The 71,601-nt window shown below is 50.8% G+C and overlaps 1 protein-coding gene across 1 annotated transcript; it reads right to left on the bottom strand.

Annotated features, from left to right (window-relative positions):
- Nucleotides 1-2,716: 2,716 nt before the first annotated feature.
- On the bottom strand, nt 2,717-31,897 carry LOC140402352 (cystatin-like). Its single transcript, XM_072493579.1, has 3 exons — nt 31,674-31,897; nt 22,283-22,390; nt 2,717-3,112 (listed from the first exon to the last, which is right to left on the bottom strand). The coding sequence occupies exons 1-3, from the start codon at nt 31,887-31,889 to the stop codon at nt 3,023-3,025; spliced, it is 414 nt and encodes a 137-aa protein (XP_072349680.1). The 5' UTR covers nt 31,890-31,897; the 3' UTR covers nt 2,717-3,022.
- Between the last annotated feature and the right edge of the window lie 39,704 nt (nt 31,898-71,601).

The raw sequence follows: 71,601 nt of genomic DNA on the forward strand, positions 1-71,601 counted from the left end.
ACGTTTCCCGAGAACAAAGAAACATTCACACAAACTCCTCCAAAGTTGAATGTCCTCCTTCTCCTGCCAGTCTATTGTCCTTCATAAACTCCATCAACCCCTCTGGCATGCCAAAATAATATTCACGCTTCTGGAAAGTTCCCCAGAGGCAGGCCAGATACAGCATCCCAGACTTCACCCCCTACTTGAAGATGGCAGCTTGACCCAATTAAACCCAGCCCTCCTCTTTGCCAGTTCTGCACCCAGGTCTTGGTACACCCACAGCTCATTCCCTTCCCAGGTGCACTTCCTCGTCTGCCTCGCCTACCGAAGAATCTTCTCCTTATCCAGAAAGCGGTGCAACCGCACTACCATTGCCCTTGGCGACTCACGCATTTTCGGCCTCCTCATCAATGCCGTGCGCTCAGTAGACCTCCAGCGGCCGGTCAAAGGCCCCTTACCCCATCAACTGCTCCAACATTTTGGCCACATACTTGCCGGCCTTCACACCTTTGATGCCTACGGGCATCCCAACTGTAGTGAAAACATGGTTGTGTTGTACTTCACCGACTGACCACTAGGTGTCTCATTAGTAGATAAGTGAATGTTAGAATCAGATGATCTCAGACTGACTATAATAATAATAATCTATATTTATTACCTAACAGCACATCTTTCGGGACTTGTGGGAGGAAACCAGAGCACCCGAAGGAAACCCATGTAGCCACGGGGAGAACGTGCAGTCTCCACACAGACAGTGACCCAAGCCGGGAATCGAACGTGGGACCCTGGAACTGTGATGCAATGGTGCTAATCACTGTGCTACTGTACCACCCACTAGGGAGCTGGGAAGATAGTGGTTTGTGCATGTTCATACTGTTATTCATCAGTTGTTTTGTATATAGTTGACCCACAGTTAATGTTAATAAATCGTTTATAGCTTTAGCTACAAGTGTTCTTGTACTATAAATCAGGCCATCCGACAAGAATATTTCATGATACCAGGGTTGGATAGTATTAACCACTGAGAAAAAAACTATCGGCCTGCCACGAGGTCCACAAAGATTTGAAGATTTTGCAGACTGCAAGAATTAACAACATGGCGTCGTTGAAGCCATAAATGAGTCTCCGATTTCATGGTAATGTGGACAGCAATTGGCGTGTGATTAAACAACAATTTAATCTGTTTCTTACTGCAGTAAATTTAGGAGATCAATCAGATTTGCGCAAGGTAGCGATGCTCCTGACAGCCGCAGGGTCCAAAGCAACTGCTGTGTTTAATATGTTTAAATTTCAAACGATAACGATAGTGAAAATTTTAACGAAGTAATTCGAAGATTTGATGAACATTCCACCCCTAAAAAGAATGAACGCTATGTATTTAGATCACAGAAGACAGAAGAGTCCAGAGATCATTTCATCACTGATTTAAAGTTAAAAGCTAAAACCTGTAATTTTTCTGTGATGGAATCTTCCATGATTGGGGAGCAGATTGTGTTTGGTGTGAATGAAAATAAGCTGAGGGAACAGTTACTGAGGGAATCGGAGCTGTCTTTGGAACAAACAGTTAAGATTTGTCAGGCTCACAAGCTAGCAGCGCAGCATTCTAAATGTTCTCAGTAATGATGGCGTCTTCTTGGAGGAAAGCACTCCAGTTTCCGCCCTTTTTCCAAAAAGGCAGGACACTTCCGAAAAAAGGCGGGAAAGTCCCTACAGGGGGGGGGGGGGGGGGGGGGGGCGGTCTGATGGGACTCTGATTGAGCCCATTTCGCCAGCAACTTAGTTTTTTAAGATCGAAGTGTAATATTCAAAGGCCACTCAAGGACATAAAGGTTAGAATGGACCCCCCTCCCCCAACTCCTCGCCCCGGCAGTGCCCAGGAGACATGCAAATGGGCAGTGCGCAGTCATAACACTCTCCCTGAAGCAATACACCCACCTGAGCACCTCTGGGGGATCTGCCCTACAGGTGCGCCCCATGGGAGGCCAGTTATAATTCATTCCTGGGTGGCTTCACACTGACATGAATGGATTATTCAACGGGAGGCTGGGAGGAATGATCAGGCGTAGAGCCCCATGAATTACATTCAAATTTATTATCATGGGGGTCCCTGACGTTGAATGGCGGGATTCTCATGACATCACTTGCAGGGTTCGCAACAAGACTTCTCACCAATGTAAAACACAATTTGGGCCTCTCACGAGATTCTGCTCCTGTCACCAAATCCATCCGAACCGAACAGGAGTGGGAAACCTCAGCCCTAGACTCTAACAGTGTTCAGGGATTATGGGGAGACCGCAGGAGTATGACATTGAGATGGGGGATCAACCATGACTACATTGAATGACAGTGCATGCTCAAACGGTCAAGTGGCCCACTCCTGCTCCAATTTTCTACGTTTCTAGTCAAGAATTAGAACACAATAAAAATTCATACAATCCCCTTAGCCACCATGAGAAGAGTAGATAGGAAAATCTACTGGAGGCCACTGTTTCTGAAATTGTGAGTAGTTTGTTTAATACTGCACTTCATCCATCCCCAAAGGACCTAAACACAAGTATATTTAGGGGGAACAAGGTCTCTGCATCATAATTTAAAGGTTGATTTTCTCCATCCAATGGAATCCATAGAAACTTTGAGAGTCTCCACTAAAATTTAAATGAAAGCAACCTGGCAAGATAAAAAACAGTAACTGAAGTTGGAAATTCCTTCGGAGAAAATACAGGCAATAGCGGGCTTTCTGCAGGTCAGAATTTATTACACTGAAAATGCATACAGGTACATAAAGACATACCGCAATATCGCTTTCCTGAATCATATTCTTCAAGTTCAGTGTTTGCCGTTTCTATTTAGCCTTAAGAGGAAGCGACAATAATTTTGTTGTGTAGGTGATGCATTTAACATTTGTATAACATGATTTCGAAAAGAAAATAAAGGCAAGAGTTGCTATTAGTATACAACTTAAAAGCACAGTGGGAGCTTTTAGTTAACATATTAAACAGACGTGATCCAACTGCAAATTAATCTACTGCAATGCAGAAATTCAGTTGTTTGATGGTCTGCACGTTGTCTTTGTCAAAGACATTTGTCCTCTCCAAGGGACTGAAAGAACCACAAAGTTGCAAAATGTTTTCTGAAAGATTAAATGAATAGTTGGAAATTAGATTGCCTTCCAGGATTTATTCCTTCATTACTTAAACTTTATCATGTCATGTCTCCTCCAACAAGAGTGGTTTAAACCTGGAAGAAACTCTCTCCAATGACGACTAAGAATAGAAGTACAATTTTAATCCATTGGAGAAAATTGATGCAAATGTTTGAAATATTCAGTGAATCAAGAAAACAGAATCCAGGGATTCTGGCAGGTGAATTGAGAACTGAGGGCAGAGAACGCACATTCCCAGGATGGAACAGGACAGGGGTGGAGGTAATCATTTCCAGAATGATAGGTGAGCATTGTCAGGGGGTGCAGTGTTGTGGCAGGAGGGGCTGAACATTGTCAGGGAGGCATCCAGCTGAATCATTTTGGCTTTCCAGCTGATTAACTTAGAGCTGTGCTAATCGAACAAGGTGAAAACAGCAATTGGGAGTTTAAAATTCCCATGTGAGTACGGTATAATGGGCGAATCGTGGATGTTCTGCAGCCCCGACAGTGGCGCCGGTCCCCGAGCATTTCAGGACATGCTAATGGGCCTGCACCAGCGCAACGTGGAACAATGCAATTCTAATTGATGCCGGCGTCGGAATTGACACTGGAGGCCTGACAAGCTGGAGCTGCATATAAGCACTGCACTCCCCACACACTCTCATTCCAGCTAAGATGCCACCCGGTGGCGGCTATGGAGCGGTTGCGCACAGGGCAGCTCCTGCTTGAAGGTGTTGGTTTTGGCCCCTTTTACCCAAACTTTGGGGAATTTCGGCGGAAAGGTTGTGCAGAGAGTGGAGGGGCTGGTTTAGCTCAGTGGGCTAGACAACTGGTTTGTGATGCAGAACAAGGCCAGCAGTGCGGGTTCAATTCCCGTACCAGCTTACCCGAACAGGAGCCGGAATGTCGTGACTAGGGGCTTTTTACAGTAACTTCATACTTGTGACAATAAAAGGTTATTAGATATTATTATTAGATAGGTTGTCGCCCGGGTGGACATTTCTGTGGGTTCCCAAACTCAACAGAAGACAGTGAGAGCCCTGGCCAAAGAATTGGAGGAGACTCGGGGTGCAGCATCAATTAGAAAAGTAGCGGATGGGAAAGGGTCGTCGTCGACTGGAAAGCTGCAAATGGAGCAGTTGATGAGCTTTATTCAGACGGATTTCGGCAGCAGCATAAGGAAATGCAGAACGACTGGTCTAAGACGATTGAGGGGGCAGTGGCACCTCTTTGCGGGACCTTGGATCGGGTGGAGAAGAGCCTCGAGGTGCAAGGAGCGACAATCCAGGAAGTAGGGAAGGTGGTGTCAGACCAGAATGATTGGATTGTGTCGTTGGAGGTAGAGATGGTGATCCTGGGGGACCTGTATAAGACACTGCAAGCAACGGTGGCGGACAGGAAAATAGGTCCAGGTGGCAAAATCTGTGTATTGTGGGCATTCCGGAGGGAGTTGCAGGGATGCTGGCCAGGTTGGTGGAAGAGAAGGTGCTGGACAAGGCTCCAGAGGTGAATCGGGCCCACAGGTCCCTGAGGCAGAGACCAAGAGCGGGGGAGCCGCCACAGGCGGTGAATGTGCTATGCACAAGTTCCAGGACAAAGAAACGATTCTGAGGTGGGCCAGGGTCTGGTGGACTGTGAGTGGGAAGGAAGCCAAATCTGGATCTAAATTGGAGCAGAGCTGCCCAGGAGGCGGGCGGGGTTCAACAAGGCTAAGGCAGTGCTGTTTTGGTGCCAGATTCTGTTTGGGATGTTGTACCCGGTTAGACTATGGGTAACTTTTGAGGGCTGGGAATATTACTTTGGGATGCCAGAGGAGGCAAAAGACTTTATTAAGGAACATAAGCTAGGGGAGGTCTTGGGTGGAAGTGTTATCTCTGCAAAAGTTTGTTTACAGTTACTGTTTGCTGACTGGGAAATATTGGAAGGGTTGGTTGGTTTGTGGATTTTTTGCATCTTTTGTGTTGTTGGTCCATTTGTTCTCTCTTGTATTTTGGTATTTTGCACTGATTGCTGCTTGTTTTGGAGGGGGTCCTTCAGTGTTGGCAGTATGGTGTTTAGTTTTAATGCACTCTGTTGATTATGCTCAATGAGGGGCTGAGCTGGATTGGGGTGGGGCGGTTAGAGAATACTCTGTCGGGGGCCATGTTGGGATGAGGTTTGGAGAGGAGTAGGGGGGATGCAGGTCAGATGGGTAGAGGAGGGGGGGTTTGGGGGGGCCTTCGGGTGCCAGTCAATGGAAATGAAGTGGGGGGCTACGGTGTTTAGCTGGGGAGCGGTTCAGAGAGGAGTGGCTGGTAGGGAGGTGACGTGGCGGTTAAGGAGGATGAGTTTGGTCATGGAAGGGGCGGTGGGCCATCTTGGGTGGGCCCGATTTAAATTGGGGATGGGGAAACGGAGCTGAAGGGTGACGATAGAGGACTCTAGGGGGAGGGGAGGCGGAAGCCTCCGGTGAGAATCGTGACATGGAATGTCCGTGGGCTAAATGGGACGGTTAAGTGGTCCCGGGTGTTTGCGCATTTGAAGAGTTTGAGAGCAGAAGTGATTTTCTTGCAGGAGACGCATCTCCGTGTGAAAGATCAGATGAGGTTGAGGAAGGGGTGGGTGGAGAATGTTCCACTCGCGGTTTGACTCAAAGTCATGGGGTGTTGCCATATTGTTGAGCAAAGGGGAGCTAGGGAAGTGAGGGACTGGAGGGGAGAGGTTTGTGATAGTGAGTGGGGACTCCGGTGGTGTTGCTGAATATGTATGCGTCTAATTGGGTCGATACCGGATTCATGAACATGCTATTGGGGGCAATCCCGCACTTGGACTCTCACCAGCTAATTATGCGGAGGGGTGGGGGGAGATCTTAATTGTGTATTGGAGCCGAGTAGGATAGGTCGAGCCCCAAGTTGATGGGGAGGTCAATAATGGTGCGAGAGGATGGGGATGGTGGATCCGTGGAAGTTGGACACCTGGGAGAGAGGGAGTATTCCTTCTTCTCGCATGTGTATAGGGTTTATTCCAGGTTGACTTTTCTATGGTAAGCTGGGCGGTGTTGATGGGGATCGAGGGTGCAGAGTAAGCGGGGAAGAATGATTTCGCACCATGCTCCGCACTTTCTGGACGTGAGACTTGGTTTGGATCAGGCGCAGAGGCTGGGGTAGAGGTTGGATTTGTGGCTCTTGGCCGACAGGGCGTTCTGTGGGAAGGTGATGATGGCGATTAAGAATTATGTTGAGTCCAGATATGGTAATATTTGGAGTGTTGGAAGATCCAGGAGCCCAGTGGGTGGACGTTTTGGCCTTTGCATCCCTAGTGGCCCGGAGACGGATTTTGTTGGGATGGAGGGACTCGGAGTCTCCAAAGTCGGGGGTTTGGGTCAGTGACATGGCAGGGTATCTTAAGCTAGAGAAAATTAAGTTCACGTTAAGGGGTTCAGTACAGGGGTTCGATCGGAGGTGGCAGCCGTTCATCGACTTCTTCAAGGAAAATTGACCGTCAGTGGGGGGGTGGGGGGGCAGGAGGCATGGAAGGGGCGGATAAGGGCAGGGAATCTAATGTATGGGTAGTTAAGGTTTAGGGATGGGGGGAGTTGGGTGTGTTATTGCGGGGTTCTTGCGTGTGTTGGATCTCTCTGTTTAAAATGTTAAAAATGTTAATATTATAAATGCCTCAATAAAATATTTTCTAAAAAACAGAATTATGTTGAGCTCAGACTGGAGAGGTATCGGTAACCACGTTTTGGGAGGCCCTGAAGGCAATAATTCAGGGGGAAATTATTTGGTTCAAGGCCCATAAGGATAGGATGAGGAAGGAGGAGCATCGCGACTGTTGGATGATGTAGTAGAGGTGGATAGGAGATATTCTGTGGCCCCCACAAAGGAGTTGTTGGCTGAAAGGAAGAAGCTGAAGGGGCAGTTTGACCGGTTGACGACGGGTAGAGCGATGAGTCAGCTAAGGTGGGCGAATTTTATAAGTAGTTCGCGACGGAGCTGTCCCCCCACCTTTTGGGCATGTTCAGTGAAGTGGTGGAAAAGGGGGAGTTTCTGGATACGTTGGCGCAGTCGTCGATTTCACCGATTCCAAAAAAGGGGAAGGATCCATTGGAGTGCGGGTCCCATAGGCCCATCTCGCTGCTAAATACAGATGTGAAAGTCCTGGCAAAGATATAGGAGAGAAGGTTAGAGATGGGTGTATGCTGGAGGTGGTTTAGAGGACCAAATGGGCTTTGCGAAGAGGAGGTTATATTAGGAGGTTGCTGAATGTAATTATGACCCCGCCAGGGGGGCAAGTGCCGTAGGTGATAGTGCCCATGGACGTGGAGTGCCCATGGACGTCGAGATTGGGTAGAGTGCAGGTACCTGTTTGAGATTTTGGGGAGGTTTGGGTTTAGGCCGAGGTTTCTGGCGTGGGGCTGGTTGTTGTATGTGCCCCCATGGCAAGTGTGCGAACAAATGAGACGAACTTCCGGTATTCTGGATTGTATAAGGGTATGGGGTAGGGGTGCCTGCTGTTGTTTGTGTTAGTGATTGAGCCCTTGGCGATGGCACTTCTGGCCTCAGTTGAGTGGCAGGGGATTGAGAGGATGGACAGGGAACACCGGGGAATCTTGTACGCTGCTATTGTTCATGTCAGACCCGTTGGAAAGTATGGGCAGAATAATGGGCTCACTGGAGAAGTTTGGGTTTTTTAAGGTTATAAATTGAATGTAGAGAAAAGTGAGGTGTTTCCAGTGAATACGGTGGGGGACGACAATACCTGAGGGCTCTGCCATTTAAGGTGGCAAGGTAGCAGTTTCGGTACCTGGGGCTCCAGGTAATGCATGAGTGGGCTACAATGCATAGGTGGAACCTGAAGGGGTACGTGAAGGAAATCAAAGGGGATCTTAAAAGGTGGCAGGGGGACTTCCGGGTGCGGCGATGACCAGCTGAGTCGCACGTTTCGGCAGCTCCCTGTGAAACGGATTTTTGGGCTCTTGATAGGAGCCCCAACGGCAATTTTGACGGCTAAAAACACTGTGCGGTAAACCAGAAGGGAATCCCCCCTGGATACGGATGGAAAAAGGAGGAGAGAGTAGCCAGATTGCAGTGGATCCTTTAGAACAGCGGCAAGGAAGGCAAGCAAAAAGCAAGATGGCGTCGGAAGGTGGCAGTTTAACATGGGGCCCTGAACAACAAGAGTTCTTGAAATGCTGTGTGGAAGAGATCAAAAAGGAAATGAAGAAAGAGCTGTTGGCCCCGATACTACAGGCGATCGAAGGGCTAAAGGAGGAACAAAAGACCCAGGAGTGGGAGCTTCGGGTCGTGAAGGCAAAGGCAGCCGAGAATGAGGACGATATACAGGGCCTGGTGGTGAAGACGGAGACGCAGGAGGCACATCAGAAACGATGTGTGGAAAGGTTGGAGGCACTGGAAAACAACGCAAGGAGGAACAACCTGAGGATTCTTGGTCTTCCTGAAGGTGTGGAGGGAGCGGACGTCGGGGCATATGTGAGCACGATGCTGCACTCGTTAATGGGAGCGGAGGCCCCGGCGGGTCCGTTGGAGGTGGAGGGAGCATACAGAGTGATGGCGCGAGGACCGAGAGCAGGAGAAATTCCCAGAGCCATAGTGGTGAGATTCCTCCGTTTTAAGGATAGAGAAATGGTCCTTAGATGGGCGAAGAAAACTCGGAGCAGTAAATGGGAGAACGCGGTGATCCGCGTTTATCAAGACTGGAGTGCGGAGGTGGCGAGAAGGAGGGCGAGCTTTAATCGGGCCAAGGCGGTGCTTCATAAAAAGAAGATAAAATTTGGAATGCTGCAACTGGCAAGACTGTGGGTCACATATCGAGGGAGGCACCACTACTTTGAGACGGCGGATGAAGCGTGGACTTTTATTGTGGAAGAAAAACTGGAATGAGCGGGTTATTAAAAAGAACGTTCGAACAAAGTGGTGGGGCGAATGTGGGGGGCAAAGAGGGGTTTTATGTACTAATCCTGCGATGTGGTAACTTTTCTCTCTCCCACAGGTGGTGATGGGGGGAGGAGGGGAGGTGGAGGAGATGGGGCGTTGGCCATTGGGAGCGGGACCAAGGGAGAAGCGCGGGCTTGGTTCCCGCGCTATGATAATCATGGCGGGAATAGAGAAGCAGGAAGGAGGGGGCGTCGCACGGTGCGAGCCGAGGTCACGGGGGGAAGCCGAGGTCAGCCAGAGTTTGCTGACTTCTGGGAGCAACATGGGGGGAGTAATTACATGAGCGGGGGATCTAGCGGGTGGGGTGGGAGGGGGGAATTACTGGGTTGCTGCTGCTGGGGAGAGGGGGGAGCTGGTATGGGAGAGGATGGGCGGGGGGGCACCGCCTGGGGGAGATACAGCTGCGTGGGAACCGGGTGAGGAGCTGGAAAAAGGTGATGGCTAATCGACAAGGGGGGGGGGTAGGAAGCCCCCCAACTCGGCTGATCACGTGGAACGTGAGAGGGCTGAACGGGCCGATAAAGAGGGCACGGGTACTCGCACACCTTAAGAAACTTAAGGCAGATGTGGTTATGTTACAGGAAACGCACCTGAAACTGATAGGCCAGGTTAGGCTACGCAAAGGATGGGTGGGGCAGGTGTTCCATTCGGGACTAGATGCGAAAAACAGGGGGGTGGCTATATTAGTGGGGAAGCGGGTAATGTTCGAGGCAAAGACTATAGTGGCGGATAACGGGGGCAGATACGTGATGGTGAGTGGCAAACTACAGGGGGAGACGGTGGTTTTGGTAAACGTATATGCCCCGAACTGGGATGATGCCAATTTTATGAGGCGGATGCTAGGACGCATTCCGGACCTAGAGATGGGAAAGCTGATAATGGGGGGAGATTTTAATACGGTGTTGGAACCAGGGCTGGATAGGTCGAAGTCCAGGACTGGAAGGAGGCCGGCAGCAGCCAAGGTACTTAAAGATTTTATGGAGCAGATGGGAGGTGTAGACCCGTGGAGATTTAGCAGACCTAGGAGTAAGGAGTTCTCGTTTTTCTCCTATGTCCATAAAGTCTACTCGCGAAGAGACTTTTTTGTGCTGGGTAGGGCATTGATCCCGAAGGTGAGGGGAACGGAGTATACGGCTATAGCCATTTCGGATCACGCTCCACACTGGGTGGACTTGGAGATAGGGGAGGAAACAGGAGGGCGCCCACCCTGGAGAATGGACATGGGACTAATGGCAGATGAGGGGGTGTGTCTAAGGGTGAGAGGGTGCATTGAAAAGTACTTGGAACTCAATGATAATGGGGAGGTCCAGGTGGGAGTGGTCTGGGAGGCGTTGAAGGCGGTGGTTAGAGGGGAGCTGATATCAATAAGGGCACATAAAGGGAAGCAGGAGAGTAAGGAACGGGAGCGGTTGCTGCAAGAACTTTTGAGGGTGGACAGACAATATGCGGAAGCACCGGAGGAGGGACTGTCCAGGGAAAGGCAAAGGCTACATGTAGAATTTGACTTGCTGACTACAGGCACTGCAGAGGCACAATGGAGGAAGGCACAGGGTGTACAGTACGAATATGGGGAGAAGGCGAGCAGGTTGCTGGCACACCAATTGAGGAAAAGGGGAGCAGTGAGGGAAATAGGGAGAGTGAGGGATGAGGAAGGAGAGATGGAGCGGGGAGCGGAGAGAGTGAATGGAGTGTTCAAGACATTTTATAAAAAATTATATGGAGCTCAACCCCCGGATGGGAGGGAGAGAATGATGGGCTTCTTGGATCGGCTGGAATTTCCCAAGGTGGAAGAGCAGGAAAGGGTGGGACTGGGAGCACAGATCGAGGTAGAAGAAGTGGTGAAAGGAATTAGGAGCATGCAGGCGGGAAAGGCCCCGGGACCGGATGGATTCCCAGTCGAATTCTATAGAAAATATGTGGACTTGCTCGCCCCGGTACTGACGAGGACCTTTAATGAGGCAAAGGAAAGGGGACAACTGCCCCCGACTATGTCTGAAGCAACGATATCGCTTCTCTTAAAGAAGGAAAAGGACCCGCTACAATGCGGGTCCTATAGACCTATTTCCCTCCTAAATGTAGATGCCAAGGTCCTGGCCAAGGTAATGGCAATGAGAATAGAGGAATGTGTCCCGGGGGTGGTCCACGAGGACCAAACTGGGTTTGTGAAGGGGAGACAGCTGAACACGAATATACGGAGGTTGTTAGGGGTAATGATGATGGCCCCACCAGAGGGAGAAACGGAGATAGTAGTGGCGATGGATGCCGAGAAAGCATTTGATAAAAGTGGAGTGGGATTATTTGTGGGAGGTGTTGAGGAGATTTGGTTTTGGAGAGGGGTATGTTAGATGGGTGCAGCTGTTGTATAGGGCCCCAGTGGCGAGCGTGGTCACGAATGGACGGGGATCTGCATATTTTCGGCTCCATAGAGGGACAAGGCAGGGATGCCCTCTGTCCCCATTATTGTTTGCACTGGCGATTGAGCCCCTGGCGATAGCGTTGAGGGGTTCCAAGAAGTGGAGGGGAGTACTTAGGGGAGGAGAAGAGCACCGGGTATCTTTGTATGCGGACGATTTGCTACTATACGTGGCGGACCCGGCGGAGGGGATGCCAGAAATAATGCGGATACTTGGGGAGTTTGGGGATTTTTCAGGGTATAAATTGAACATGGGGAAAAGTGAGTTGTTTGTGGTGAATCCAGGGGAGCAGAGTAGAGAAATAGAGGACCTACCGTTGAGGAAGGTAACAAGGGACTTTCGTTACCTGGGGATCCAGATAGCTAAGAATTGGGGCACATTGCATAGGTTAAATTTAACGCGGTTGGTGGAACAGATGGAGGAGGATTTCAAGAGATGGGATATGGTATCCCTGTCAATGGCAGGGAGGGTGCAGGCGGTTAAGATGGTGGTCCTCCCGAGATTCCTCTTTGTGTTTCAGTGCCTCCCGGTGGTGATCACGAAGGCTTTTTTTTAAAAGGATTGAAAAGAGCATGATGGGTTTTGTGTGGGCCGGGAAGACCCCGAGAGTGAGGAAGGGATTCTTACAGCGTAGCAGGGATAGGGGGGGGGCTGGCACTACTGAGCCTAAGTGAGTATTATTGGGCCGCTAATATTTCAATGGTGAGTAAGTGGATGGGAGAGGAGGAGGGAGCGGCGTGGAAGAGATTAGAGAGGGCGTCCTGTAAGGGGACTAGCCTACAGGCTATGGTGACAGCCCCATTGCCGTTCTCACCGAGGAACTACACCACAAGCCCGGTGGTGGTGGCTACACTGAAGATTTGGGGACAGTGGAGACGGCATAGGGGAAAGACTGGAGCCTTGGGGGGGTCCCCGATAAGAAACAATCATAGGTTTGCCCCGGGGGGAATGGATGGGGGATATGGAATGTGGCAAAGAGCAGGAATAACGCAACTGAAAGATCTATTTGTGGATGGGAAGTTCGCGAGTCTGGGAGCGCTGACCGAGAAATATGGGTTGCCCCAAGGGAATGCATTCAGGTATATGCAACTGAGGGCTTTTGCGAGGCAACAGGTGAGGGAATTCCCGCAGCTCCCGACACAAGAGGTGCAGGACAGAGTGATCTCCAAGACATGGGTGGGGGATGGTAAGGTGTCAGATATATATAGGGAAATGAGGGACGAAGGGGAGACTATGGTAGATGAACTAAAAGGGAAATGGGAAGAAGAGCTGGGGGAGGAGATCGACGAGGGGCTGTGGGCAGATGCCCTAAGCAGGGTAAACTCGTCGTCCTCGTGTGCCAGGCTAAGCCTGATTCAGTTTAAGGTATTACACAGGGCACATATGACTGGAGCACGGCTCAGTAAATTTTTTGGGGTGGAGGATAGGTGTGCGAGGTGCTCGAGAAGCCCAGCGAATCATACCCATATGTTTTGGTCATGCCCGGCACTACAGGGGTTTTGGATGGGGGTGACAAAGGTGCTTTCAAAAGTAGTAGGAGTCCGGGTCGAACCAAGCTGGGGGTTGGCTATATTTGGGGTTGCACAAGAGCCGGAGTGCAGGAGGCGAGAGAGGCCGATGTTTTGGCCTTTGCGTCCCTAGTAGCCCGGCGCAGGATATTGCTAATGTGGAAAGAAGCTAAGCCCCCGGGGGTGGAGACCTGGATAAATGACATGGCGGGGTTTATAAAGCTAGAGCGGATTAAGTTCGTCCTAAGGGGGTCGGCTCAAGGGTTCACCAGGCGGTGGCAACCGTTCGTCGAATACCTCGCAGAAAGATAGACGGAATGGGAAAAAGGCAGCAGCAGCAGCCCAGGATCGGGGGGGGGGGGGGGGGGGGGGGGGGGGGAGGTGGAGGAGGAGGAACCAGAAGGACTCTCAGGGTTGTTAATATATACTGTATAGTATGTATAGGTCGTTGCTACAGATAATTATATATTGGACTGTTAAATTATATTTTTGGAGAGTGTTACTTGTGACAAGGCAGTTGCCAATTAGGGCTAGTTTTCATTTTTGTTATTTATTATTTATTCATTTTTTGTTTATAAAATAGGTCATTGTTATTTGTGTTGTTATAATATTGTGTAAAGGATGCACAATGTACTGTGTTGGTTGACCAAAAATTTTCAATAAAATACTTAATTTAAAAAAAAGGTGGCAGGGAGGGAGCAGGTGGTGAAGATGAAAATACTGCCAAGATTGCTATTCCGTGTTTTAGTCCCTCCCGATCCCCCCCCCCCTCACCCCCAGGTCTTTTTCCAGAGGGTGGATGCGCTAGTATCAGAATTTGTGTGGGCTGGGAAGATGCCAAGAGTGAAGAGGGCTTTGTTGCAAAGGCAGAGTCGGGAAGGGGAGTTGGCTCTTCCGAACCTGTTGCATTTATATTGGGCAGTGATGCGGAATGACTCGATGGTGGGAGGGGGAGGGGGTGGACAGGGTCAGGTTGGAGGAGGGGGTCTTGTAAGTTGCCTCTCGCTCTGAGGAAGCATACGGCGAGTCCAGTGATGGAGTCGACTATAAGAATCTGGAAGCAGCTGAGGAGGTACTTTAAACTGGGTCACATGTTGGTGTTGACGCCAGTGTGTGGGAATCATAGGTTCAAGCCGGAGGGGGGTGGATGGGATGTATAGGGGTGGATGTAGGGGCAGTACGTTAGAATAGTGGTTAGCACTGTTGCTTCACAGCACCAGGGACCCGGGTTCGATTCCTGGCTTGGGTCACTGTCTGTGCGGAATCTGCACGTTCTCCCCGTGTCTGTGTGGGTTTCCTCCGGGTGCCCCGGTTTCCTCCCACAAGTGCCGAAAGACGTGCTGTGAGGTGAATTGGACATTCTGAATTTTCCCTTTGTGTACCCGAACAGGCACCGGAATGTGGCGACTAGGGGATTTTCACAGTAACTTCCTTGCAGTGTTAATGTAAGCCTACTTGTGACAATAAAGATTATTATTATGATGGAAGGAGGAGGGGATTGGGCAGTTCAAAGGGGAACTTTGCTTGGCTAGAGCAGCGGGAGAGCTTTGAGTTACCAAGGGGGAGTGAGTTTAGGTACTGGCAGGTGTGGGACTTTGCGCATGAGGAGCTGCCTTCGTTCCCTCAGGTATCGGAGTATACGCTTCTGGAGAAACTGCTGCTCCCGGATGAGGTGGGAGATGGCAAAATTAGGGATACATATGGGTGGTTGAGAGAGCCGGGCAAGACAATACTGAAAAGGATCAAGCGGAAGTGGGAGGAGTTGGGGAGGGAGATATGATGGGAACTTTGGTGTGAGGTAATGCGGCGAGTGAACTCAACCTACTCCTGCACAATGAGTTTGATACAATTTATGGTGGTGCATGGGATCCACATGACTCAGGCTCGGATGAGTGTTTTTTTTCCCGGGGACAGCGGGTGCAAGAAGAGTGGGAGGGAGGCCGACAAATCATACTCATATGTTCTGGGGTATGAGGAATTGGACACCTTTTGGGAGACAATGTTCGGAACCCTATCAACGATTGTAGGGGTTGAGGTGAAGTAGGACCACATGGTGGCGATCTTTGGGGTGTTAGATGTGCCAGAGCTGTTAGAGGGGAAGGGGGCGGTGTCGTGGCCTTTGCCTTTCTGATTGCCCAGCTTTTGAATTGGAGGTCGGTTACGCCACCAGGGGTTGCAGCATGGCTGGGGGATCTGTACAAATTTCTCAGGTTGGAGATCAAATTTGCTTTAAGGGGGGTCAGAGGAGGGCTTTGAGGTATGGTGGAGGCCGTTCATGGCTATATTTGAGGAGCTGTTTGTTGTTGGGGGAGGGGGAATTAAAGGGGAAAAATGTAAACTACACTTTGATTGGATGTTAAGCGAGTGTTAATTTGTTGAATGTGTTTGGAATTAAATATCCTGTGCATAATATGTCCGCCCAGGAAAAGGCAGCCCTCAACCGCAGGAGCAGAGAGAAGACCAGAGAGGGCCCACCGCACCTGCAGTCCCTCACCGTAGCAGAGCACAGGGTGTTGGACCTGGTCGGTGGGGTTGTCATCGGAGACGCAAGTGAGCCCCCAACGATCCGATCTTGCAGGATCACCTGGCGGCGAGGCGACTCCCCCCCCCCCCCCCCCGCCGCCGCAACCCGGAGACTCATGAGTTGATGAGGCAGGACCTGTTGGTGACCCTCGCTCGCCACTGCGACCTCGCTCGCCACTGCGACCTCGCTCACCACTCCTTCAGCATATCGCCCCTCTGCTTCGCAATGTTGTGGAGGACGCAGCAGGCCACCACAATGAGTACACCGATGCACTGTTCGATCGCGCTCCTGGTCGCAGCATGAGCATCATTGTAGCGGTTCTCCACATTGGTGTGGCCTCCAGATAGGCGTCATCGGCCATGACTGCAGCGGATAACCCCTGTCGTCCAGGAGCCAACCCCTCACCCGGGGAGCACCTTGAACGTGTTGGGCACCTATGCACAGAGGTCTGGGAGATCTTGGAAGGACCCTGTTGCAATGAGGTTTAGGGTTCGTCATCCTCAGTCATTCCCCTGACTTTGCCCTCCACACCGCACCCCTGGCCCCGGTGCCTGGTATGGAGGAGGGGTTGGGGGGGTCTCTGACCTTGCCACCTGTCCCAGCCGGCAGGGGTGCTGGTGGCTGGCACCACCCATGCCAGAGGTACGCTCTATCCTCTGTCCTCCATCGTCCTGTGGGGTCCACTGTGGGTGTCCTTCTTGGCTGAGCCATGTGATACCCCGGCAGCAGGCACTAGGTTGTTGGGGGAGGGGTAGGGTGGGCGCAGTACGCCAAATGGCGTCATGCTTGGTGGCATGTGTGCGGGCAGGGCTCGGCCAAGGAGGTGTTCACCTGTTGGGACCATAGCTGCGATGTCTGTGGGTCCTTTATGCAGCTCACTGGTTGTGTCTACTTCTCTGGGACAGGGATGCAGTGGGCAGGCAGGGCTTGGTGACAGCTGACTCACTTTTTGTGAAACATTATGGGTGGGACTCTACGTCCAGGGCGGGCTAACTGAGGGTGTCACTGGCAGGACATCTGCTCTGCGAGAGGCAGCTGTGTCAAGGAGGATGCTTATGCCCACGGTACATGCGTCTGCCGGTCCATGCGCGTTCCATGGCTTCCCACTGCCCCTGCAGTGGGACAACGCTTCGGATGGGCGCACTGGGGAGTGCCAACACCTGATGGGCCACGGGCTGCACTGGGCCACGCCAATCCCATTGATGGCCATCGCTATCGAGGCACCGGAGCATGGCGTTCTGTTGGGCGCTGGCGCCAAGCTCGATTTTCGGCTGACGCGCAATTCTCCACCCATTCACGATTCGCAATACAAGCATCACTGGACGTAGAGTCCCACCCATAATGTTTCATAAAAAGTGAGCGAGAATTACACACAATAGTACAAAATAATATGAGATTAACGGAAATATTGCGATTTTCCATCGGCCAACGCCAAAAATTGGGAAAGCGATTGGATGGAGAATCGGTTATACGGCCAGAATTATGGCTGGTGCCTGGCGCCCCCAGAATGCCAAGCTCCGGTGCCTCGACAGTAGTGTCTATGCCTTCTACCCTGCGTGTCCAGTAAACGGCGTCGCATATCATTAGCAGGCCTGACCTGGCGTTCTTCGTGACCTCTGCGATGCTCCGCCGGGAGGAATTACCGACGGCGAGTTTCACTTGTAGTTTCACAAATCAGGAAACAGGCTGGTGAAAGTAAGAGAGAGGAAGTAGGACATGCAGAGGCATGACCGCGGACTGCCGGTCCTGACACTGGCAGGGCTGTCTGGGGGAGGTGGGAGATGTCTGCCAGGCCCGGAGAGGGCAGTTGGGGGGGACCGGGGCGCCCAGGCATAGACTGCCATTGCCGTGGCCTGCAAGGCAGCCATCTTGCTGCGCACCCCAATGACCACCGTCTGTGGCCCATGGTTGTGCAGTGACACCAACCAAATGGGTGCCCCCATCCCACCACCCAGCATTCTACCCCCCCTCCCCCCAAACAGGCCATCATCCGCCGGCAGGGCAGCATGCGGCCCACCCGAGGGGTGAGGAGGGCAGAGTGCCAGGGGGAGCGATCGAGGGTGGATGTGGGGGGGGGGAAGGGCTGCAGACCAGGGCCACAGTGTAGCCTGTTGAACCTGTTTAGGGACGCGGATGCGTACCATACTTCGGAATCCAGCCAGGAATGGTGGTCTGCATCCTCGTTGACGCAGCCCTGGGGGATGCACTGAGGTTTATGAGCTGGAACTGCTCAGGGAGGACACTGCAGCAGCGGAGCCTGCCCCAGAGGAACAAGAGCCAGCTGGTGAGGATGGAGAGCCGGCCGCGCAACAGACCGAGGAGGAGGTGGGAAGGAGGCACCGCATGAGGCCTCATGTGTACCAGCAGCGCCTGTCATTCGAGGACTTCTGGACCGGGCATTACATCGCAGACTCCGGCTTAGATGGGGGACAGTGCAACACATCTGCCAGATCATGGTGTACCTGCACTGCGGGGGTATTGGGGAAGGACCCCGTTACTGGTGGCTGTCAAGGTGACGGTCACCCTGAACTATTACGCCACAGGGTCCTTCCAGGCGCAGAATGGGGTCCTGTGTGGGATCTCACAGACCTCGATGCACAGGTGCATCCCGTCATCACGAAGACCCTATATGCCCGGTCGGTACGATCTATCAAATTCAGTGTGGACCGAGCCCACCAGGATACCCGGGCAGTGGGGTTCGCCACCATCGCAGAGATGCCCCGGTTCCAGGGAGTGATCGATGAGATGTATGTAGCCCTATGAGCACCGGCCCATGATCGGCCGGTCTTCATAAACCCTAAGGGGTTCCACTCTATGAACGTGCAGCTGGTGTGTGACCATGAGATGCACATGATGCACGTCTGCGCCCGATGCCAGGGCAGTGTACAAACGCCTTCGTCCTGGCACACTCGACGGTTCCGGACCTCTTTGAAGCACACCCCCAGCTGAGGGATTGAGTCCTGGTCACCAGGAGCTATCCGCTGTTTTCAGGGCTGATGACACCTATCCGGAGGCCATAGACCGATGCGGCGACCCACTACAAAAACGCCTATGATGCAACCAGGGGCATGATCGAGTGGTGCTTCAGCATCCTGTAGATGCGGTTCAGGTCTCTGGACACCTCTGGAGGGACCCTCTAGTATAGCGCTTGGAGAGTCTCCCACATCGTAGTGACCTGCTGCGTCCTCCACAACATCACGCAGCAGAAGGGCGACATGCTGGAGGAGGAGGATGAATGCCAGACCCTCATCCGACGAGGAGGATGCGGAGGAGGGCAAGGATGGACAGGGCAAGGGGCCCCCCCTGTCTCTACCCCCTTCCCCACTCCCAGAAGTGCCTCCTCTGCAGCCAGCCCAGCCCAGCCCATGTCTCACACCCTTCTGACAGAGGCAGGTTGAAACGTTGTGAACAGGGGCGAAGTTCTCCGGAAACGGCGCGATGTCCGCCGACTGGCACCCAAAACGGCGCCAATCAGACGGGCATCGCACCGCCCCAAAGGTGCGGAATGCTCCGCATCTTTGGGGGCCGAGCCCCAACATTGAGGGGCTAGGCCGACGCCGGAGGAATTTCCGCCCTGCCAGCTGGCGGCAACGGCCTTTGTTGCCCCGCCAGCTGGCGCGGAAATGACATCTCCGGGCGGCGCATGCGCGGGAGCGTCAGCGGCCAGCTGACAGTTTCCCACGCATGCGCAGTGGAGGGAGTCTCTTCCACCTCCGCCATGGTGGAGACCGTGGCGGAGGCGGAATGGAAAGAGTGCCCCCACGGCACAGGCCCGCCCGCGGATCGGTGGGCCCCCCGATCGCGGGCCAGGCCACCGTGGGGGCACCCCCCGGGGTCAGATCGCCCCGCGCCCCCCCCCAGGACCCCGGAGCCCGTCCACGCCGCTTTGTCCCGCCGGTGAGGTAGGTGATTTAATTTACGCCGGTGGGACAGGCAATTTATCGGCGGGACTTCGGCCCATCCGGGCCGGAGAATCGAGCGGGGGTGGGCCTGCCAACCGGCGCGGTGCGATTCCCGCCCCCACCAAATAGCCGGTGCCGGAGACTTCGGCAACCGGCGGGGGCGGGATTCACGCCAGCCCCCGACGATTCTCCGACCCGGCGGGGGGTCAGAGAATGTCGGCCCAGGTGTTTATTGGAAAATGTTGAACATATATATGCAGGTTTGTGCCCTAGCCTGTAACACTATATTGTGTGCTTCACCCATGCCAACCTAACTTGTGTCAACCTTCCTGGCCTTACGGGCCCGAACGCTATGCCTAGGTGGATCCCTAGGCATAGCGTTTAGGAGTGGAAGAGGAGGCCTGCTGCGATATGTGCCCTGTGACCTGGGTCCCCTTTGGAGGTCATCTTCTAGGGCAATCGGGCCTGGATGGACCAGACTGCTGTGCAGTGTCCCATGTGGCGTGGTGCCGCCCAGGTCTGCCTGCTGCCCATCATATGCGCCAGGGGCAGGAGGGGAGAGGGGGGATTCCCAGGCGCTGTGGTGTTCCACCTCTCCTGCGGAAATCAAGAGCACAGCCCCATCGCCTCCTCCTCCTCCCCCCTCAGTGTGCCGCTGGCCCTTGGGCTCCTCCATGGGACGGGTGTAGAGCGGAGCTAACCCCGGAGACTCCCCTGCCACCTGGCACTGCCAGTCCTGGAGGCCCGCACCCATCTCAACCAGTGACTCAATACTCACGGCCATGGAGCACAGGGAGTGGACCACCTCCCTCTGGAACCGTGTCACATCACCCTATGACTGTGCCACCATCTTATGGATCTGTGCACATCAGTCAGTGACTGCACCATCTCCCTCTAGGTCTGTGCCACATCAGCCAGCAACAGTACCACCTCCCTCTGTGCCTGGCTCAGGTCAGCCAGCGCCCAGGCAATGCCGCCAACGCACTCAGCCATGACCAGCTGTGACTGGGCCACGCTCTGCAGCACAGCTGCAATGTACAGGTTGCCCACTGACGCCACCAATGGGGTGTTGGCCTGGGAACATGCATCATCGGCACCACCTCCTGCCCCTGCAGGCGGCTGAACTCCTCCAGCTGAACCTTCAGTCACTGTTTCTGGCTCTGTGACTACATCTCCACTATCAATCAGATCGCCCTTTCCAGAAACCTGTCTTGATGGCAGCTAATCCCTGGGGTCGGGCCACCTTCCGACTGTCCGTCCCCTTAGGGGTTCCTACCTCCACCTGATGTATCACAGCACATCTGTGGTGCGCACCAGATAATGCTCCAGGGGCCACTTCACTAACATGCCCAATAGAGGGAAGTGTCTCTGGGATGGTGGAAGTTAATGGAGACAGCTGTTTTGGGAAGCCAGTGTTGTCCCCGGACTGGTGCTCCAGTGTGTCTCGGGCTGCGGTTCGAGGGCTCTCGTCGCTGTCCGTGTCCTCTTCCTCGCCGTATCCGTTTGCGGTTGTGGTTGGGATTGGGGGACAGCAGAAGGGCCCGTCTCATCGCCAGGGGATTCTGCAAGACACAAGACATGACGCATGATTGGATCGCAGTTAGGATGGTGGTGGAGGAGGGGTGTGGGAATGGTGGTAATACACATGCAACTCCATCTACAAGTTTGCTGACGACACGACCATAGTCGGGTGGATCTCAAATAACGATGAGTGAGAATACAGGAGGGAGATAGAGAACCTAGTGGAGTGGTGCAACGACAACAATCTCTCCCTCAATGCCAGCAAAACTAAAGAGCTGGTCATTGACTTCAGGAAGCAAAGTACTGTACACACCCCTGTCAGCATCAACGGGGCCGAGGTGGATTTCATTTCCAATCTAACAACATTTAAATAATAACTCTGCGATTCTGTTTCTTGTCCAGTGGATAACTTCACATTTAACCATGTTATACTGGATCTGCCATGTATTTGCCCACTCACTTAACTTGTCCAAATCACCTTGAAGTCTCTTAACATCCTCCTTACCACTCACATTTCCACCAAGTTTTGTGTCATCAGAAAACCTGGAAATATTACATCTGGCTCCCTCATCCAAATCATTAATGTATATTGTGAAAAGCTGGGGCCTAAGCACTGATCCCTGAAGGAATATATTGCCCTCAATCCCATGCGTTTTAATTTTGCACACTAACCTCTTATGTTGGACTTTGTCAAAGGTTTTCTGAAAATCCAAATACACCACAACCACTGGCTCGCCCTTATCTATTCCAATAGTTACATCCTCAAAAAACTCCCAAGAGATTTGTCAAACATGATTTCCCTTCCATAAATCCATGTTGACTTGGTCCAATCCATTGATAGTTTCTAAGTGCCCTGTGTTCACATCCTTTTATCATATTTCCCAACTACAGATATTAGGCTAACCGGTCTATAATTCAGTTGTCTCCCTCCTTTTTTATATATAGCAGGGCTACATATGCTTCATTTGTCACCCTTCAATCTGCTGTACTGTTCCAGAAGGAAGATGACAAACAATGCATCCATTATTTCCATGGCCAACTCCTTGTACCCTGGGATGTAGATTATCAGGCCCTGAGGATTTATCCCAATTCAGTCCCATTCATTTGTCCAACAGTATTTTTTTAATAATTCAAATTTCCTTCAAATTCTTGGCTCAGTATCATTTCTGGGAAATAAAGTAGTTGTTTAATTGTTCTGCCATTTCCTTATTCTCTATTATAAATTCTCCCATTTCAGACTGTAAGGGACCAACATTTTATCTTTTTACATAATTATAGAAGCTTTTACAGTCCGCTTGTATGTTACAGAAATTCTGTGCTCCATTATTGTAAAAACAAAATGTAAAGTTTTACCTGCGGAGTTGCTGCAAAATCACAGGTTTCCAAATCATGAACCTCGCTCTGCTTACATTGTGTTCTCCCCAGTTCAACCTCAAAAATGTACTTCATCCCAGCAACAGCCTGAAAGGAAGAAAACATGTTACAAAAAATCAAGCCCAAACAGGTGAAAACCATGAGGCATCAACCCTAATGTCAGAATACTTTTCTGCAACGGTTAAATACATACCACTCCTGACAATTCGTTTCTGCATAAAATGTAACCCCCTGTAATCTGAATTAAGCATGGGCACACGAACAAGAACTTTTTTTTTTAATTTAGAGTACCCATCATTTTTTCCAATTATGGGGCAATTTAGCATGGCCAATCCACCTACCCTCACATCTTGGGGTTGTGGGGGCGAAACACACGCAAACACAGGGAGAGTGTGAAAACTCCACATGGACAGTGATCCAGAGCCAGGGACCTTGGCGCCGTGAGGCAGCAATGCTAACCGCTGCGCCAACCTGCTGCCCAAGAATTTGTCAGAAATGTTAATTTTCACAATTTCAATTAAATAACTTTTTTTTTAAAACAAACAATTTTATTGAGGTATTTGTTGGCATTGTAAACAGTTACAGATTACAGAAATATGCAAACATCAACGGAAAACCAACACTTCAACCAAACCAGAATGCACATACCCGCTCCTCTCCCATAGACACTACCCGCCTATTTAGCCCTCCTACTCTACTCTAATCTCCCCCTCCCCCCACACCCCCCCCTGCTGACGTTCACTCTCCCGCGAAGAAGTCAATGAATGGTTGCCACCTTCGGGCGATCCCCAATACAGATTCCCTCAAGGCGAACTTGATTTTTTTCCATACCCAGAAAACTTGACATGTCCGAAAGCCATAGTTCGGTCTTCGGGGGTTTTGAGTCCCTCCATGCCAGCAGTATTCGCCGCCGGGCTATTAGGGAAGCAAAGGCCAGAACATCGACCTCTTTCTTCCCCTGGACTCCCGGGTCGTCCGAAACCCCGAAAATTGCCACCCCTGGACTCATCATCACCCTTGTTTTCAGCACCCGGGACATGACGTCCGCAAATCCCTCCCAATACCCCCTAAGCTTAGGACATGCCCAAAACATGTGAACGTGGTTCGCTGGTCCTTCCGCGCATCTAGCGCACTTGTCCTCTACCCCAAAGAATTTGCTCATCCGAGCTACCGTCATGTGGGCCTGGTGAACGACCTTAAATGGAATCAGGCCGAGCCTGGCACATGTTGCGGTTGAGTTTACCCTAGTCAGGGCTTCCGCCAACAGCCCGTCAAAGAACAAACAAAGAACAAAGAAATGTACAGCACAGGAACAGGCCCTTCGGCCCTCCAAGCCCGTGCCGACCATACGGCCCGACGAAACTACAATCTTCTACACTTCCTGGGTCCGTATCCTTCTATTCCCATCCTATTCATATATTTGTCAAGATGCCCCTTAAATGTCCCTATCGTCCCTGCTTCCACTACCTCCTCCGGTAGTGAGTTCCATCTTCCATCGTCCTCCATCTTCCCGCCGAGCTCCTCCACCCATTTGAGTTTCAGTTCCTCCGTCTGGGACTCTTCCCCTTCAATTAAATAACTTAATCCTTCAACTGTTTTTACCATTCACAAATTATATTTTGGCTTGCTATTCACAATGTAACTCAATTTCCAGGCAATCCCACTGACATTGAAAGTGAAATTGAAAAGCTGTCAGTACAATTTTGTCAGTGATTTAACAAAGGTTTGTGGTAGTTTTCACTGGCAAATCAAAGTGTTACTGGCAAATCAAAGTGTTATTTGTGACCATTGGGAAATGTCCCTTAATTCAAAGTTATTGGGCGGGATTCTCCGTTGGCCATCGCCTGAATCAGGAAACGCGACTGGGCGGAGAATCGGTTCTGATGCCAAAATCGTGGCGTGCTCTGGGTTCACGCCAAATCGCAATTCTCCGGTACCTCGACAGTGGCGTCAATGCGTTCCACTCCGCACAGTAAACGCCATTGGCATATCATTAGTGGGCCTGACGCAGTATTCTCCGGGGCCTCGGCGATTCTCTGCCTCCACTGGGGGAATTCCCAATGGTGAGGTTCACTTGTGCTTTTGAAAATCGAGATACAGGCACCGTGGCTGCTGAGGGAGATAGGGGAGGTAGAACATGGAGAGGCACAACAGGGGTCTGCAGGGTTGGACACTGGCTGGGCTGGTGTGGGCCCTGCCAGGGCCGGGGAGCAGGGTGACCCCCACGGAACTGGGGTGGTGTCCCGGCACGGACCGCCATTGCCACAGCCTGCAAGGCAGCCATCTTGCTGCGCACCCTACTGACCAGGCTCCTTGGCCCCTGATTCCTCAGAGTGACACTGGCAGTATAGGTGCTCTCACCCCCGCACACAAGCCCCCCCCCATCCCCCCCCCCCCCCCCCCCCCCCCCCCATCCCATGGCCAGATGCTCCACGGTGCTGGCACCGATGGAGCCAGCTGTACTGGGATTTGGGGGGGGGGGAACATGAGGCAAGAGGGTTCACAGTGCCAACTGGAGCCACCATGTGGCCTGTTGGATCTGTTTGGGCATGAGGGTTACCACCATGCTAACATGTCAGCTTTCACCCCCTGCAGACAATGGATATTGGAATACAACCTGCAACGGTGACCTTCCTCCTAGTCGCTGCAGCCGTGGGGGATGCACTGAGGCTGTACGAGGACCTGTGGAGCCTGCCCAGAGGAACTGGAGGCAGCTACTGAGGATGAAGAGCCGGCCGCCAACAGGCCGAGGAGGGGTAGGAGGATGTGGAAGGTAGGCACTCCATGAGGCCTCGCGTGTTTCGGCAGCGCCCGTCATTCAAGGACCTACCAGACCAGGCATGCCATCGAAGACTCCAGCTGAGCAGGAGGACAGTGCGACAAATGTGCCAGATCATGGCGGTCTGACAACGCGGAGGGAATGGGGGAGGACATCCGTTCTCGGTGCCCGTCAACTAACCCCGGTCGCGTTCCGGGTGCGGCGATGACCAGCTAAGTCGCACGTTTTGGCAGCTCCCGGTGGAACGGACTTTTGGGCTCTTATTAGGAGCCCCAACGGCAATTTAAACGGCCAAAAACACTGTGCGGTAAACCAGAAGGGAATCCCCCCGGACACTCATGGATAAGGGAGAGGATAGCGGGCGGATTGCGGAGGATCCTCTGGAGCAGCGGCAAGAAAGGCAAGCTCAAAGCAAGATGGCGTCGGAAGGTGGCCGTTTGTTATGGGGCCCGGACCAACAAGAGTTCCTGCGGCGCTGTGTGGAAGAGCTGAAAAAGGAGTTGAAGAAGGAGCTGTTGGCCCCAATATTACAGCCGATTGAAGGGCTAAAGGAGGAGCAGAAGACCCAAGTGCAGGAGTTTCGGGTCGTGAAGGCAAAGGCTGCTGAAAATGAAGACGAAATACAGGGCCTGGTGGTGAAGACAGAGACGCACGAGGCACAGCACAAAAGGTGTGTGGAAAGGCTGGAAGTACTGGAGAATAATTCGAGGAGGAAGAATTTAAGGGTTCTGGGTCTTCCCGAAGGCCCGGGCGGGTCCTCAGGGGTGTTTTTGTGTAGATATTTGTATTAGGCTATGTATATTGGATTGTTTGATTTTATTTTTGGAGAGTTATTATTTTTGATATGGCAGTTGCCATTTAGTTTATATATTATTTATTTATTTGTTTAAAACGGCCACTGTTATTTATACTGTTTTACTGTTGTAAAAAGGAAAACCTTTGTATTGTTTTGTTTGGCAAAAAAAAATATGAATAAAATATATATTTTTTTAAAAATTAACCCCGGTCGCCCTGAACATTTACGCCACGAGCTCCTTCCAGGCGCCGAATGGGGACCTGTCCGGGATCGCACAGAGCTCGGTGCACAGTTGCATGTGCGACATCACGGAGGCCCCATATGCCCAGTCAGCACAATTTCCACATTTCACTGTGGACCGAGCCCACTAGGATCTATGGGTAGCAGGATTCGCCGCCATCGTCCAGATGCCCCGGGTGCAGGGGGTGATTGACAAGAAGCATGTCGCCCTACGAACGTCTGCAGATGACAGGCCCGAAAGGGGTTCCACTCGATGGACGTGTAACTTGTGTGTGACCATCAGATGTGCATCTTGCACACCCGGGCCCGACACTTCATCCTGGCACACGCGACGATTCTCGGTTTCTTCAAGGCGTACCCCCCGCTGGGGGATTGGCCCCTGGACAACACGGGTTATCCACTGAGATCGTGGCTGAAGACATCTATCTGGAGGCCACAGACCGACACAGAGATCTGCTACAACAACGGCCAAGCAGCGACCAGGGGCGTGATCAAGGGGTGCTGAAGATGCGGTGCGGGTGCCTGGAATGCTCTGGAGGGGCCCTCCAGTATGGTGCTGGGAGGGTCACCTGCATCGTGGCACTATTCTGCTGCATCCGCCACAATATCACGCAGCAGAGCGGCGACGTGCTGGAGGAGAAGGATGAATGCCAGGCCTCCTCCAACGAAAAGGATGCGGGGGAGGGGGAGGATGGACAGGACATAGGGCTCAGGCAGGTGCCGCACAACGTATACGCCAGGGCCAACGGGCACGGGACACGCTGATTGCCTCCAGGTTCGCTAACTGGCTGGTGGTGGTGGTTTCGGGGGGGTGGAGAGCACACTGGCCAGGGACATGGGCACCGCATCCCACCTGCAAACACCATCTCCTACCCCCTACATCCACCCCCCCCCCCCGGCCTGCAAATCCCTCAGAGATATCTTCTGCCGCACTACGGGGTGCGGGCCCTGTGTTGGCAGCAACAGTGGGTCTGGTCCATGGGATAGAGGTTGATGACAAACCGTGTGCGACAAACTCTGGTGCTCTGCATCATTCAGCAACGTCTGACTGCTGCTCACAGTACTACTTTCCACCATCCACCTGGGTGATCCCTGCATGCGAGCTGGCCATTCCATCACACAGACCCATCGAATCCCCTGGGCAGGGGGGGGTGCTGGCTGAACTCTGGACTGCGGTCCCCGAGTCAAGCCCATCCCCAATGTCCGCTCATACCCACTGCCCCCCGCCCCCCCCCCCTCCACACCCACTCTGCGGCCAGCCCGGTCTCCTCACACCCCTTTGACTAGAGCATCGAGGCTTGTTTTATCATTGTGCACAGATGTTTAATGTGAAAACATATATACAGATTTCTGACCTAGCCCCTATCACTAAACTGTGCCCTGCACCCGTGCCAACATAACTGGTGTCTAATTTTTTGGCCTTACTGTCCCTAACGCTACATCTCGGTAGATCCCCAGATGGTATATCAGGAGTAGAGGCGGCCTGCTGTGTTTACCACCCTGTGACGTGAGTCACCTTTGGCGGGTGTCTTCTGGGGCGACTGGGCCTGGATGGGCCCAGCTGCTGCTCAGGTGTCCCAGGTGGCAGGCAGCGCAGTGGCGCAGTGGGCTAGCCCTGCTGCCTCACGGCACCGAGGTCCCAAGTTCGATCCCGGCTCTGGGTCACTGTCCGTGTGAAGTTTGCACATTCTTCCCATGTTTGCGTGGGTTTCACCCCCACAACCCAATGATGTGCAGGGTAGGTGGATTGGTCACGCTAAATTGCCTCTTAAAGAAAAAAAAGAATTGGGTGCCCTCAAAAAATTTTTTTAAATATCATATCCCATTGTGGAAATATGTCAAGACCTTGGCGAGGGTAAAGGAGATTTGCTAGAATGCCATCTGGGAAGAAGAACTTTATATGTGGAGAGACTAGATAAGCTGGATTGTTTTCTTTAGAACGGAGATCAATGGAAGATTTAATTGAGCTGGTCAGAATTGAGGAGTTTTGATAGAGCACATTGGTTAGCACTGTTGCTTCACAGGGTTCAGGGCTCAATCGCCATTTGGATCACTCTTGTGCGGAGTCTGCACGTCCTCCCTGTGTCTGCGTGGGTTTTCTCCTGTTTCCTCCCACAAGTCCCGAAAGACGTGCTTGCTAGGTGAATTGGACATTTTGAATCCTCCCGCTGAACCCGAGCAGGCGCCGGAGTGTGGTGACCAGGGGATTTTCACCGTAACTTCATTACAGTGTTCATGTACGCCTACTTGTGACACTAGTAAAGATTATTATTATTAATCCGGGCTGGCCATGGGGGGTTGTACCATCAGAGATGCCAATCCTTCTGTCCACTCGGGTCAATGCAAAGATTGCATTGTACCATTCGAAGAGAAGCAGTGGAGGTACAACGAATAGACCTTTCATCCTAACCATTTTTTTTTTTACACACTAGAACATGAGTCCTAATCATAATTACTCACACTGTTCCCCTATCTAATCAAAAATTGAATATTGGCAGTATCTGTCTCAGCCATTAAACCCTAGAAGTGAATTCCACAACTTCAACTCTGAGGTTTCTTGGCTCTTAAAACTTTCTCCTGCCCCCATTCTGAATCCTATACAGTATTTTATCCATTTCCTCTCACTGCTGACTTCAACTACTGGAAACAGCGTGCTTCCCATCCTTTTGCAATTTTAAACAATTACCACCCAGTAATCTAAATTGCTGTAATTTTGAAAAACAATACAAGTTCTTTTTTGCATTTCCTCAAGCTGAGCAATATGGGGAAATACTAAGTTATTGAAGGGAGCCGCCAGGAATGCATAGGTAAGTGTAGCCCCGGAGGAGAGAGACATGCCCAGGCAGTGCCAGTGCCAAGGATGGAGCTCCCTTTGATGGAGCTTAATTTGGGGGTGGGGAGGGAGGAACAAGAGTTCCCGTGACAATGGGGGGAGTTCCCCTTGTGTGTGTGGTGGTGGTGGTGGTGGTGCGGTGGGGGGGGGGGGGGGTCTTGGTGTCTTTCATTTCTTACTGGAGGTCTTTTTAAAAAGGCGCCTCGATCTCAGGATTCCTGGTGTTTCAGGCATTTTCCAAGCCCACCTCAACAGCGTGATGGCGTAGGACACACCTGATTTCTTTCTGTAGGCGGCACGAAAATTCCACCCATTCTCTTTCACCACCACCAAAGTCTCTCCTACCTGAACAGCATTTCCACCATTGCCAACTGTCTGAAGCGGACCAAGACCATTCACAATCTCCATGCTATGTCTGACCCACCACATCAGCTCCAAAAACGTACCAGCTCGATCACCCAAGACTACCATCACCTAACCTGCCTCAGCTCATCCATGCCTAAGTTGCCTCCAGATGCGATGATTCCGTCAGTCTCCTGATTACCTCTATATCTTCTAATCTATATGAATGTCTACTTATCCAAAACTTTCACACCTCTATCTTCACTTACATCCATCACCCCTGCATTTGCAGCCCTCCATTGACTCCAGGGGCTCAATTTTACAATCTTAATCCTTCTTTAATTGTGTCCCTCCATGGCCTCAACATTCCTTTCTGCATAATCTCCTGCATCTTTCGACCATCAAATATATCTGTACTCTTCCAGTTCCAGCTCCTTGAGCATTCCCAATTTGATTTTTAAATTCCAATCCATTTTTTCCAATAAAGGGGCAATTTAGCATGGCTAATCCACTTAGACTGTACATCTTTGGGTTGTGGGGTCGAAACCCACACAACACGGGGAGAATGTGCAAACTCCACGCGGACAGTGACCCAGAGCCGGGATTGAACCTGGGCCTCGGCGCCGTCAGGCAGCAATGCTAACCACTGTGCCACCGTGCTGCCCTGAGCATGCCCTGAGGGCAGCACGGTAGCATTGTGGATAGCACAACTGCTTCACAGCTCCAGGGTCCAGGTTCGATTCAGGCTTGGGTCACTATCTGTGCGGAGTCTGCACATCCTCCCCGTGTGTGCGTGGGTTTCCTCCGGGTGTTCCGGTTTCCTCCCACAGTCCAAAGATGTGCAGGTTAGGTGGATTGGCCATGATAAATTGCCCTTCGTGTCCAAATTTGCCCTTAGTGTTGGGTGGGGTTACTGGGTTATGGGGATAGGGGGGAGGTGTTGACCTTGGGTAGGGTGCTCTTTCCAAGAGCCGGTGCAGACTCGATGGGCCGAATGGCCTCCTTCTGCACTGTAAATTCTATGATAATTCCCAATTTTAATCATTTCACAATTGACAACCTTGCCTTCAACCATTTGGTCTCTAAACCCGGGAATTCCCTCTCTAAACCCTTTCCACCTCTTTCTCCTCCTATAAAATCCCCCTTAAAACCTTACAGGTTGGATTATCCGCACCCCCGCGCCAAAATCGTGTCTGGCGGCGGGAGGGTGGAGAATCCCATTTCATGCATGGAATCGGGACCGGCGGCAGTTCCTTGATTCCCCGGCCCCCAAAAAGCACCGTACCACGTATCAACCACCTGCAGCTTGAGGCCCGCCCCGTTAATCTCCGCCCCCAACCGGCCGAAGTCCCGATGGCGAATTTCTAATATGGTCCCAGCCGTTCAGAGACGGGCCGATCGGAGAGCAGGGGGGCCTCATACGGGACTGTGCCTTTATTGTGAGGGCAGTCAGGGTCGGGAGCAAGGCCGATCGGGGGCACTATTTCCACGGTCCAGCTCCGCGATCTGAGTCCGCTATGGAGCACGGCACGGCCGGCGGAGGCTGCCGTCGTGTGCATGCGTGCCCTCTGACCCGGAAGTGCAGGGTGGGTCATATCTGCAGCTGGAGCTGCGAGTTTCACGACGGCTCCCCGTTAGCCCCCTGCAGGGCTGTGAATCTGTGGCCTTTTTTTCTGGTGTAAAAGACCACAGTTTTCACAACGGCGTGGGGACATAGTTCCTGAAACGGAGAATCCAGCCCGACATATTTCATAGAATCATAGAATTTACAGTGCAGAAGGAAGCCATTCGGCCCATCGAGTCCGCACCGGCCCTTGGAAAGGGCACCGCACCCAAGCCCACACCTCCACCCCCACAACCCTACCCAACCGTTTTGGACACTAAGGGCAATTTAGCATGGCCAATCCACCTAACCCGCACATCTTTGGACTGTGGGAGGAAACCGGAGCACCCGGAGGAAACCCACGCAGACATGGGGAGAAAGTGCAAACTCCGCACAGAAAGTGACCCAAGCCGGAATCGAACCTGGGACCCTGGAGCTGTGAAGCAACTGTGCTAACCACTATGCTATCATGTTTTGACCAAGATTTATCGGCATCTGCCCTGATAGCTCCTCCCTACCATGGATGTTTTAAAGAATAGCCTCTTGATACCCAGCTTGGGACATTGTAGGGTTTTACTATCTGTTTTTCGGCTCTATTGGGCATTAACCCAAACACACAGCACCTTTCCCCATCCCCAGTTGCTTGCAAGGTATTGTCAAACCTGCCCAGAGTTTGAAGCCAGATTCTCTAGCCCAAACTCGGGCTCTTTTTCTCCCTCGAGAAAGGAGTTGAACACTCGCCCTCTGCCAGGGGCTGAGGGCAACGGAGGTCTTTACCTGTTGCTGGGCAGAGACGATCCTCACGATCTTGCTGGCGAACATGTCATTGGAAGCCTTGTTGTACTCGGCCACGGCGAATTGCGCTGCTTTCAGCACCTCGGGGTGGTCGACGGACACGCGTTCGACCCCTCCCATCATGCTCGGCTTGGGGGACTCGCACGTCTGCGCACAAACAGCCGCCAGAACAACAGCCAGTACTCGGCACGTGCACATCTTCCTGTCTTTTCAAAACCCAACCGTCCGCAGGCTGTTTATGAAGAGAGGCCGTGTGCGGGCGGGGCCAGCACGTAATCCGACCCGCCCCTACCCGGGGACGACCAATCGGAATGGGCAACCTCAGGTTGGCATTGCTCTGATCTGTGGGTTAATGAAGCTTGAACACAAGGGGCGGGATTCTCCGACCCCCCCCCCCCCCCCCCGCCGAGTCGGAGAATCGCCGGGGGCTGGCATGAATCCCGCCCCCACCGGTTGCCGAATTCTCCGGCACCGGATATTCCGCGGGGGCGGGAATCGCGCCGCGCCGGTTGGCGGGCCCCCCACGCGATTCTCCTGCCCGGTGGGCCGAAGTCCCGCTGCTGGAATGCCTGTCCCGCCGGCGTGGATTAAACCACCTCTCTTACCGGCGGGACAAGGCGGCGCGGGCGGGCTCCGGGGTCCTGGGGAGGGCGCTGGGCGATCTGGCCCCGGGGGGTGCCCCCACTGTGGCCTGGCCCGCGATCGGGGCCCACCGATCCGCGGGCGGGCCTGTGCCGTGGGGGCACACTTTTCCTTCGCCACAGTCTCCACTATGGCGGAGGTGGAAGAGACCCCCTCCACTGCGCATGCACGGGAATGCCGTGAGCGGCCGCTGATGCTCCCGCGCATGCGCCGTCCGGCAAAGTCAGTTTCGCGCCAGCTGGTGGGGCACCAAAGGCCTTTCCCGCCAGCTGGCGGGGCGGAAATCAGTATGGCGCGAGCCTAGCCCCTCAAGGTTAGGGCTCGGCCCCTCAAGATGCGGAGACTTCCACACCTTTGGGGCGGCACGATGCCAGACTGATTTGCGCCGTTTTTGGCACCGGTTGGCGGACATCGCGCCGATTGCGGAGAATCCCGCCCAAGGAGCTGGATTCTCCGAAACATCGTGGTGAATTGCGAAACGTGACCGGAGAATTGGCTCCGCTGAAAGCGGGTGTGCTGGCGGTTTCGCGCCGATTTTGAATTCTCCGGACCTGACGAAATCGCGGCCCCTGCCACGCGGCCCGGAAATACAGTACACATCTCATTGTCAGCCCAGACGACTGATTCTCTGGGGCCTCAGCGATTCTGCACCCCGGATGGGCCGATTTCTCAACGGTGTGTTTCTAACCACCTTTAAAAACTCGTGAAGCCGGCGTGCTGGCTGAGGTGGCTGCGAGAGGAGATAGGAGTTGGCATGGAGGACTGCGGGCTCCAGTATCAGACAACGGCCGTGCTTCCTGCGGGGGGGGCGGGGGGGGGGCGGAGCAGTCCGAGCAGTTAGGGAGCCCCCGACATGACAGGGCGGTGCCCACGCACCGAGCCCCATCTTGTTGGCCGCCCACACCGGCCCCTGGGCGGACGCCAAGAAAACGGACGCATGTGTGGGTGCCACCCCCCCTCCCCGGCCCCCCACTCAACCGGCAACACCCACCAAGGGACCACCCAGGGCCACACCGATGGCAGCCACCAGTGAGGGCAGTGTGATCGAACGGTGGCTCTAGCAGCAGGGTCGGGCGCCAGGAGTGGAGTACCAACGGGTCCAGAGTGTGGGAGTGGGGACATGCGTGGTTGCGGCGCGTGCTGACAACCGGGGCGACCATGTAGGCCTTGGCACCCGGTCGTGCACAGGTGTATGTGCCATGATAACATTTTCTGCCCTCACCTCCTGCAGATTATCATGTTTGGTCACCAACCAACGATGTTGGCTGCCGTGGCGGGAGCCACTGCCCTGAATGCAGCCCTGTGGCAGCGTCACCAGAGATGGCTCAGAAAGGAGGCAGAGGCTGGAGCAGAGGGGCGGGCTGCAGAGGAGCAGGTGGTAGCCGCTCAGGCTGGAGGGCCGCCCACCCGACAGGCCGAGGAGGAGGACGAGGAGGAGGGGTAGCTGGTGGAGGTGCCAAGGAGGCGCTGGATGAGGCCATGCGTGTACCGAGACCGCATGTCTTTTGATGACCTCCCGGACTGGGCCTGCAGGAGGAGACTGCGGATGAGCAAGGAGACTGTCGTGAAAACGGTGGAGTTTCACGACGGCGTCAACACTGGGCGGGATTCTCTCAGCCCGGGGGCGGGCCGAAGAATCCCCGTGGCAGGCGCGAATCGCGCCACGCTGCCCCGAAACCGGCATGCGATTCTCCGCAGAGCGGAGAATCAGCGCCATTGGTGCTGCCGTGATTGGCACGCTGCCGGCCGGCCCGCCAATTGTCGGAATGGGCCGAGCGGCCGTCGTGAGAACGCCAAGTCCTGCCGGCGCCGTCCATACCTACTCTCAGCCGGCAGGAACTCAGCGTTGAAGGGTCGGATGCCGGCCTGTGGGGGAGAGAGGGTTTCTGACCCCAGCGGCGGCTTCCGATGTGGCCTGGCCCACGATCGGGACCCACCAATCGGCGGGCCAGCCTCTCTGTCTCCCAGCCTCCTTTCTTCCACACCGGCGCCTGTACTGCGCCATGTTGGGTCGGGGCCGGCGCAGACAAGGGAGACATCGCGCATGCGTGGAAATCGTGCCGGTGGGACTGCGCATGCGTGAGTCGCTCCAGCACTGTGCTGGCCCCCTGGAGGGGCCAGAATTGCTGATCCTGGGGCCGTGTTGACGCCGTCGAGAAACGCAACAGCGTTTCCGACAGCGTCAACACTTAGCCACAGGATCAGGGAATCCCGCCCACTAAATCTCATTTTGGGAGAATCCAGCCCAAGAACTGTTGAAGTGAGCAGGCCACCACAGGAAAACATTGTGCCGGGGAAGAGGGGACAGTTTACAAAGTCCGCCTGGAGAAACACTCTCACGCAGAGTTTACTTTGATTCAGTACCCCTTTCAGGATCTGTGTTTTTAATTTACCCCACAGTTCTATTAATTTAGTTTATTTGGTTAACATCATTTTCAGGTCAAAGAGAAGATACGTATGCAAGAGGAGGATAGAAAGAGCTAGTGTTTCTATTGGTTCAACTGCCCTGTTTTCTATCGCTTTCTATTGGTTAGAATTACTGTCCTTTCATTGGTCTAAAATGAAAGTTTAACTGGGATATTATTGGCGTATGCGACAATCAATTAAAGGCTTAAAATGTATCTGTTAATTCTATTGGTTAAATCCAGCTATAAATGTTTCTGCTTACTAAGATAATTCAGAGTAATACCAGTGCATCCCACTGGCTTTGCCCTCCATGTACACAGTCAATAAAACTTGATCAAAGAGCTCCTGTGTCAGCCTTGCAATACTTCAACAGACTCTTAACTGCCCCCCACTGAAATGGCCCAGCAAGTCACTAAATTCAAGGGCAATTAAAGATGGGCAACAAATGCTGGCCCAGCCAACAATGCCCACAACCCAAGAACGAATAAAAAAAAGGTTAAGGGCATTTTTGTCAAAACTGTCAGAATTTAGTGTGGAGGACAGTATGCGCGTCGTCATTCCAGAAAAGGCAGGAGTTGATATTGAAGGACATCCATAATGGACATCCAGGGGTGTCCAAAATGAAGATGTTGGCGCACAGTTATCTCTGGTGGCCTGGCCTGAATGCAAAAGTTGAGAAGGTGGCTCAGCAATGCTACGTCTGTCAGGAGCACCAGGAGCTCCTACTGGCTGCGCCACTTCACTCTTGGGAATGGCCAGGACGGCTGTGGGCACGATTGCATGCCAAATTTGCCGCTCCATTTCAGGGTTCAATGTTCTCTATTAATTGACGCCCATTTGAAATGGCTGGAGATCCACAGGATGGTGGTGACCGCCTCTCGGACAACCATCGAGAAGTTGCGATTGTCATTTTGCACACGCGGTATCCCTGAAGTGCTCATTACAGACAATGGGACCACTTTCATGAGTGAAGAGTTTTTGAAGACAAATGGGGTACAGCACATTCCTACCGCACCATACCACCCGGCTTCTAATGGTTCAGCAGAGCGACGGTACAGGCGTTCAAAAAAGGCCTCATGAAGCAGTCATCAGGTTCAATGGACACGAAGCTGGCTTGTTTCTTATTTTGCCACAGGACCACCACTCATGCAGTGACCGGGGTGGCCCCAGCTCAAATCTTGATGAGGCAAACCCGTCTTTGTATGATTTTCCCCGACATAGGTGCAAACGTATGCAGAAAACAGGAGCTGCAAGGGCGTTGTCCCGTTCAACATCGACCACCCAGACATTTTGTACCAGTGGGTCTCCGGGACAATACTCCACCAGACAGGACCAGTTTCTTATTCGGTCCAGGCAACCAATTATTTGAAAGCTTATTCGTGAGCATAAAGTTCTCATCCAGTGGACTCTGATGCTGTAGCAGACATTACACCAGCAAATGGTGTTACTCTGATACATAACAGCCACCAGGCTGGCTGTACAGCAGTTGGAGGCGGACACTCAAGCCGCGGCCACAACCTCAGCTAAGACCGACTTATATGCTATTGTCTTCTTTAAGGAGCTGCCAGCTGCTTCAGGCCTCCATCAGAGATGCTTCAGTCATCACCTCTAGATCTGCATTAGCCATCTTCTCCAGATATTCTTCAGCCATTTCCTCAAGATCTCCAACCAGCAGTGCAGCTCTGCAAGTTAGAGAAGGTCATGGACAGCCAGATCCAGCAAACCAGTCAATGGGTGCCCAAGGGGCCTACATTGCATCACCTTTCCCATGAACTCTACATGGCAGTGGCAAGGCGAGAGGTGGACGAGACACCTGGAGTCTCCATCCCCCAAATCCTCATCCATCTCACATCAGCAGGGAGGGGCAAATGTGCCTTGCAAGGGAGGAGATTTGTCTGTCTTCTGCTTCTGGGTTCTTTCCTCAGGGTGCTCCAAGTGTGAACAGTGATTCATCGGCCCCTCTTGCAATTACACCAGACACCCCGCTTGCAGTGATGACGAAGGAGGCTCCAGCAATCATGGAGGTTCCCCTCAGCATGCTGGGCCCCTCCAGATCTCAGGCAACCAGGGAACAGCTGCCAAGATCAATCCAAGCCACAGGGCAGCAAGGTCGGGAGCCTGCTTCCTCAACAGCTGGCCATTCAGGGATAGTATGGCATCGGAGCACTCATAAGAATTAAGTAAACACACTTAATGCACTTAGGCTTCACAGGTGTATAGAAAGTTATGATGTTACTGTTTGTGTCTGAATATACTGATGTAAAGATATGATTTGCTTTTTACAACTTTTGCATCTATTCTCGGAAATGCAGGAACACCATTGCTCATCCAAAGGGTTGTTTTGGAGGGGAGATGGCGAGCGTGGACATCTTTTGGACCATCCAGAAGGACAACTGGCATTGGACAAAGCAACCTTGGCTGGCAACTAAGGTGAATAGCAACAGTGGAGGTTGAAGGTGGACCTTCATTTGACTGGAAGAATGATGTGGGAAGGGTCATCCAAATTGTATGTCCCAAGCTTTCCTTGCACCTGCTTCATTGCACCCTCCATGTAGTCCCTCATGTCTTTCCAATGCTACAGCTGGTGACCATCCTCCTGTGAAGTTGCCTACATTCCTCCGGACGAGGGCATTCTCCCCTTTGCAGCATCAGGTTCTGCAAAGTACAGCAGTTCACCACAATCCAGGAGATCCTGGTGGGGCATACAGAAGGCTCCCATTGGAACAATCTAGACATTTGAATCTCATCTTCAGGAGACTGATAGTCTGTTTGATAATTGCTTTGGTCGCTGTGAGGTTGCCCAATGTGGTGGGGTTAAAATCCACCTCCCCCCCCCCTTTCATTACACATGGACTGGGAGGAACAGAACAGCAGTCCCAAAAGCTGTGAATTTCTTCAGTGTATTTCAGACAGTGTTCTAGAACAATATATCCTTGAGCCAAACCTCGAAGAGGCCAAGTGAGATTTAGTGATAAACAATGAGCCCGAATTAATCAACAATTTAACTGTAAGAGAACACCAAGTTAACCATGAACATAACTTGATTAAATTCAATATCATATTTATGAAGGATGTGTACCAAACCAAGGTTTTAATTTTAGGGAAGACTGACTTCAAGAAATTAAGCAGAAATTGATCACAGTTGACTAGTCAGAACTGCTAACAAGAAAAAAATTCTAGATGAACAATGGAAGATGTTCAAAGAGGTATTGTTACGGCACTCTGGGCTTGTGCTAGCGATCAGCTATGATCAAATTGACTGGTGGAGTAGACTCTGGGGGCTGAATGACCACCTGTTCTGTTTTGTATTCATGGTATTTCTAGTGTTATCTCACCAGCAGACTTGCAATGGAACAGGGCACTTTAAGAGGCCGATCTGTGACATCAACTTGACGTCACCAGCCTTTTGTGCGAGCATACGGGCAGTGTAACATAGCAGTCTGTAGTGTTAACATCTTCTAATAAAGTTCTTCATTTGCTTGAACCTCTGAGACCTACAGACTTCATTTTGAATCTACCACATAAACACTGGCGATGAGGTAGGCAAACAGCTTTTTTGGTACCTGCAAAAAAAGTTAAACAGCATTTGTGAAGGGGGTAGTTTCAGCAGTTTACGGAGCTATTTTGGAAGAGGAGAAGGCACCACTGGAAAGGATCAAAGCAAAGTGGGAGGAAGAGTTGGGAGAGGATATGGAGGAGGGGTTCTGGTGTGAGGTGCTCCGGAGAGTGAATGCCCCCACCTCGTGTGTGAGGTTGGGGCTGATGCAGCTGAAGGTGGTATACAGAGCACACTGCATGAGGGCGAGGATGAGCCGGTTCTTTGAGGGAGTGGAAGACGTGTGTGAACGTTGCGGGGGGGCCCCGCTAATCACGTTCATATGTTTTGGTCCTGTCCAAAGCTAGAGGATTACTGGAAGGAGGTTTTTAGGGTAATATCTAAAGTGGTGCACGTGAAACTGGACCTGGGCCCCCGGGAGGCCATATTCGGGGTGTCGTCCAGCCAGGGTTGGAAACGGGTGCAGAGGCAGATGTTGTAGCCTTCGCCTTGTTGATCGCCCGAAGGCGGATCCTGATGGGTTGGAGAGCAACCTCTGCACCCTATGCCCTGGCGTGGCGGGGGGACCTGTTGGAATTCTTGACTCTTGAGAAGGTTAAGTTTGAACTGAGGGGAAGGATGGAGGGGTTCTGCAATTCATGGGCGTTATTCATTGTGCACTCTCAAGAACTGGATAACATCGAACATTAGTTGGGGGGTGGGGTGGGTGGTGGGAGGGTTGGGACAGGGGGGGCGGTGTGTTAATGGTGACTATGGGTGATTCCTGATTCCTTTTTGTCATTTGTTTATGTGAACACGCGGGCTAATGTTTGAGATTTGGTGGGAGGATGGGATCGTTGTTATTGATATGGGGATTGACAATTTGTTACTGATTATTGTTTATTGTTGGTGGGTGTAAATTTGGGAGAAAATGTAAAAAAGGAGGAAAATAAAAAATATTTTTTTAAAAACAGCATTTGTAGGCATCTGAAAAGAAAAATAAATAATTAAGATTGTTGCTACATGAAAGCAGGTGATGGCGGAGCCAAACAACAGTTGTAGCCACCACAGGAGCTGAAAGTCTCGAGGAATCGAAAGAAAACAACTTCGTAAAGACGCTAGTCACATGCTGTGCCCGAAACGATCCCGAACTCTACCCAGTACCGGGAGCACCGTGTGTAGCAAATACCCTGCAACAACAAATTTAGAGCTGGGGGTGTTGTAAAACCTTTACACAATTTACTGTGTCAAAATAAAAAGTGGAAATGGTTGGATCACTGTGAGAGAGGATTTGTACAAACCAAAGAGGCCCTACTCAAGTCAGAAGTCCTGACACATATTGATCCAAATTTACCCCTGCAACTGGCATGTAACACATCACCTTATGAGGTTGGAGCAGTGGTTTCCCACATAATGTCCAGAGGTGAAGTGTCGCCAAAACCTTTTGCATCCAGAACCTTGAAATCAATTATGCATAGATGGAAAAAGAAGCCTGAGGAATCATTTCTGATAAAAACGGTTCTACCAATTCCCGTATGGGAGGGAATTCACGTTATTGATGTACCATCGCCCCCTAACAATGATTCTTGGGTCTCATACCAGGATTCCATCAATGGCAACGAGCAGGATGCAGAGGTGGGCATTGCTCTTGCCAGCATAAACATACATGATCAAATATCGTCAGTCAAACTTTCATGGAAATGCAGGTGGACTCTTCCGATTACCAAATAGTTTGTCGCTAAGCAGTTTGTGTGGAAACATTTTCTTCTTCGAGCAAGTAGGTAACAATCCTGTAACCGTAGTTAAGAAGCATACCAGAAATGATCCAGTATTGCCAAAGGTCATTGACATGGTACTTCGAGGAAAGTCTTCAGGTGCAAACCTTGTGTTAAAGCCATATTCCACTTGTACACTTGAATTATCCGTCTCTTCTGGGGAATGAGAGTCATCATTCCACCACTGCTCAGAAAGTGTGTATTAAACCAATTACACAAAAGCCACTGTGGTATTGTAATGATGAAGGAGATAGCCAGGAGCTATTTTTTGTGGCCAGAGCAAGATGCCGAAATCGATGAGAAGGCAGGAATGTGATCATCATGTGCAAAAGTGCACTTCCGGTGGCAGCTATGGAGTGAGTGATCGCACATTTGTCAGCTCCCACTCAAAGTGTTTTTTTCGGTCCTTTTCCCCGGTTGCTGGACGAATGTTTTGGAGGAAAAGGGTGCAGAGGTGGTGGAGGATATTTATACTCCACTGGTGAGGTCAGTGGATGGATTCATGGAACAGAAGTGGGTTGAGGAAGCCGCAGGCGAATGAGCTGCCAAAGGCGATGGTGGTGAGGCTACATCAGTTCTTGGACAAAGAGAAGACCTTGCGGTGGGCCAGGCAGACGAGGAGATGTACCTGGGAAGGCAACGAACTTCGGGTATACGAGGACCTGGGTGCATAACTGGCCAAGAGGAGAGCTGGATTCAATTGTGTCATGGCTGCCCTCTTTAAGAAGGGGTGCTACACCCGGCCCGCCTCTGGGTGACCCACAATGGCCACAAATATTATTTTGGAACTCCGGAGGAGGCAATGGAGTTTTTGAAGGACAATGAACTGGCAGGAGACGGAGGACATTGAACTTTGAAGGAGGTGTGAAGAAATGTTGGTTCTCTCTGCCTTATTTTGCCTTATTATTTTGTTTCTTTTTGGGTGATAGTTAGGGGAGAACCTATTTTCTCTCGGGTCAAATTGTAAAATGTTTTCAGGGGAACAAAGGCCCCTGCTGGTAAGGGCATACAATGAGGTGAGGGAGAAGGGTGATGGAGTTTGCGCAGTTAGCGCAAGTGCCTACATGCGCAATTAGCACCGGCGCCCGCATGCATAGTTAGCGACAGCCATCTTTGTTGGCGGAAATGGTGGAGCCTAACCTTCTTCGCCACCGGCGCCCAATCCTCAGTCGGGAAGCATCTCCCCGTGGAATGGCCGGCGCCACCCCCTCCTCTGGTGCCCGATCAAAATGGCTGCCGCAACCTTCTGACGTCATGCCGCCGGTGTCGCATTCCCGACCACCAATCAGGGACAATCTCAACCCCAGGCCCAGAAGACCAATCTTCTGGCAGTGCAATTTAAACGCACCAATAGGGTTAAGACCAGTGACGTCACGGTATATGAACTAAATGGACGGAGACTTCCGGGTGCGGCGATGACCAGCTAAGTCGCACGTTTCGGCAGCTCCCGGTGGAACGGACTTTTGGGCTCTTAATAGGAGCCCCAACGGCAATTTAAACGGCCAAAAACACTGTGTGGTAAACTAGAAGGGAATCCCCCCGGACACGCATGGATAAAGGAGAGGATAGCAGCCGGACTGCGGAGGATCCTCTGGAGCAGCGGCAAGGAAGGCAAGCTCAAAGCAAGGTGGCGCGGAAGGTGGCCGTTTGTTATGGGGCCCAGACCAACAAGAGTTCCTGCGGCGCTGTGTGGAAGAGCTGAAAAAGGAATTGAAGAAGGAGTTGTTGGCCCCGATATTACAGGCGATTGAAGGGCTAAAGGAGGAGCAGAAGACCCAAGAGCAGGAGCTTCGGGTCGTGAAGGCAAAGGCTGCTGAAAACGAAGAGACGCACGAGGCGCAGTACAAAAGGTGTGTGGAAAGGCTGGAAGTACTGGAGAATAATTTGAGGAGGAAGAATTTAAGGGTTCTGGGACTTCCCGAAGGTGTAGAAGGGGCGGACGTCGGGACATATGTGAGCACGATGCTTCACTCGCTAATGGGATCGGAGGCCCCGACGGGCCCTTTGGAGGTGGAGGGAGCTTATCGAGTTATGGCGCGAAGACCAAGGGCAGGAGAAATACCTCGAGCCATAGTGGTGAGGTTTCACCGCTATAATGACAGAGAGATGGTCCTAAGATGGGCGAAGAAAACTCAGAGCTGCAGGTGGGAGAACGCGGTGATCCGCGTATACCAGGATTGGAGTGCGGAGGTGGCGAGAAGGAGGGCAAGTTTTAATCGGGCTAAGGCGGTGCTTCACAAAAAGAAGATCCAGTTTGGAATGTTACAACCGGCGAGATTGTGGGTCACACACCAAGGGAAGCACCACTACTTTGAGACGGCAGAAGAGGCGTGGACATTCATTGTGGACGAGAAGCTGGAATAGTCTGGCAAGAGAAAGAACTTTTGGGACAAAGTGGTGGGGTGATTATGTGGGGCGAGGGAAAAAAGAGGGGGGGGGGGGATGATTTTTCAGTTTGTTAATTTTGCGATCCTGTAACTTTTCTCTCTTCCCCATGTTGGGGGGGGAGGGAGTATGAGGAACTATGGGCGCCGGTCATTAGGGGCGGGGCCGAGTGGGAAACGCGGGCTTTGTTCCTGCGCTATGGTAATTATTGCAGGAACAGGGACGCAGGAAGGAGGGGGCCTCGCACAGTGGGGGCCGAGGACAAGGGGGGAAGCCGAGGTCAGCCAGAGTTCGCTGACTTCTGGAAGCAACATGGGGGGTGCAACTACGCTAGGAAGGGATCTAGCGGAGGGGGTGGTTAACTGGGTTGCTGCTGCTAAGGAGAAGGGGGAGCTGTTATGGGATGGGGTGGTCGAGGCGGGAGGGCGCCGTCGGGGGGATATACGGGTACGTGGGAACCGGGTGAGGAGCTGGGTTAAAAAAGGGGATGGCTAGTCGACAAGGGGGGGGGGGGCGGGTAAAGAGCCCCCCAACCCGGCTGATCACGTGGAACGTGAGAGGGCTGAACGGGCCGATTAAAAGGGCATGGGTACTCGCACACCGAAAGAAATTAAAGGCAGATGTGGTTATGTTGCAGGAGACGCATCTGAAACTGATAGACCAGGTCAGACTACGTAAAGGATGGGTGGGGCAGGTGTTTCATTCGGGTTTGGATGCGAAGAACAGGGGTTGGCTATCTTGGTGGGGAAACGGGTACTGTTTGAGGCAAAGACCATAGTGGCGGATAGTGGGGGCAGATATGTGATGGTGAGTGGCAGATTGCAAGGGGAGGCGGTGGTTCTGGTGAACGTATATGCCCCGAACTGGGATGATGCAAATTTTATGAGGCGTATGTTGGGACGTATCCCGGACCTGGAGGCGGGAAAGTTGGTAATGGGGGGAGATTTAAATGCGGTGCTTGATCCAGGGCTGGACCGAGCGAGGTCCAGGACCAAGACGAGGCCGGCAGCGGCCAGGGTGCTCAAGGACTTCATGGAGCAGATGGGAGGGGTAGACCCCTGGAGATTTAGTAGGCCTAGGAGTAAGGAGTTCTCATTTTTCTCCCATGTCCACAAAGTATATTCACGGATAGACATTTTTGTCTTGGGAAGGGCACTGATTCCGAAGGTGACAGGGACGGAATATACGGCCATAGCTATTTCGGACCGCGCTCCACATTGGGTAGACCTGGAGGTAGGAGAGGAAAAAGAACAGCACCCACTCTGGAGAATGGATAAGGGCTTATTGGCGGATGAGGGGGTATGTTTAAGGGTGAAGGGGTGCATCGAAAGGTACTTGGAGCTTAATGACAATGGAGAGGTTCAGGTGGGAGTGGTCTGGGAGGCGTTGAAGGCGGTAGTTAGAGGGGAACTGATATCCATAAGGGCACATAAAAGGAAACAAGAGGGTAAAGAAAGGGAGCGATTGCTGAAAGAACTTTTGAGGGTGGACAGGCAATATGCGGAGGCACTGGAGGAGGGACTGTACAGGGAAAGACAAAGGCTACATGTGGAGTTTGACCTGCTGACCACGGGTAAGGCGGAGGCACAGTGGAGGAGGGCACAGGGTGTACAGTATGAGTATGGAGAGAAGGCGAGTCGGCTACTGGCCCACCAATTGAGGAAGAGGGGAGCAGCGAGGGAGATAGGTGGGGTGAGAGATGAGGAGGGAGAGATGGAACGGGGAGCGGAGAGAGTGAACATTCAAGGCATTTTATGAGAGGTTATATAAGGCTCAGCCCCCGGAAGGGAAGGAGGGAATGATGTGTTTCTTGGATCAGCTGGAATTCCCTAAGGTGGAGGAGCAGGAGAGGGTGGGACTGGGAGCACAGATTGAGATGGAGGAGGTGGTAAAAGGGATTGGGAGCATGCAGGCGGGGAAGGCCCCGGGACTGGACGGATTCCTGGTGGAATTTTATAGGAAGTATATGAACTTACTGGCCCCGCTTCTGACGAGAACCTTTAATGAGGCTAGGGAAAGGGGGCAGCTGCCCCGACTATGTCGGAGGCAACGATTTAGCTACTTTTGAAGAAGGAAAAAGACCTGCTGCAGTGTGGGTCCTACAGGCCCATTTCCCTTTTAAATGTAGATGCTAAGCTCTTGGCCAAGGTGATGGCGACGAGGATGGAGGACTGTGTCCCCGGGGTGGTCCACGAGGATCAAACTGGGTTCGTTAAGGGGAGACAGCTGAACACGAACATACGGAGGTTGCTAGGGGTAATGATGATGCCCCCACCAGAGGGGGAGGCGGAGATAGTGGTGGCGATGGACGCCAAGAAAGCATTCGACAGAGTGGAGTGGGATTATCTGTGGGAGGTGCTGAGGAGATTTGGTTTTGGAGAAGGGTATATCGGATGGGTACAGCTGCTGTATAGGGCCCCGGTGGCGAGCGTGGTCACGAACAGACAGAGGTCTGATTACTTCCGTCTTCGTAGAGGGACAAGGCAGGGGTGTCCCCTGTCTCCGTTACTGTTTGCATTGGCAATTGAGCCCCTGGCCATAGCACTGAGGGGCTCCAGGAAGTGGAGGGGAGTGCTCAGGAGAGGAGAAGAACACCGGGTATCCTTGTATGCAGATGATTTATTGCTGTATGTTGCGGACCCAGTGAAGGGGATGCCTGAGATAATGCAGACACTCAGGGCGTTTGGGGAATTTTCGAGGTACAAATTGAATATGGGTAAGAGTGAGCTGTTTGTGGTGCATCCGGGGGAGCAGAGCAGGGGAATAGATGACTTACCGCTGAGGAAGGTGACAAGAGATTTCCGGTACTTAGGGATTCAGATAGCCAGGAGTTGGGGAACCTTACACCGGCTTAATCTAACAAGATTGGTGGAACAGATGGAGGAGGATTTTAAGAGATGGGACATGGTGCCCCTGTCACTGGCAGGTAGGGTGCAGGCGGTTAAAATGGTAGTCCTCCCGAGATTCCTCTTTGTGTTTCAGTGCCTTCCGGTGATGGTCACGAAGGCTTTTTTCAAGAGAATTGAGAAAAGTGTCATGAGTTTTTTGTGGGCCGGGAAGACCCCGAGAGTGAGGAGGGGGTTCTTGCAGCGTAGCAGGGATAGGGGGGGGGGCTGGCACTACCGAGCCTAAGTGAATACTACTGGGCCGCCAATATCTCAATGGTGTGTAAGTGGATGGGAGAAGGGGAGGGAGCGGCGTGGAAGAGATTGGAGATGGCGTCCTGCAAGGGAACCAGCCTACAAGCAATGGTGACGGCGCCGTTGCCGTTCTCCCCAAAGAAATACACCACAAGTCCAGTGGTGGTGGCAACACTAAAAATTTGGGGGCAGTGGAGACGACATAGGGGAAGGACGGGAGCCTCGGTGCGGTCCCCGATAAGAAATAACCATAGGTTTGTCCCGGGGAGAATGGATGGGGGATTTGGAGCATGGCAAAGAGCTGGGGTTGTGCAACTGAGAGATCTGTTCGTAGACGGGACGTTTGCGAGTCTGGGAGCGTTGACGGAAAAATATGGGTTGCCCCAAGGGAATGCATTTCGGTACATGCAACTGAGGGCTTTCACGCGGCAACAGGTGAGGGAATTCCCGCAGCTCCCGACGCAGGAGGTCAGGATAGAGTGATCTCAGGGACATGGGTGGGGGATGGTAGGGTGTCGGATATATACAGGGAAATTAGGGACGAGGGGGAGATCATGGTGGATGAGCTGAAGGGGAAATGGGAAGAAGAGCTGGGGGAAGAGATTGAGGAGGGGCTGTGGGCTGATGCCCTACGTAGGGTAAACTCGTCATCCTCGTGTGCCAGGCTAAGCCTGATACAATTCAAGGTTTTACACAGGGCGCATATGACCGGAGCACGGCTCAGTAAATTTTTCGGGGTAGAGGATAGGTGTGGGAGATGCTCGAGAAGCCCAGCAAACCAAACCCACATGTTTTGGTCATGTCCGGCACTACAGGGGTTCTGGGTGGGGGTGGCAAAGGTGCTTTCGAAGGTGGTGGGGGTCCGGGTCGAGCCAAGCTGGGGGTTGGCTATATTCGGGGTTGCAGAAGAGCCGGGAGTGCAGGAGGCGAAAGAGGCTGATGTCTTGGCCTTTGCATCCCTAGTAGCCCGGCGAAGGATATTGCTTATGTGGAAGGAGGGGCATAGACAGAGTGGATAGTCAGAGGCTTTTCCCCAGGGTAGAGGGGTCAATTACTAGGGGGCATAGGTTTAAGGTGAGAGGGGCAAGGTTTAGAGTAGATGTACGAGGCAACTTTTTTACTCAGAGGGTAGTGGGTGCCTGGAACTCGCTACCGGAGGAGGTGGTGGAAGCAGGGACGATAGTGACATTTAAGGGGCATCTTGACAAATACATGAATAGGATGGGAATAGAGGGATACGGACCCAGGAAGTGTAGAAGATTGTAGTTTAGTTGGGCAGCATGGTCGGCACGGGCTTGGAGGGCCGAAGGGCCTGTTCCTGTGCTGTACATTTCTTTGTTCTTTGAAGCCAAACCCCCGGGCGTGGAGACCTGGACAAATGATATGGCAGGGTTTATAAAACTAGAACGGATAAAGTTTGCACTAAGGGGTTCGGCTCAAGGGTTCACCAGGCGGTGGCAACCGTTCATTGACTACCTCGCAGAACGATAAAGGAAATGGGAAGGTAACAGCAGCAACCCAGGGGGGGGGGGGGGGGGCCCGGGCGGGTCCTCAGGGGTGTTTTTGTATAGATATTTGTATTAGGCTAGGTGTATTGGATTGTTTGATTTTATTTTTGGAGAGTTATTATTTTTGATAGGGCAGTTGCCATTTAGTTTATATATTATTTATTTATTTGTTAAAAACGGCCACTGTTATTTATACTGTTTTACTGTTGTAAAAAGGAAAACCTTTGTATTGTTTTGTTTGGCCAAAAAATTTGAATAAAATATATTTTAAATGGACGGATAGCTCTCTCTTGCCTTGGGAACAGCTAAAGAAGTGTAACTGTGCCGCACCTTTGGGTCCTGAATAAAGCCATTGAAATTTAACAACTGGACTCGACTCTCTGTGGAAACAAAGAGCTCTAACAAAGGGGGACCTTCCCCCTAAACTATCGCAGGCTTCGATATCCTTAATTTTGAAGAAGGATAAGAATCCGGAGCAGTGTGGGTCCTACCGCACCATATCGCTGCGGAATGTGGTTGCCAAGCTGTTGGCAAAGGTTCAAGCCTCGTGGATTGAGTGCCAGGGGTGATGGGGAAGACCAGACAGGGTTTGTAAAAGGGAGGAATCTGTCAGCGAACGTAAGACACTTATTAAATGTAATAATGATGACTTTGGAGGGACATAATATGAAGGTGGTGGTCGCTGTGGATGTGGAGGAGGCCTTTGATCCGGTAGAATGGGAATACCTGTGGAAAGTACTTCGATGATTCGGGTTCAAGCAGGAGTTTGTGGATTGGGTCTGGTTGTTCTATAGGGCACCAGTAGCAAGTGTGAGGACGAATCGGGTATGTTTGGGGTATTTCGGACTACACCATGGGACAAAGCAGGGGTGCCCCCGCTCCCCATTGCACAGGGTCTCGCTATATGTGATCGATCTGCTGCTTTCCATATCGAACCCACTGGGAGGTATCGGGGGGGCCATGAACATTGTAGAGGAATTCAGCTGTAAGTTAAACATTGGGAAGAGTGAGATTTTTCTGATCCAGGCAAGGGAGGAAGAGAGGAGGTTGGGCGAGCTGCCGTTTAGAGTGGTGGGAGTGAATTTCACGAACTTGGGCATCCAGGTGGCACGGGGATGGGAACAGCTGGTCATGTGAGAGTGCCTTTAAGAAATGGGTGTTTATAAATGGTTGTGTATATAAATATCTGTAGTGAGAAAAAAAGAAAGAGGGGAGATACAGATCAGGGAAAAAGATAAAGAGAGAGAGTTTGAACTTCGGAAAATGGCCATGAAACATGACAGTCACTTAAAATTGGCAGACGTAAAGGGAAACGTAGAGTTGGATGATAGTGACGAGGATAGTGAGAAAGAGCGTCAAAGTCGAAAGCTTGGTGGGGATCTATTTAAATATGTCCAAGCATTGCCATGGTTTGACGAGGAGGAGGTGGAAGCTTTTTTCATTTCATTTGAGAAGGTAGCTAAACAAATGAAATGGCCACAGGACATGTGGGTATTACTGATTCAAACAAAGCTGATAGGTAGGGCTAGTGAAGTGTTTGCATCACTACCGGAGGAGGTATCTGGGACATATGAGGAGGTGAAAAAATCCATTTTAGGTGCATATGAACTAGTGCCTGAAGCCTACAGACAAAGGTTTAGAAATTTAAGGAAAGTACCTGGTCAAACATACATGGAGTTTGAGGGCAGCACAGTGGCACAGTGGGTTAGCACTGCAGCCTCACGGCGCCGAGGTCCCAGGTTCAATCCCAGCTCTGGGTCCCTGTCCGTGTGGAATTTACACATTCACCCCGTGTTTGCTTGGGTTTCGCCCCCACAGCCCAAAAATGTGCAAGCTAGGTAGATTGACCATGCTAAATTGCCCCTTAATTGGAAAAATGAATTGGGTACTCTGAATTTTTTTTAAAAACATACATGGAGTTTGAAAGGATCAAACAGAGTAATTTTGATCGGTGGATAAGGGCTTTGAAAATAAACCAAACGTATGAAGCTCTCAGAGAAATTATACTTTTGGAGGAGTTTAAAAATTCAATTCCTGATGTAGTGAGAATCATGTGGAAGAGCAGAGGGTTAAAACTGCGAGGTTAGCAGCAGAAATGACAGATGATTATGAATTAGTTCATAAATCAAAGCTTGGTTTCCAACATCAGTTTCAACCTGTGAGGGATAGAAACTGGGGACATGAGAAATACTCAAGTGGTAAAGGTAAAGGTGATCTGATGGGAGATAATAAGGAGAGTGTACCTCAGATTAAAAAAGAAATCCAGGAGGGTGGAAAAGAAATGAAAAATTTCAAATGTTTTCACTGTAATAAACTAGGCCATGTAAAGTCACAGTGTTGGTGGTTGAAGAAAAGCACTGGGAAGGCTGATGTGGTAAAACAGGATAAGACAGTGGGGTTTGTTAAAGTGGTGAAGGAAAGCCCAAGTGAAGCGAAGGAGGTGCAAAAGATTGTACAGCCTGATCAGGAGGTGATTGATAAGAAGGTGCCAGATCTCTTTAAAGAATTTAATTGTGTGGGTAAAGTTTACTAATGTGTATCAGGAAGAGCATGTAAAGAAGTCACAAGTTTAAGAGATATGGGAGCTAGTCAATCTTTAATGGTAAGAGATGAGGAGTTATGTAGTTTGGGAAGAATGGTGCCAGAAAAGGTGGTAATATGTGGAATTCAGGGTGAGAGGAGAAGTGTTCCATTATATAAGGTAAGATTGGAAAGTCCAGTGAAGAGTGGTGAAGTGGTAGCAGGAGTAATAGAGAAACAATCTTGTCCAGGAATACAGTTTATCTTGGGTAATGATATAGCTGGATCAAAAGTGGGAGTGATGCCTATGGTGGTTGATAAGCCAGTGGAAAATCAGACAACTGAAGTGTTGAAGGACGAATATCCTGGGATTTTTCCAGATTGTGTAGTAACAAGGCCGCAAAGTCACAGGTTAAGACAAGAGGAGAAATCAAAGAGTGAAGATGAAGTTGAAGTGCAATTATCAGAAATGATTTTTGATCAGAAGGCTGAAAAAAAACAAGAACAGGTGGAGGATGAGGCGGATATTTTTAGTTCAGGAAAATTGGCAGAGTTACAACAGAAAGACGTAGAAATAAAACGGATGTATCAGAAAGCATATACGAAAGAGGAATCTGAGTGTATACCAGAGTGTTATTACCGTAAAAGTAATGTCTTGATGAGAAAATGGAGACCTTTACTTATGCAGGCGGATGAAAAATAGGCAGAAGTTCATCAAGTAGTATTGACAGTAGGGTATAGAAAGGAGGTGTTGCGAGTTGCACTTGAGGTACCAGTGGGAGGTCATTTGGGAATAAGAAAAACTCAAGCTAAAATACAAAAACATTTTTATTGGCCTGGATTATATAAAGATGTAGTTAAATTTTGTCAATCATGTCACACATGTCAAGTTATAGGGAATCCTCAAGCAGTGACAAAAACAGCGCCCTTACTACCCATTCCAGCATTTGAGGAACCTTTTACAAAGGTCCTAATTGATTGCGTAGGACCGCTTCCTAAAAAAAAAGTGGGAATTAATATCTTTTGACTATAATGGATGTATTTACTAGGTTTCCAGAGGCCATTCCAGTACGTAATATTACAACTAAAAAGATTGTGGAAGAGTTAGGTAAATTATTGGATATGGACTACCCACAGAAATACAATCGGATCAAGGATCAAATTTTACCTCAAGGTTATTCAAAGAAGTTATGGATAGCTTAGGAATAAAACAATTTAAATCAACTGTGTACCATCCAGAATCGCAGGGAGTGTTAGAAAGGTGGCATCAGACATTAAAGACAATGTTGAGGGCTTATTGTCAAGATTATCCAGAGGATTGGGATAAAGGAATTCCATTTGTCCTGTTTGCCATTAGGGATGCACCTGATGAATCAACCAAATTTAGCCCTTTTGAACTAATTTTTGGTCATGAGGTAAGAGGACCACTTAAATTGATAAAGTAAAAATTAGTGAGTGAGAAATCAAAGCTTACACTATTGGACTGCGTGTCAAATTTTAGGGAACGATTAAATAGAGCAAGTGAATTGGCTAGACAACATTTAAAAGTTGCACGAAATACGATAAAATGGGTAGCGGACAAGAAATCCAAAGTTCGTAGTTTTGCCATTGGAGATAAAGTTTAAGTGTTACCAGTGGTAGGTGAACCTTTAAAAGCAAGGTTTTGTGGACCTTATCAGATTGAAAGGAAATTAAGTGAGGTGAATTATGTGGTAAAAACCACCAGATAGAAGGAAGACTCACAGAGTGTCTCATGTGAATATGCTTAAAAGGTACTTTGAAAGGGAAGGATAGAAAAAGGAGGTTTTAATGATTTTAACTCAAAGTGACGAACCAAATCCAGATGACTGTGAATTTGACAGACCTCAAATGAAATTGGAAAATGAGGATGTTCTTAAAAATTGGGATATATTTTTGAGTTACCTTCCAGAGGAAAATCGCACAGACCTGAAAGAGTTATTGATATCATATGGGCAAGTTTGTGGAGATAAATTGGGAAATACTAAAATGGCTATCCATGATGTAGATGAGGGAAATGCTGTTCCAATCAAACAGCATCCATATAGACTAAACCCTTTAAAATTGGCACAGGTTAACAAAGAGATTGAGAGTATGCTTAAAAATGGCATAATTGAAGTGGGTTGCAGCCAATGGAGCTCACCCATAGTGATGGTACTAAAACCAGACAGTACCCAACAGTTGTGTGTGGACTATAGAAAGGGTAATGCAGTTACAAGAACTGACTCTTATCCCATCCCATGTTTGGAGGAAGTGGGACAATCAGCTTTTATTTCCAAACTGGATTTACTTAAAGGTTACTGACAGGTACCTTTATCCGAAAGGGCGAAGGAGATTTCAGCTTTTGTGACTCCAGATGGTATATACCAATTCAAAGTTATGCCATTTGGCATGAAAAATGCCCCAGCCACATTTCAACGGTTAGCTAACAAAGTTGTTTCAGGATTACCCAATTGTGCGGTATACATCGACGATCTGGTAATTTTCAGCCAGACATGGACAGAACATGTAAAACATCTGATGGAGGTATTTGATCGACTTGAGGAGGCGGGTTTGGTGGTAAACCTAGTCAAAAGTGAATTTTAAAAGCCCAAGTCACTTTCATTGTGGAGGTTCCGATACCCTCAAGACGAAGGGAAATCATGCGATATCTTGACATGAGTAGATTTGATCGAATATTTGTGCAACATTTTTGTAGCGTGGTTGCTCCACTGACGGACTTGCTCCAGAAGCATGACAAATTCCAGTGGACAGCGGAGTTTCAACAGGCATTTGATGGCCTGAAAGCTGTGATAACCAATGCTCATGTGTTGGAGAATTACAAGGGACTCTGTGATCAGATTGAACTAAAGTATCTGACTTTAAAGAGAAATGCCGAGGCGTAGAGAAATGGACAGATCGTGCAAGGACCTTCTTGTTCAAAGAGACTGTCAATCGAGAAGGATTTCAGTTGGAGGAAGAAGAGCGAAGAAAATGGACTATATTATTATATCTGTTTGCGTGCGTTTTTTTTTACACAATAAAGTATATTTACTGGGTGCATTTCTTAAGGATAGTGAAAAGGTGAAAAATGAAACCATCTTGAAGTTGATGGGGTTTTTTTTCTTGGGGGGAGGTGTCATGTGAGAGTGCCTTTAAGAAATGGGTGTTTATAAATGGGTGTGTATATAAATATCTGTAGTGAGAGTACCTTTAAGAAATGGGTGTTTACTACTGCAGTGATGTCAGAGAGTGGGTGGAGCTGGGCTGTCTGTCAGCTTTTTACTTTCGTTTTTGAGCAGGCGGCAGGGTGCGTTTTAGTTTCGTTTTCAGTGTTGGAGCTGAAGCCAGACCAAGCAGGCGTACTGCTGTTCTCTCTGCTATCAAAAGAGACTATCTCTTGATCATTTGGTGAATTCAGAATTACAAATGATTTCAATAGTGACTTTAACCTGATGTGCTTCTCTTAAAGGTTGTGTTTTTGAGTCGTATGGATGTTAAAAGGAAAGCTTAAAGGATTACTTAGTGTTGTAGTCTTTGGGGTTGTATTTGAATTGATGGTTGCTAAGATGTTCACAGTTTGTTTTAAAAAGGTTAACTTGAGTTCATAGAATAAACATTGTTTTACTTTGAAAAATACTTTTCCATTTTTGCTGTACCACACCTGTATAGTGGACCGTGTCCTCCCCATAACCACAATCTATTAAAAGTCGTGGGTCAGGTGAACTCCATGATACACTTTGGGGTTCTCTAAACCCTGGCCCGTAACAAGCTACACAAATTGATTTGGTAGAACAAATGAAGAGGGACTTTAAGAAATGGGATGTGCTCCCGTTGGCGTGGGTGGGTACAGACCGTGAACATGACGGCACTCCCAAGGTTATTATTTGTTTTTCAGAACCTTCCGAACTTTATTCCAAAGGCCTTTGTTTTGAAAATGAACGCTTTGATCTCGGGCTTTGTGTGGGCGGGGAAATCCCCACGGGTAAAGAAGGTGCAGTTAGACAAGTGGGGGGCGGAGGGAGGGGGCATATGAGGGGGTAAACATAGGAAAGCAGGGTGGGCTGTTTGAAGGCGTATGTTTCTCATTCTAGTCAATGTGCAATCAAAAAGGCCTGAAATTGGCATCATGAAGACAACATCAGCAGAGAAAACAACTGAGAGATTGGGTTAAATTTTCAGCAGATTTGATTACCATGAAAAACCTGAGAGCGATATTGGCCATGGCTTATTTTGTGAGAGATCGTCCACTACTTGAAGGAGAACGGAATTCAACACATCTGATCCTCTCCTTATCATCCCAACACAAATGGGCTGGCAGAACATTTTGTTCAGATGATGAAACATGTGGTGAAGGTAACCAGAGAAGATGGTTCATTGTCTAAACGCTAAAACCAATTCCTGCTCAAGTACAGGAACACTGTGCACTGAACAACCCAAGTTTCTGCAGTGTTGCTAATGGTTAGACATCAGCTAGGCGCCGCTCTTAATTTGCTAAAACCACCCAAGACTAAAGAAATTGTCAAGAAAAAGCAGCAGGATCAGGTCAGACAGCAGGGGAATAATGTGAAACTGTGGGCAGGATACTCCGGTTGCCAATGCCGAAATCGTGTTCAGCATTCGGCGAGAGAATCCCCGTTTGCACATAAATCAGGGGGCGCCGCTGCTTTTGCGATGCTCTGCCCCCTCAAAATCGGCGTACTTGAAGTACGCCGCACGCCGTCAGGGCGGCCTCAGGATGTCACCTGAGGCCCTCCCCCAATGCTCCGCCCCCAACGGCGCAGGACACTTATGGTATTTTTTTCTGTGGGCCCCATGTGGTGCCTGCAGACTGTGTTCAGCGCCGCTACAGTTGGGGGAGCCATGCCGCTCGCCGGGGGGGCTTTGGCGAGGGCTGGGCGAACTGGTGGAGGGTGATCCTGGGGTGGCAAGCGGGGTTACTGGGGGATATTATTTGGCAGGCTGGGTCCGCACGTGGCCGGCGCCATATTGCACGGCGCGGCTGCCGCCTTGCACATGCCTAACAAGATGCGCAGGCAGCAGGTTTCTCCACCATCGCCAGAATGCCCGAGGTCCAGGGATAATAGATGCCATGCATGTTGCCCTGCACTCACCTGGCCATCTGGGAATTCCCTACGCTAACAGCAAGGGATTCCACATCCTGAACATACAGCTCGTGTGAGACCACCAGATGAAGATAATGCACATTTTCCTGGGTGTGTTCATGACAGCTGCACCCTGGCCTCCCTGGCCTCTTCAAGGACCACCCCAGGATTGGCGGCTGGCTCTTGGGGGATAAGGGGTACCCGCTGAGGACCTGGCTAATGACACCAATATGGAGGCCGGAGACCAAGGCAGAGACTCGGTGCAACGAGGCCCATGTGGCCACCCGGGCTATGATTGAGCGGTGCTTCTGATGCCTCGTCCGCTCCGGTGGTGCCCTGCAGTACACCCCCCGGAGTGTCGCCCGCTTTGTGGTGATCTGCTGTACCATCCACAGCCTCGCACAGCAGTGGGGCGATGAGCTGGAGGTTGGTGATGTGGAACATGTGGCCACCGAGGAGGAGGAGGTGGAGGAGCACTGGACCAGCAGAGGCTAGAGGACGAGGCTCGGGAGAAATCTGAGGACCTGCCAGAGGCTGCAGGGCAGGTGGCAGCGGCATAGGTCCGTCATGCCAGAGAGGCCCTCATACTCGCCTTCTTCACATAGGACGTGGCCTGCTCCGTCACCCTGCACTCCCGTTTCCCACCCTCTCAGGGTGTGTGTCACACCACTACAGGGTGCTGGGATTTTGTCGGTTCTGACAGCGGGTCACTGTCGAGGGCAGGGGGGTGATGATAACTCATAAGGAGCTGAGTGCCAGTGCTCCTGAATCTATGCCATAGTCTGACCCGTGCCTGTCTGCTGAGTGCTTGTCCACACCCATCACCTGTATGCGCAGTGCCTGGGGGGGAGGGGGAGGTGCCTGGAGAGATGGGCCAAGGGTTCAGCGGTCGGCCCACATTGCGGAGGAAAGTGACAGAGGCATCATATTGATTGTGCACAAGGATGTTCATTATATTTTACAATTTCCCACTCTCTCGAAGGTGCCGACTGCTGTCTCGCCTGGGGGTTCCTGCCTCCACATGATGGCATCATCAGCATTGTGCTTACCATAGAACATAGAACATAGAACATAGAAAAATACAGCACAGAACAGGCCCTTCGGCCCACGATGTTGTGCCGAACCTTTGTCCTAGATTAATCATAGATTATCATTGAATTTACAGTGCAGAAGGAGGCCATTCGGCCCTTTGAGTCTGCACCGGCTCTTGGAAAGAGCACCATACCCAAACTCAACACCTCCACCCAACACCAAGGGCAATTTGGACATTAAGGGCAATTTATCATTGGCCAATTCACCTAACCCGCACATCTTTGGACTGTGGGAGGAAACCGGAGCACCCGGAGGAAACCCACGCAGACACGGGGAGGACGTGCAGACTCCGCACAGACAATGACCCAAGCCGGAATCGAACTTGGGACCATGGAGCTGTGAAGCAATTGCGCTATCCACAATGCTACCGTGCTGCCCTTAAGAACAAATAAATCTACACTATATCATTTTACCGTCATCCATGTGCCTATCCAATAGCTGCTTGAAGGTCCCTAATGTTTCCGACTCAACTACTTCCACAGGCAGTGCATTCCATGCCCCCACTACTCTCTGGGTAAAGAACCTACCTCTGATATCCCTCCGATATCTTCCACCTTTCACCTTAAATTTATGTCCCCTTGTAATGGTGTGTTCCACCCGGGGAAAAAGTCTCTGACTGTCTACTCTATCTATTGCCCTGATCATCTTATAAACCTCTATCAAGTCGCCCCTCATCCTTCTCCGCTCTAATGAGAAAAGGCCTAGCACCCTCAACCTTTCCTCGTAAGACCTACTCTCCATTCCAGGCAACATCCTGGTAAATCTTCTTTGCACCTTTTCCAGAGTTTCCACATCCTTCCTAAAATGAGGCGACCAGAACTGTACACAGTACTCCAAATGTGGCCTTACCAAAGTTTTGTACAGCTGCACCATCACCTCACGGCTCTTAAATTCAATCCCTCTGTTAATGAACGCGAGCACACCATAGGCCTTCTTCACAGCTCTATCCACTTGAGTGGCAACTTTCAAAGATGTATGAACATAGACCCCAAGATCTCTCTGCTCCTCCACATTGCCAAGAACTCTACCGTTAACCCTATATTCCGCATTCATATTTGTCCTTCCAAAATGGACAACCTCACACTTTTCAGGGTTAAACTCCATCTGCCACTTCTCAGCCCAGCTCTGCATCCTATCTATGTCTATTACCAGATTGTGACCCAAAAGCTTGATCACTAAATTTGCCACCAAGGTGTGTGTATCTGCGCTGGTGGAGAGTGGGGATGACAGCTGTTTGGATGGAAGGGTTCGGGGGTGTTGAAGGGGAGGGCGGGTGGAGGGAGGGTTGGGGTCGCATGGAGAATAGGGAGGTTGATGCTTGCATGGCGACAGAAAAGTCCCGGGGGAGGTGCGTTGGTATCTACTCACTCGTGCTGCCCGGTGTAGGTCGCTGATCTTTTTCTGCACTCCGGCACTCACAGCCGACGCCACCTCGTCCCAGGTTGCACTGGCTGCCCTATGGCTCACCTTCGTGGACCCTCAGGGGAACAGGACATCCCTCCTGGCCTCCACTATGTCTAGCAGCCTCCCCAGGTCTCCTGCGCCCACTGTTCCTAGGTGGCTGGGGTTGGCTGAGCAAGTGCTGCTTAAGTGCTGCTCGACTTTTTTAGCGGGGCGCTGGTGAGCGCGGTGCCGCCAAATTGGCTGGTGAGCCTTCATTTGCAGCAAGATGCCCATGTGGCCTCATTAAGTGGACCAATTAATGTTGAATAGCCTTGCCGGTCTCACCACGCCGAATGCCAGGAAGCTCGCTACAACACTTAGAAATTTTTCTGGAGAATTGCGCCTATAGAAATGGCTCAATCCAAAGTTATTCTCTGACTGTAGCACGCTATCCCTTCTGATCTTCGTCAACCTCACTGCAGCCTTTGACACAATTAACCCTCCCCCTCCTCCATACCGTTCCTTTATTGTCAAACACAGTGGCTGGAATCTTGCTGTAACGTTAAGTGTTTCAGTGGTGGGACTTGAAGTATGTGGGACTCCCACTTGTAGACGGAAAGGCTGGCCATGGCAATCACGCAGCAGCCATTAATCAAAAGTACAATATAATCTGGTGACCATGTATTTTAATGAGTGTGAATGACATGCTAATACATTGTAAGTAGGTTACCACCGCATGTCATTGGGTAGCTTGATTCACTGTAAGTCCGCCACAACCTTATTTTGTTACTTTCATCCCACAGTCAGGATGCTGACATTTTGTCTCCTACACAATAAGTGCACCTGTTGGGCTGGGGGACTGGTGGGGGTGGTCTGGGGGTGACGGGACAGGGGTGTGGGGGGGGGGGGAGGTTACACGGCGACACTGACAGTAACAGCTCAAAATCCAGTCAGTAGGATTAGCTTCATTTGGCTCCACTCTACCGAATCATAGTGAGAACATTTTCAATGTTGTAATCTTTTTCTGCTCCCTGCTCCCACCTCCACCACCACTGGAGCACCTAAGTATGTATCCTTAAGTCCCACTTTTTCCTCATTGACACATCATCCACAGACATGGGTTCATCTTCCACATGTACACCATTACTACCCAGCTCTATCTTCATTGCCTTTGGGTTGTCAGACTGATGACTGATATCCAGTCAAGTCTCAATTTTCTCCAGGTAAACAGTGGAAAGGCTGAAGACTAACGTCATCTTCTTTGGTGGACAAACTCCGTACTCACCCCAATCATTTTCCGAGGCTGCTCCAGACTGTTTGCGATCTTGGTCTTGTACTCAAGTCTGAGATGAGCTTCCAGCCCATATCGTCTTCATCACAAAGATCATGGGCAGGATCATCTTTGTGACCTCTTCGAAAAACTCTATCAAGTTAGTGAGACACGACCTCCCCTTCACAAAACCGTGCTGCCTCTCGCTAATACATCCATTTGCTTCCAAATGGGAGTAAATCCTGTCTCGAAGAATTCTCTCCAGTAATTTCCCTACCACTGACGTAAGGCTCACCGGCCTGTAGTTCCCTGGATTATCCTTGCTACCCTTCTTAAACAAAGGAACAACATTGGCTATTCTCCAGTCCTCCGGGACATCACCTGAAGACAGTGAGGATCCAAAGATTTCTGTCAAGGCCTCAGCAATTTCCTCTCTAGCCTCCTTCAATATTCTGGGCTAGATCCCATCAGGCCCTGGGGACTTATCTACCTTAATATTTTTCAAGACACCCAACACCTTGTCTTTTTGAATCTCAATGTGACCCAGGCTATCTACACACCTTTCTCCAGACTCAACATCCACCAATTCCTTCTCTTTTGTGAATACTGATGCAAAGTATTCATTTCGTACCTCGCCCATTTCCTCTGCCTCCACACATTGATTCCCTTGCCTGTCCTTCAGTGGCCAACCCTTTCCCTGGCTACCCTCTTGCTTTTTATGTACGTGTAAAAAGCCTTAGGATTTTCCTTAACCCTATTTGCCAATGACTTTTCGTGACCCCTTTTAGCCCTCCTTACTCCTTGCTTAAGTTCCTTCCTACTTTCCTTATATTCCACAAAGGCTTTGTCTGTTCCCAGCTTTCTAGCCCTGACAAATGCCTCCTTTTTCTTTTTGACGAGGCCTACAATATCTCTCGTTATCCAAGGTTCCCAAAATTTGCCGTATTTATCCTTCTTCCGCACAGGAACATGCCGATCCTGAATTCCTTTCAACTGACACATGAAAGCCTCCCCCATGTCAGATGTTGATTTAACCTCAAATATCCACCCCCAATCTAGGTTCTTCAGTTCCCGCCTAATATTGTTATAATTTGGCTTCCCCCAATTTAGAACATTCACCCTAGGACCACTCTTATCCCCCCAATCCGGCTGATCACGTGATATGTGAGAGGCCTAAATGGGCCGGTTAAGAGGGCCTGAGTGTTCGCGCACTTAAAGGGACTGAAGGCAGACGTGGTCATGCTTCAGGAGACACATCTGAAGGTGGCAGATCAGGTCAGGTTAAGAAAGGGATGGGTGGGACAGGTGTTCCATTCGGGGCTGGATGCGAAGAATAGAGAGGTGGCAATACTGGTGGGGAAGTGGGCGTCATTTGAGGCCAAGAACATAGTGGTGGACAACGGAGGCCGATACGTGATGGTGAGTGGTAGGTTGCAGGGGACGGGGGTGGTATTGGTAAATGTATACGCCCTGAATTGGGACGACGCTGGATTCATGAAACGTATGTTGGGGCGTATTCCGGACTTGGAGGTAGGAAGTTTGATAATGGGTGGGGACTTCAACACGGTGTTGGATCCAGCACTGGATCGCTCCAGATCCAGGACCGGAAAGAGGCTGGCTGCGGCCAAGGTGCTCAGGGGGTTTATGGACCAGATGGGAAGAGTAGATCCGTGGAGATTTGCCAGGCCTTTGACCAGAGAATTCTCTTTTTTCTCCCATGTACACAAAGCCTACTCCCGGATAGATTTTTTTGTTCTGGGCAGGGCATTGATCGCGAAAGTGGAGGGGACGGAGTATTCGGCCATAGCCATCTCGGACCACGCCCCGCACTGGGTGAAATTAGAGCTGGGGGAGGAGAGGGACCAACGCCCGCTGTGGCGGTTGGATGTAGGACTGCTGGCAGACGAGGAAGTGTGCGGGAGGGCGTGGGGCTGCATCGAAAAGTATCTGGAGGCCAACGACAACGGGGAGGTGCAGGTGGAAGTAGTATGGGAGGCGCTGAAGGCGGTGGTTTGGGGAGAGTTAATCTCCATCAGGGCTCATAGGGAGAAGAGAGAGGGCAGGGAAAGGGAGAGGTTAGTGGGGGAGATTTTAAGAGTGGACAGGAGATATGCAGAGGCCCCTGATGGGGGACTACTCAGGGAGAGGCGAAGTCTCCAGACGGAGGTTGACCTGTTGACCACAGGGAAGGCAGAGGCACAGTGGAGGAAGGCACAGGGGGCGATGTATGAATATGGGGAGAAGGCGAGCCGGATGCTGGCACATCAGCTCCGTAAGAGGATGGCAGAGAGGGAAATAGGTGGAGTCAAAGATGGAAGGGGAACTACGGTGCAGAGTGTGGTGAAAGTGAATGAGGCATTCAAGGCCTTCTATAGGAGCTGTATAGGTCCCAGCCCCCAGGGGGAAAAGAGGGGATGCGACGATTCTTGGACCAACTGAGGCTCCCGAGGGTGGAGGAGCAGGAGGTGGCTGGTTTGGGGGCACCAATTGGGGTGGAGGAGCTGGTTAAAGGACTGGGGAGCATGCAGGCAGGGAAGGTACCGGGACCGGATGGGTTCCCGGTGGAGTTCCATAGAAAGTATGTAGACCTGTTAGCCCCATTGCTGGCAAGGACTTTCAATGAGGCAAGGGAGGGGGGGGACCCTGCCCCCGACAATGTCGGAGGCGACGATCTCTTTGATCCTGAAGCGGAATAAGGACCCACTGCAATGTGGGTCGTATAGGCCGATCTCGCTCCTCAACGTAGATGCTAAATTGTTGGCAAAAGTGTTAGCTACGAGGATTGAGGACTGTGTCCCGGGGGTGATTCACGAGGACCAGACGGGATTTGTAAAGGGCAGGCAGCTAAACACCAATGTGCGAAGGCTACTGAATGTGATTATGATGCCATCGGTGGAGGGAGAGGCGGAGATAGTGGCAGCCATGGACGTGGAGAAGGCCTTTGACCGAGTAGAGTGGGAGTATCTCTGGGAAGTGTTGAGGAGGTTTGGGTTCGGGGGAGGGTTTATTAGTTGGGTTAAGTTCCTGTATAGAGACCCGGTGGCGAGTGTGGTCACGAACCGGCGGAGGTCGGAGTATTTCCGGCTGTATCGAGGGACGAGGCAGGGGTGCCCCCTGTCCCCTCTGCTGTTTGCATTAGCAATTGAACCTTTGGCCATAGCGGTAAGGGATTCGGGAAAATGGAAGGGGGTGGTCCGAGGGGAAGAGGAACTTCGAGGAGTGTCGCTGTACGCAGACGACCTGTTGCTGTATGTGGCGGATCCAGTGGAGGGGTTGGTTGAGGTCATGCAGATCCTAAGGGAGTTTGGGGACTTCTTGGACTATAAGCTCAATGTAGGAAAGAGTGAGCTCTTTGTGGTGCATCCGGAGGATCAGGGAAGAGGGATAGACGACCTACCGTTGAGGAGGGCGGAAAGGAGCTTTCGATACTTGGGGATCCAGGTAGCTAGGAGCTGGGGGGCACTGCACAAACTTAATTTGACGCGGCTGGTGGAACAGATGGAGGAGGACTTTAAAAAGTGGGACATGTTGCCACTCTCGCTGGCGGGCAGGGTACAGTCGATTAAAATGGTGGTCCTCCCGAGGTTTCTTTTTGTATTCCAATGCCTCCCAATTGTGATTATCAAGGCCTTTTTTAAGAGGGTAAGCAGGAGCATTATGGGATTTGTGTGGGCGAGCAAGACCCCGAGGGTAAGGAGTGGGTTCCTGGAGCGTAGCAGAGATAGAGGAGGGTTGGCGTTGCCGAATCTGGGTGGCTACTACTGGGCAGCCAACGTGGCAATGATCCGTAAGTGGGTGATGGAGGGAGAGGGGGCGGCGTGGAAGAGGTTGGTGATAGCGTCCTGCAAAGGAACGAGCCTGGGGGCGCTGGTGACGGCACCGCCTCCGCTCTCGCCGACAAGGTACACCACAAGCCCGGTGGTGGCGGCAACGCTAAAGATCTGGGGGCAGTGGAGACGACATAGGGTGCGATGGGAGCCTCAGTGTGGTCCCCGATCAGGGATAACCATCGGTTTGTCCCAGGAAGGATGGACGGGGGGTTTCAGAGCTGGCATCAGGCAGGGATTAGAAGAATGGGGGACCTGTTCATCGATGGGACGTTTGCGAGCTTAGGGGAGCTGGAGGAGAAATTTAGACTACCCTCGGGAAATGCCTTCAGGTACATGCAAGTGAGGGCGTTTGTGAGTTTGCAGGTGAGGGAATTCCCGCTGCTCCTGGCACAGGGGACTTAAGACAGGGTGATTTCGGGCGTATTGGTCAGAGACGGCAAGGTGTAGGCGATATACCAGGAGATGAAAGAAGAGGGGGAGGCTTTGGTAGAGGAGCTGAAGGGTAAATGGGAAGAGGAGCTGGGGGAGAAGATTGAGGAAGGGCTATGGGCTGATGCCCTAAGCAGGGTTAATTCCTGTTCCTCGTGTGCCAGGCTTAGCCTGATACAGTTTAAGGTGGTTCATAGAGCGCATATGACGGGGGCGAGGCTGAGTTGGTTCTTTGGGGTGGAGGACAGATGGGGGAGGTGCTCAGGAAGCCCGGCGAACCATGTCCATATGTTTTGGTCATGCCCGGCACTGGACGGGTTCTGGAGGGAAGTTGTGAGAACAGTATCTAAGGTGGTGAAAGTCCAGGTCAAGCCAAGCTGGGGGCTAGCACTATTTGGAGTAGCAGACGAGCCGGGAGTGCAGGAGGCGAAAGAGGCCGGCATTCTGGCCTTTGCGTCCCTGGTAGCCCGGCGAAGGATCTTGTTAGGGGGAAAGATGCGAAGCCCCCCAGTGTGGAAGCCTGGATAAATGATATGGCAGGGTTTCTCAGGTTGGAAAGGATAAAGTTTGCCTTGAGAGGGTCAGCGCAGGGGTTCTCCAGGCGGTGGCAATCGTTCCTGGAGTATCTCGCGGAGCGTTAGATGGAGTTCGGTCGACAGCAGCAGCAACCCGGGGGGGGGGGGGGAAGAGGAGGGAGGGGACACCTCTTTCTGGGGGGAGGGGAAGAGGGAGGGATAGGGCGGGGGAGTTCTCCGGGGGGGCATCTGAGCAAGAAAAACATAAACGATCCGGAAAACTGATATGTACGGGAGGAATCCAAAGTAAAAAGTTCTGTATCATATTGATTTGCCATGTTTATGTCTTGCTATGCGAGGTTTTTCTTCTTTTTTGTTACGGGGGGGGGGTTGTATATATGGTTGAAAATTCTGTTAAAAATTCTTAATAAACATTTTTTTTTTAAACATTGTATTCCATCTGCCAGACCCTAGCCCATTCACTTGGCCTATGCAAATCTCTCTGCAGACTTCCAGTATCCTCTGCACTTTTTGCTTTACCACTCATCTTAGTGCCGTCTGCAAACTTGGACACACTGCCCTTGGTCCCCAACTCCAAATCATCTATGTAAATTGTGAACAATTGTGGGCCCAACACTAATCTCTGAGGGACACCACTAGCTACTGATTGCCAACCAGAGAAACATCCATTAATCCCCACTCATTGCTTTCTATTAATTAACCAATCCTCTATCCATGCTACTACTTTCCCCTTAATGCCATGCATCTTTATCTTATGCAGCAATCTTTTGTGTGGCACCTTGTCAAAGGCTTTCTTAAATCCAGATATACCACATCCATTGGCTCTCCGTTATCTACCACACTGGTAATGTCCTCAAAGAATTCATGGCAGACTGGTACAAAAGGTGAAGTCACATGGGATCAGGGGGGAGCTGGCAAGATGGATACAAACTGGCTAGGTCATAGAAGGCAGAGAGTAGCAATGGAAGGGTGCTTTTCTGATTGGAGGGCTGTGACGAGTGGTGTTCCACAGGGATTCAGTGCTGGGACCTTTGCTGTTTGTAGTATATATAAATGATTTGGAGGAAAATGTAACTGGTCTGATTAGTAAGTTTGCAGACGACACAAAGGTTGGTGGAATTGCGGATAGCGATGAGGACTGTCAGAGGATACAGCAGGATTTAGATTGTTTGGAGACTTGGGCGGAGAGATGGCAGATGGAGTTTAATCCGGACAAATGTGAGGTAACGCATTTTGGAAGGTCTAATGCAGGTAGGGAATATGCAGTGAATGGTAGAACCCTCAAGAGTATTGAAAGTCAGAGAGATCTAGGTGTACAGGTCCACAGGTCACTGAAAGGGGCAACGCAGGTGGAGAAGGTAGTCAAGAAGGCATGTGGCATGCTTGCCTTCATTGGACGGGGCATTGAGTATAAGAATTGGCAAGTCATGTTGCAGCTGTATAGAACCTTAGTTAGGCCACACTTGGAGTATAATGTTCAATTTTGGTCGCCACACTACCAGAAGGATGTGGAGGCTTTAGAGAGGGTGCAGAAGGGATTTACCAGGATGTTGCCTGGTATGGAGGGCATTAGCTATGAGGAGCGGTTGAATAAACTTGGTTTGTTCTCACTGGAACGACGGAGGTTGAGGGGGGATCTGATAGAGGTCTACAAAATTATGAGGGGCATGGACAGAGTGGATAGCTTTTCCCCAGGGTAGAGGGGTTAATTACTAGGGGGCATAGGTTTAAGGTGTGAGGGGAAAGGTATAGAGGAGTTGTACAAGGCAAGTTTTTTTACACAGAGGGTAGTGGGTGCCTGGAACTCGCTGCCGGAGGAGGTGGTGGAAGCAGGGACGATAGTGACATTTAAGGAGCATCTTGACAAATACATGAATAGGATGGGAATAGAGGTATACGGACCCAGGAAGTGTCGAAGATTTTAGTTTAGATAGGCAGTATGGTTGGCACAGGCTTGGAGGGCCGAAGGGCCTGTTCCTCTGCTGTACTTTTCCTTATTCTTTGTTCTTTGTTCAACTCACCTGTCTTTGTCACCTCCAGACTGCTATTCCAAAGCTCTCCTGGTCAGCCAATTTCGACTCATCCATCACTCTTGTACTTTGTTGATCTACATTGGCTCCCACTTCCCCAATACTTTCAGTTCAAAAATTTTATCCTCATGTTTCAATTTCATCATGGCCTGGCCACCCATATCTCTGTGACATTTTCCAACCCTGCAGCCTCCATAAAGTTTTCTGTTGCTCTGATTCTGGTCTATTGTGCATGTCTTCTCTCCCTTTACCTACTATTACCGACTGTGCCTTCAGCTGTCTAGTTCCCATGTTCTAGAATTCCCTCCCCAATTTCCCACAGCACTCCTTAACACTCACCTCTTTGACCAAGCTTTTTTTAAACTCTCCGAATACCTCTTTGTTTGTTGTCGCATTATGCCTCTGTGGATCATCTTTGCAAATGAGAGTTATACTGTCATTGTAGTTGGTGTTTTACCTCTTTGACATCCCCCTCAGTTCACTGTGCCATCTTCTCTCTCCTCTGTCCTCGTCAGAAATCAATCACTCATCTCTCTCAATCTTCAGTGTTGAAGAACAAAATGTAGTCAATACAAACTAGTTGAACATTTACTGTGATGTGACTGCTTCTGCAGGCAGTACTGTTTTTGACATCAGGCCAATATGGTTTTATGGACTAGCTGTGACCAATTAGAGAGATCAGAGAAAGATTTATCCAAATCTTTTCCTTCCCAATTGACTGTAGATTTTAAATGTGGTTCTTTTGCCTCTTCCAAAGACTATGGGCGCGATTTACCGACTGCCTCGTGCTTGAGTGAAAGTGCGATGCGGCTTTTAGATCGCGAGATAGGTCAAAATCGGGAAGCGTGCCGGCCCATCCCCGTTGGCGAGAACTGAATACCGCCGTGGTGTGGCAAGGAACCAATAATCACCAATTAAAGATAATCTCCCTACAATTAATAGGAATGATCCTCTATTCAACAGGCTTTTGTGATCTAACCGCGCCTCTCCAACAAGTGGTCACTCAGTAGTCGTACACTTTTTCAAAAATATGAAGCTGGCGGAATGGCTGTTGTGGGGATCTAAGGAGGTGAGTAGCCATCTTTGATCCTGGGCAATGAGCCTAGGGGCACTGGGGAGGAGCGCAGGGGGAGCCCCTGTGGGAGGAGGCCTCAGTCGGACTGGGGGGGGGGCTGGGGGGCGATGCATGCGGGTCCAGCATGTCACCCCGTGGTTCATGTGTACCCATAACGGGGACAACTCCAGCTCCTGCTTTGTCCACCAACCACCCATACCTCTCACTGACCATGGTGGCCCCTGGCAGCTGAAGGCTATTGCTAATAGGGGATTTGGCAATCATAGTGGAGGGATCACTTCATAGCTCCCAAGTGGATTCCCATGGGTACGTGTGCCATATCGCATGTGGGTATTGTTGCCTCGCATTCCAATCAGACCATGAGGCCTGGGCAGAGGCCAGAGTGGACTGTGGGTGGAAATCTTTAGGTAAATCTGTGACAGAACAGTGGGATGCGTTCAAGATGGAAATAGGGCCAACATGTTCCAATCAAGATAAAGGGTGGAACCAACAAATCCAGTAAACCCTGGATATCAAGGGATAGACAGCATTGGATCAGGAGAAAAAGTGAAGTTTACAGCAGATATTGAGGGCTCAATACAGCAGAAGCCCAGGAGACGTACAGAATGTGCAAGAGGCAGCTGAAGAAGGAAATTAGGTCAGCAAAAAGGGGACATGAAAGGATCCTGGCAGATAAAATAAAGGAAAGTCCTAAGTTGTTTTACAAGCACATTAAGGGTGAAAGTATAACTCAGGAAAGAGTAGCCCCCATTAAGGATCACAGTGGTAATTTGTGTGTGGAGCTGGAGGATGTAGGTAGGGTTCTAAGTGAGTACTTTGTGTCAGTGTTCATTCGGAGAGGGATGGTATGGATATAGAAATCAGGGAGAAGGGCTACGCTAAAATTAAAGAGATTAACATAGATGGAGAAGTGGTTCTGAGTGGTCTGGCACACTTAAAGGTAGACAAATTTCCAGGGCCAGATGAAATGTATACCAGGCTGCAGAGTGAGGCAAGGGAGGAACTAGCAGAGACGTTGGCAATAATTTTCAATTCCTCTCTGGCCACAGAAGACGTGCCAGAGGACTGGAGAATAACCGATGTGGTGCCATTATTTAAGAAGGGAGGAAGGGATAAACCAGGAAACTGCAGGCCAGTCAGTCTAACTTTAGTGGTGGAGAAACTATTGGAAGCAATTCTGAGAGACAGAATGAATCTGCATTTTGAGAGGCAGAGATTAATGAAGAACAGTTTAGCATGGTTTTGTTAAGAGGAGGTCATATCTGACCAACTTAATTGAGTTTTCCGTAGAGGTGACCTGGTGTGTAGATGATGGAAATGCATTTGACGTAGTCTACGTAGACTTCAGCAAGGTTTTTGATAAGGTCTCGCATGGGATACTGACAGCGACGTAAGAGCCCATGGGATCCAAGGAAATTTGGTAAATTGGATCCAAAATTGGCTGAGTGGCAGGAAGCTTTCTGATTGGAAGTTTGTGTCCAATGGGGTCCCGCAGGAATCAGTGTTGGGGCCCTTGCAGTTTGTGGTTTATATAAATGATTTAAATATGAATGTAGGAGGGTTGATCAGTAAATTTGCAGATTATACGAACATTGGTGGGTGGTAAATAGTGAGGAGGAGAGCCTTTGATTACAAAAGGATATAGATGGGCTGGTCAGATGGGCTGATCAGTGGCAAACGGAATTCAATCCAGTTAAGTATGAAGTGATGCTGTAGCCATCTGGGATAGCCACTTCCAACTAGGTACAGAGAAACTCGCAAAGCCTGGCGGGTAAAATGGACAAGCCTTATCTCGGGCAGGCTCAGAGACTGAAATGCATATTTGTCAGCAAAAAGTCCAGATGGCATCGAAACTCCATCCAATTAGCATTTTAATGGCACCGATTAACATTTGATTGCCCATCTTCACCAAAACAAAGGACTGGTACTCAAGCAACCGGGACAGTCCCAGACATTTCGCGCCACTCCCTGTTCAAGGGAAACGCAAACAACAGGGTCAGTGACCACTTGAGACACGCCCAGCCTTCCAAATCCCCGCCCACTTATTGGCTAAGGAATCGAACGGAGTGATCAGGGATCACCCAATTAGTAAGGCCCAAATCAAAGGACCACCCAAAAGAGCGCGAAAACCCCCGAGTATAAGAAGAAGAGTTCGCCATATGTTCGCTCTCTCTTGCCGCTCTCTTGGCCTTGGTACCCCGGTCACGGTCATCGACATTGCAGCAACACCAGAAGCGGGTCCAAGTTCAACGCCTGCTACCAGATGGATGAGCCCAGCTGAGCAGCAGTTACTCCTTCGAACCCGAGAGATCCAGAATTGAACAGCGGCCACTGTTTTCTGACCTAAGCCGGGTGTCCGAAGTTAAGTACAGGTTGTCTTAGTTGATAGGTGTAGTTAACTAGTAGTGTTTATGTTGCATGACTAGTTGTGTGTGAATAAAGTATCCTTGGCCTTGAACTAACTAACTGGTGTTTGGCTCTTTGATCGATAGCCGGTTGAATCTTGTGGTGGTATCATTTGATACCTGGCGACTCTAAACATTCGGACATAGATGACATAAAAGGAAGGGCAAACTCACTGATTGCCATAATTGGAACAGAGCCACAGAAAAGACAGAGTAAAAGAAACGCGCAACAGTTATTGGCGACATCTGATGGGATTCGACCCAGAAGTGAACGGGTCACTCCGAGAGAACCCACAAAAGCATTTGAATTAGAATCCAAATTGGCAAAGTAAAAGAAACCACAAGCGAAACCAGTATCGATCAAACCTCCAGAATTCGGAAGTGTGTAATTTGCATGCGTACTAACAAAGTGATATAAGGTAAACTCAATAGATTTTGTTGCCTGAAACTTTCGGGAGTTGCGTAAACCGGAAAATAGCTTGAGCCGTACCCGTGTTTGCACCACCGCTTTATTCCCCCTTGTTCCAAAATTCCGGGAGTCAGAGGTATTTCTATGGGACTTCCGGGTGCGGCGCTGACCAGCTAAGTCGCACGTTTCGGCAGCTCCCGGTGGAACGGACTTTTGGGCTCTTGATAGGAGCCCCAACGGCAATTTTAACGGCTAAAAACACTGTGCGGTAAACCAGAAGGGAATCCCCCCTGGATACGGATGGAAAAAGGAGAGGAAAGCGGCCGGATTGCGGAGGATCCTCTAGAGCAGTGGCAAGGAAAGCAAGCACAAAGCAAGATGGCGTCGGAAGGTGGCCGCTTAGTATGGGGCCCTGACCAACAAGAGTTCCTGCGGCGCTGTGTGGAAGAACTGAAAAAGGAGATGAAGAAGGAGCTGCTGGCCCCGATATTACAGGTGATTGAAGGGCGAAAGGAGGAGCAAAAGACCCAGGAGCAGGAGCTTCGCGTCGTGAAGGCAAAGGCCGCTGAAAATGAAGACGAAATACAGGGCCTGGTGGTGAAGACAGAGATGCACGAGGCACAACACAGAAGGTGTGTGGAAAGGCTGGAGGTACTGGAGAATAATGCGAGGAGGAAGAATTTAAGGATTCTTGGTCTTCCCGAAGGCGCAGAAGGGGCGGACGTCGGGGCATATGTGAGCACGATGCTTCACTCATTAATGGGATCGGAGGCCCCGACGGGCCCGTTGGAGGTGGAGGGAGCTTATCGAGTTATGGCGTGAAGACCGAGGGCTGGAGAAATACCTCGAGCCATAGTGGTGGGATTTCTCCGCTATAATGACAGAGAGATGGTCCTCAGATGGGCAAAGAAAACTCGGAGCAGTAGGTGGGAGAACGCGGTGATCCGCGTATACCAAGATTGGAGTGCGGAGGTGGCGAGAAGGAGGGCAAGTTTTAATCGGGCTAAGGCGGTGCTTCACAAAAGGAAGGTCAAATTCGGAATGTTGCAGCCGGCAAGATTGTGGGTCACACACCAAGGGAAGCACCACTACTTTGAGACGGCAGAAGAGGCGTGGACATTTATTGTGGACGAGAAGCTGGAATAGGCGGGCAAGAAAAAGAACGTTTGGGACAAAGTGGTGGGGTGATTACGTGGGGTGAAGGGGGAAAAAGGGGGAGGGGATGATTTTTCAAGTTGTTAATCTTGCGACCCTGTAACTTTTCTCTCTTTCCCATGTTGTGGGGAGGGGGGGAGGGAGGATGAGGAACTGTGGGCGCCGGTCATTAGGGGCGGGGCGAAGTGGGAAACGCGGGCTTTGTTCCCGCGCTATGGTAATCATGGCGGGAACAGGGAAGCAGGAAGGAGGGGGCCTCGCACAGTGGGGGCCGAGGTCACGGGGGGAAGCCGAGGTCAGCCAGAGTTTGCTGACTTCTGGGAGCAACATCGGGGGTGCAACTACGCTAGAAAGGGATCTAGCGGGGGGGGGTTAACTGGGTTGCTGCTGCTGGGGAGAAGGGGGAGCTGGTACGGGGTGGGATGGTCGAGGCGGGAGGGCGCCATCGGGGGGATATACGGGTACGTGGGAACCGGGTGAGGAGCTGGATTAAAAAAGGGGATGGCTAGTCGACAAGGGGGGGGGGGGGGGGGTAAAGAGCCCCCCAACCCGGCTGATCACGTGGAACGTGAGAGGGCTGAACGGGCCGATTAAAAGGGCACGGGTACTCGCACACCTAAAGAAATTAAAGGCAGATGCGGTTATGTTGCAGGAGACGCATTTGAAACTGATAGACCAGGTCAGACTACGCAAAGGATGGGTGGGGCAGGTGTTTCATTCGGGTTTGGATGCAAAGAACAGGGGGGTGGCTATATTAGTGGGGAAACGGGTACTGTTTGAGGCAAAGACCATAGTGGCGGATAGTGGGGGTAGATACGTGATGGTGAGTGGTAGATTGCAAGGGGAGGCGGTGGTTCTAGTGAACGTATATGCCCCGAACTGGGATGATGCAAATTTTATGAGGCGTATGTTGGGACGTATCCCGGACCTAGAGGCGGGAAAGTTGGTAATGGGGGGAGAATTTAATACGGTGCTGGACCTAGGGCTGGACAGATCGAGGTCTAGGAGCGGGAGGAGGCCGGCTGCAGCTAGGGTGCTCAAGGACTTCATGGAGCAGATGGGAGGAGTAGACCCCTGGAGATTTAGCAGGCCTAGGAGTAAGGAGTTCTCGTTTTTCTCCTATGTTCATAAAGTATATTCACGGATCGACTTTTTGTTTTGGGAAGGGCATTGATCCCGAAGGTGACGGGGACGGAGTACACGGCCATAGCTATCTCGGACCACACTCCACATTGGGTGGACCTGGAGATAGGAGAGGAAAAATAACAGCACCCACCCTGGAG

This window comes from Scyliorhinus torazame, chromosome 1 (assembly GCF_047496885.1).
Source record: "Scyliorhinus torazame isolate Kashiwa2021f chromosome 1, sScyTor2.1, whole genome shotgun sequence".
In the NCBI taxonomy this organism is placed as follows: domain Eukaryota; kingdom Metazoa; phylum Chordata; class Chondrichthyes; order Carcharhiniformes; family Scyliorhinidae; genus Scyliorhinus; species Scyliorhinus torazame.

Coding starts and splice junctions, on each gene's coding strand:
- LOC140402352 (XM_072493579.1), bottom strand. CDS start 31,889: ATGTGCACGTGCCGAGTACTGGCTGTTGTTCTGGCGGCTGTTTGTGCG. Junction 22,391..31,673: donor TCGTCTCTGCCCAGCAACAG/GTAAAGACCTCC, acceptor TCTTCCTTTCAG/GCTGTTGCTGGGATGAAGTA. Junction 3,113..22,282: donor ATTTTGCAGCAACTCCGCAG/GTAAAACTTTAC, acceptor TTAATCTTTCAG/AAAACATTTTGCAACTTTGT.